At 33.1% G+C, this 72,089-nt stretch overlaps 1 protein-coding gene and 5 pseudogenes across 5 annotated transcripts; all 6 read left to right on the top strand.

The window, feature by feature from the left end:
* The first annotated feature begins 15,195 nt into the window (after nt 1–15,195).
* On the top strand, nt 15,196–22,419 carry LOC120087259 (putative UDP-glucose flavonoid 3-O-glucosyltransferase 3 pseudogene; annotated as a pseudogene).
* Nucleotides 22,420–26,389: 3,970 nt separating this feature from the next.
* On the top strand, nt 26,390–30,902 carry LOC120086502 (anthocyanidin 3-O-glucosyltransferase 2 pseudogene; annotated as a pseudogene). 2 transcript variants are annotated; one of them, XR_016532053.1, is made up of 2 exons: nt 26,390–28,114; nt 29,110–30,902. The product of XR_016532053.1 is annotated as an anthocyanidin 3-O-glucosyltransferase 2 pseudogene, transcript variant X2 (transcript). The 2 variants fall into 2 exon arrangements; XR_016532052.1 differs by having other exon boundaries at nt 29,869–30,902.
* LOC120086503 (UDP-glycosyltransferase 71A16 pseudogene) lies at nt 28,089–30,902 on the top strand (annotated as a pseudogene). Its single transcript, XR_016531755.1, has 2 exons — nt 28,089–29,550; nt 29,766–30,902. The product of XR_016531755.1 is annotated as a UDP-glycosyltransferase 71A16 pseudogene (transcript).
* A 12,701-nt stretch (nt 30,903–43,603) lies between these two features.
* Nucleotides 43,604–45,134, top strand: LOC120084995 (putative UDP-glucose flavonoid 3-O-glucosyltransferase 3 pseudogene; annotated as a pseudogene).
* A 2,128-nt stretch (nt 45,135–47,262) lies between these two features.
* On the top strand, nt 47,263–50,382 carry LOC120087213 (anthocyanidin 3-O-glucosyltransferase 2-like). Its single transcript, XM_039044125.2, has one exon. The coding sequence runs from the start codon at nt 47,743–47,745 to the stop codon at nt 49,198–49,200; it is 1,458 nt and encodes a 485-aa protein (XP_038900053.1). The 5' UTR covers nt 47,263–47,742; the 3' UTR covers nt 49,201–50,382.
* On the top strand, nt 49,749–51,051 carry LOC120087214 (putative UDP-glucose flavonoid 3-O-glucosyltransferase 3 pseudogene; annotated as a pseudogene). Its single transcript, XR_016532054.1, has one exon. The product of XR_016532054.1 is annotated as a putative UDP-glucose flavonoid 3-O-glucosyltransferase 3 pseudogene (transcript).
* The last annotated feature ends 21,038 nt before the right edge of the window (nt 51,052–72,089 follow it).

A 72,089-nucleotide genomic window follows, 5' to 3' on the forward strand; every position in this document is an offset into this window, starting at 1 on the left:
GTCCTCCTTCTTACCCTTTTCTTTTTCCACACCTTTTCTTTCTTCCTTTCCCTCTTTTTCCCCTTTTTGTGGGTTCTAGGCCACAACTTTTTCTCTTCTTTATAACAAATAATAATAATAATAATAATAATAATAATAATAATAATAATAATAATAATAATAATAACCATTTTTTTGAATGCCGTCTCTCATCTAAAATTTCAATTTCCTTCCAATACCAATTTATTTCATATTTATTTCAATTTCCCCTTTTTTATGTCCTTTCATATGCATGACAATAGGTACAACCTCATGAATTATGGACAGTGGATGTAATACTACCCACATGTGATATGAACCATTCGAGCATAACATTATTAATTAGTTTTTATTAACTTTGATGCAGTTTTAATATTTTATCTTTTTTATGATGTTAAAGTAGATGTAATTTTATTATTTTACTATGAAGAATTTGAGTTTCTTTTATTAAGAGACTATTTAAGGTCTGACCACTAGGTTGTTTATCATAAATTTTTGGATATTAAATTTTGGGAATGACGAAGATTTATCACCAACTTTTTTGTAGTTATTGGTCTAGGATTGCGTGTTTGAGCATTCATATAAGATTGATTAACTTGCTTGTAGAGTGTTCAAACCATGAGTAGGGAAGTTGTTCTTTTTGCCTCATGGTCTTTGATAGAAAGGTTAATCCAAAATCCTTCCTTTTTGGATCGACGTTAATTGATTTGGGGATTTTTGGATTTTTTGTTAGGGGTTCAATAATTATGGGTTCTTAATTTTTAACTTTTAGGGTTTTCATATCATTTGGTATCAGAGTCTAGACTCTAGATTGTGTATATATTTTTCTTTGATTGCTTTATTTGTTAAGTCTAGTTTCTAACTAGAATTAGGGTTGTTATGTTGTTATTTCGAAAAGAAGAAAAAAAGTTGGATCAAAATCTTACATTATAATTGATTGATGGAATCTGAATTTGAATTGATATAAAAAAAAATCAAAGGTTGTCGAAGTAACAGACGTGATGTTGAACTCGTGGACTATAATTAAGCATTTTTTTAATTTCAACCCTAATAAGTCATGAGTGTGACGACAATCCTTTGATTTCTATGGGTGAGAGTGGCCAGATCGTCGACTCAACAAATCTTTGGGAATTCGTTTAATTGGGAGCTGGAAATACTAAGAAGGAATTCACTCATTCCCAACGTAAATTGCTCATTTAAGAGTTGATTTTAGGGGCTTGAACAATGTGGTGCCACACCCTCTCCTAGTCTGAGAGAAGTTTGGTCATAGTTGAATTATGATTTATTGTTCATTAGAGGGATCAGTGGTACTTAAAGAGTTGGATGTAATTATAGGGGCAAAACGGTAATTTTTGCCCAGCTGTACTTACGAGCAACTTGTGAAGGGTCATCATACTGTTAACCGGTTATATCCAATGGACACTGAAATATATTTGTAGTGCGAAGAGTGCAACTGTCGGTTTTTAGTGGAGTGTCCAACAGTTAATAGATGGTGAATAATTTAATTAAAGAGTTTAATTAATTATTCACATACCGTTGGAGCTTCAAGCTAAAGGTCCATGCCCCTCGGTAGCTCAACGGGATTTAATGAGAATCAATTTTTAGATTAATGAGAATTAAGCTAAAGGTCCATGCTCTTCGGTAGCTCAATGAGAATCCTTTTTCTCTTAAATATTTTTTACTCTTTTCTATTTTGTTGTCATAATGGACTGCTAAAGTATTGGTGCAATCCAAGATGCACCTATATATTATTAGTCACCTCTTCTAATTGTACTAACAAAAATGGTACACCTTGGATTTGGAGATTTATAGGGCTTCGGGGAGCTAAACCAATCAATAAAATGAGCTTCTCATCCATCATTAATTCTCTAGTCTTAAAAAACAAAAAAAATAGTATTGAGTAAATTTGCTCTATGAGGCTTGTTTCACTTGAATTTTCTATTCCTTTGTTTAATCTCACTTGTGCACATCAGTTTAACTTGCTTTGTTATTTAGATACTTATAGTCGGGGTATATGAATTTGAAGCTTTGATTTGAGGGGTTTTAAGGAGTTTGGTACTTAGATACTTATAGTCAAGGTATATGAATTTGAAGGAGGGGTTTTAAGGATTTTGGATGATTTAACTTAAGTGATTTTGTGAAGGGAAAAAAAAATAAAGAAAAGAGAAAAAAAAAGGAAAAAAAAAAACTTAATTTTGTTTCATCGTAGACTAAATAAAGACAGAAATAAGACAATCTATGAAACACATACACAGATACGGTTACATGATACGGATATGATCGGATACGGCGATTTGTCAGTTTTTAAAAAACTAAAATACAGATATGTCTAAAGATATGTCATTTTTTATATATATTTTTAATATATATATTTCTAAAAACGAGGATACTGATACATTGAATATACAATTTTTTTCTTAAAAAAAATATAGGATATAGATAAATTTAGCATATAAATTAATTATAATAACACAAAATAGAATACAAACACTGAAATACAATACAAAATAGCAACATCTAAGATGTTGAAGTACAATAGTTAATAAAATCCAATAGAAAAGTGACTCATATTACAACGAAGAATAAGAAGATTAGAGGGAGAAGTATGAAGATAAATAAAGAACTTCTTCATTGAATTGTTGAAGATATCCAAATGGTTTATATTTTGGTGGATTTTGTGGGAACTCAAATGTGAAGATGAAGATTTTTTAGGGTTTGCTTTTTTATTTATCTTTTCCTTTTAGTTTTGGACTCGAATAGTGAGCTTTCTATATAGATTGTCTAGTTTTAGATTGGAAAAGATTAGATGAGTTGCTTGTCTTTTTTCTTTAGAAAAAGGTATGTATAGAAATAGATACATCAAATAGCATGTTAGATACGTATCTGAGAAGTATATAGAAGTATCGGTATCCGATACGTTTCCGATACGGATTCTTTACCTCACATGAAGTATTTGTACTTCATAGAAGACAATTAAAATCACTCTTAAATTATGATCAATAGACATAAGTTAACCTAGCATACGTAACAAGTTTCTATAGACATGTGAAAGCTATAATATTGTTCACCTTTCATCAATGAAGAAGTTAATGTTGTCCAGTTTATCTCGTGGGGCATTTTTATATAGATGATATTTTGGCTAGCTTTTCAAGTATGAAACTTTGGGTCTATTTTGATTGACTTTTTAAATACTTTGTTTTTAAGTGCAAGAAAGATGTCTTTTAAACACTTAGAAAGTAAGTTCAAAACAAACTTTAGACGATGTTGAGGTTTCATGTGTTTAAATGGTAAAAGCTTCATTTGACTGTATTATCAAGTAGAGGTTATAAGGTTGATCAAAAAGGTCAAAAGCTTGAATCTCACTCAACTAATCAAAACTGAGTAGTCACCGTGCTGCATTTATTGGAAAATCGATTTGTAGATCGCAAATTCAATGAGTCCACCCTACAAGCTATTAATTTGGAATGTAAGAAAAAAGGGAAAATTATTGCACTTCGTCATTAATTGTGGACCAGACTTTTAATGGGATAGTTCAACAATATTAAATCCATTTTTAATGAGATTTAAAACAAGTTGAAAAATATGTTAGATGTCTTAATTTTATGTTAATAGAAATATCGATAAATATTAATGTTGATGAAAGTCTATGGAATGATTATGAAAGACAAAAAAAAAAAAAAAAAAAAAAAGAGTAAAAAAAATATTAAATCAATAAATAACAGTTAAATATCTATCATTTACATATATTTACATTAATAACATTTATCATTTATTTTTTATATTTTATTAATTTTTTGACGATATAATGAAAATATTGATTCACCAGCTAAATCGATGTTGAACTCATTTAAAAGAAATATTAAATTAATAAAGGAGATTGAGAAGGAGGAGAATGAATAATGCTAAGACTTTCCCTATAATGGAATGAAATCATTTGCAAAAATTGAGACATAAAACGGTCAAATGATATGGTGGTGTTCACTCTTCATTTTTGTTCCACAACTCCAAGTTACCTTACATTAGACCATGTTTTAATTTTTGTCTAGCATTCTAAAACATTTCTATTATAATTAAAATAGTTTGGAACATTTATGAGAGGTCAAAGATAATATTGTATATTTTAAAACGATAAAGATATTTTTAAACAAATGACCAAGTATAAGTGTATGTGTGTATTATATATATATATATGTATAAAGCAATAAAAAATATATAGCAATAAATGAATCTAAAAAAGAAGTTTCTACATAGCTTCTACAATAAGGATAGGACGGCTTGCAAACATAACATTTTGGCCCAAACTAATTGCAGATATAGTATTAACAAAAGAATATAGTGAATATAACTAAATTAGATTCCAACCTATACAATAAAAAGCCCATCAGCGCACGATCAAACCACAACCATCTATCGATGATTCGCCTTTCCAAAATCCCTAGCCAATTGATCTTCTTCAAACGATGATCTCTAGCCCACGGTCAACGTTAGAATTTAATTTCTTCTTCTTTTTTTTTTTTTTTTTGTTCGAAGAAATCCTAATCCAATTGATCTTCTTCAAATGACGATTTTCATTTTCAACATTTGCCAAACTCTAACATCTACCAATAAAAAAATTCCGACTTCTCCATTTAACATTCGTTGTCAACGACAATATTCTTCTAGTGCACTCGTTGTTGATCGTTTGTCAATTCCTTTTGGTTTATGCACTCTGGTGTGTAATCTGATCACCCTGAAATAAAGGTGAGAAGCTTCCTTATTATTTCTTCTCTTTGCTCGGTAGATTTTGAAAGTGTAACATAAGTTGATTATTCTACTATTTTTCATTTTTTGATTGGGGTCTATCGGTGATAGAAATCTATTTGTCTTTTATTTTTTGATTGGGGTACTTTAAACTACAATAGTCTTAAAGAATGTTGAAAGATTTTTTTTTTTTTTTTTAATTTTTATTGAGGCCTATCAGTGGTAGAAATTTATTTGTTTATTGTTTTTTTTCCCAATAGGCTTAAACTTCAATAGGCTTGGGGTACCTTATACTTCAAGAGGTTTGAAATCAGTGATAAAAATCTATCTGTTTTTTATTTTTTTATTTTTTTATTAAGGTACTTTAGACTTTAATAGGCTTAAGGAATGTTAATATACATCTATTTGTTTTTCGATTGGAGCTTATCGATGATAGAAATCTTTTTATTTTTTGTTTTTCAATAGACTTAAACTTGAATAGGCTTAGGGTAATTTAAACTTCAATAGGCTTGAAAACGGTGATAGAAATATATTTGTCTTTTGTTTTTTGATTGGGGTACTTTAAACTTCCATAGGCTTGAAGAATGTTGAATAATTTATTTTTTGTTTTTCATGAAATGTAAGTAAATGCATGGTTCGACTTTTTTTTTTTTTTTTTTTTTTTATGTTGTTGATTAGAGTCTATCAGTGATAAGTTTCTATCACTAATATACTTAATAGATGTTGAATTTATTTTCATGCAATGTAAGTAAATGCATAATTTCGCTACTGTTTTTTTTTTTTTTTAATTATTATTTGAGTCTGTTAGTGATAGGTTTCTATCACTGATAAACTTGAAGCATGTTAGATTTATTGATTAGAGTCTATCGACGATAAGTTTCTATCACTAATAGATTGAAAGTGGTGAAGTCTTATCACTAATAAGACTTCACCACTTCCCAGTCTATCAGTGATAGAAACGTATGAGCGATAAGTTTATCACTAATAGACTTCACTACTTCAAGTCGATTAGTTCAATAAGTTATAAGTTCTATCACCGATAAACTTGAAGTGTTTAGTATGTTGATCGAAGTGTTTATTACTATTTTAACAGATTGATAAATGAGAGATAATTATGGAAAGCGAACCAAGGAAAAGGCAACAAAAAGAGCCTTAGAACTTGAAGAATCATCAACCTAAACCATCAAGTTGGAGAATGCGAATGACCAGAAGATTGCAAGAGAATAGAAGAATGCAAAGGACCAGAAGATTCAAGAGAATAGAAGAATGCAAAGGATCAAAAGAATACAAAGGACCGGAAGAAAGTTTCTCCAAAAAAACAAGACATTCTCCTAGAATCAAGGATTGTGCCCCTAGTTTTGACTAAAAAATCTCCCAGATGTATACTGTAGCTGTAACTTAGTTTTGTGTGACTTAGTTTTGTGGATAATGTAGTACATTAATATTGTATAGTATCTTAGTTTTTGTGGATACTATAGTATTAGTGATAGAAAAGATCCATGATAGACATCAGAGTGACATTAACTTCATATGTAGTTGATTTTGTCATATAGATATAGAAAAATGTTGGATCGTTAGTTGAATCATTGCAAATTATGTCCCTTTGTGCTTCCTATTTTAAAGTCCTAAGGCCTAAACCCTTGTTATTATGTAGTGGGTGCTGAAGTCTATCAGCGATAGGCCAATATATGTGATAGAAATTACAGTGACATTACTTCAAATTGATGCTACTTTTTTTCATGTTTGTACTTGATTTTGCATTTTTATTCTATAAAAGTATGTTGGATCATTGAAAATTATGTGCCTTTGTGTTTAATGGTATTCTTTAATGGGTCTTGAAGTCTATTAGTGATAGACCAATATCAATGATAGAATTCAATGACATTACTTCACATTGAATCTGAAGCAAATTAAATATATATACTATTAATAAAAATGGAAAAAGTAATTAGAAATTTCTTACCTGAAGTGACAATCGATTATCCATTGTATCTGACTACAGGTAGCTCCAAACAAAATCTCTATCATTCAGATTGGAAATCCTTGTATCATGAATAGACCGACAAAATTTCAGTTCGGACCATGGATGAATCTCCAAATGGCTGAAAAACGATTATTATCGGATGAAGCTTTCTTCCATTTTTCCTTGGTTTATGCATTATACAAAAGCCGGCCGCTGCTCCTTGGTTTTAAAAATTAAAACCCAGCCCATTATGGACCTCCACATGAAGTGCAAATAACCCATCGTCTCTTTCTTCACGAGGGAAAGAGATTTGTGGTGATTCTTGCACAACATTAAAAAAAAAAAGTACATCTTGTTAATTAAGAGCATTCATTTTTCTGTTTCCATTTTTGTTCACATTGTTTGATCTCCAATCTTTCCTTTTTAGTTTCTACTCCAAAGCCACCACATATATATCAACCTCCTCCTCCCTTCAACAAAAAAAACTTTTACTTTATATATTACATACTAAGAACTTCTCCCATTACCTTTTCTCATCAGTTAACCTCAGCTGTGTTCAAAATGATCAACAAGTTTGAGCTGGTTTTCATGCTGGTGCCGGGGACAGGTCACCACGCATCCACAGTGGAGATCGCCAAAATTCTCATCACTCGAGATCCTCGTTTCACCATGGCAATGCTCATCATGAAGATACCCTTTGATGCCAAAGCTAATGAATATATCCAATCTCTTTCTGAATCTCTTTTCAACAACACATCCATACGCTTCATAGCCTTCCTGAATTGTCACCTCTCCCAAAAGATGGGAACCATTATTTCCTGGAAGTAATTCTTGAAAGTTACAAACAAACCCCATGTCAAACAAGCTCTGATCTCCTCTCTTGCTACCACCACCAACCATCTTGTTGGATATGTTCTGCACAACCATGGTTGATGTAGTTAATGAATTTCAAGTTTCTTCTTATGTGTATTGCATTCTGGTGCTGGGTTTCTTGCTTTTAGTTTACATCTTGAACAACTTTACTCACAGAATAATAGTAGTAATGAGGTAATACAACAATTGAACGATTCAGATGCTAATTTGATAGGACACAAATAATATAACAACTCACTAGAATTTACTCCAAAACAATCAACCAAATAATTGTTCTTCAAAACACAAAAAATAAGTCACCAAATAATTTCCATAGAATCAACCAAATAATGGACAACAATAAACCACAAAATTCTAGAGGACTAAAAGCAACTAGCACATATGAATTATCCGTGGAAAACCTCTTCGATGTGAAGAGTAAAAACCACAGGACTTGTGAAGAGTCCACCCTTATCAACTTCTCTTATTATCGTAAAATTGAGGGAAAAAGAACCCGAATCAGTCATACAAAGATTCACTACCCACCAATACTATCATACATAAGAGATCAACACTTGAGAGATAAAAAAGAACGAAAATCACCTAGTTTTATAGGTTCTGTTAGGTAGTGATTATGGACAAACCAAAGCTCCAAACAACGATCCAACCGTTCAAAACAAGACCATAGGTGTCTCGAATAGGGTGACCAAATTTCATTATGATCCAACGGTTCAAAATCCAGCAATCAATAACTTTGTGAAAGCTGTCACTGAATAAATCAAACTGCTGCCTTTCTCTTTGATTTTCCGTCTTTTTTTTTTTTTTTTTCCACTCTCCTTTTGCTTAGGTCATTCCCATAGTACATAAAATAAAACCTAATGCTTTCAATATGAGCCAACTCAAAAAATTAGGTCCAATTGGGATCAGAAAACACAAGTTTAAAATAAAGTATTGCTCGTGTAACAAGTGGGCTAAACATCCACAACAATATCCCCTCCAGCCTAACACGGGGAAGACTCAATCACATCCATCATCACTTGAACCTCATCCCATCAAGCTTATTACAAAGCTCAATCTTGCTTCCGCAAACTACCATAGTTAACATATTTGCACTATTCTTGTCAGTGTGGATTTTCTTTAGATTCAATCTCTTCTTTTCAATTACATCTTGTAGCCAATGATATCTAATGTCAATGTGTTTAATACAATCATGATACATTGGAATCTTGCTCAAATCCATAACACTCTGATTATCACAAAATATTACACTTATCTTGCTTCAAACCCAACTCTTGAAGGAATATTTTAAGCCACAACATCTCCTTGCTTGCTTGCACTACTGCAATATACTCTGTCTCAGCTATGGACACTGCTACACATTTTTGTAGCTTTGATTGCTATAGATGACTCCTCTTAAAAATGTAAACACATAACCTGAGGTAGACTTTCTGTTATCAAGATCACCTGCTATGTCTACATCAGTATAGCCTTCAAGCATAGGTTTGCCACCTTCATAACATAAACTCAATTTGGAGGTGTCCCACAAGTATTTAAAGATCCACTTCATTGCTTCCCAGTGAACCTTACCTGGGTTGGATAGAAAACAACTCGCTAAACTTACTACATGTGTAATATCAGGTCTAGCACACACCATAGCATACATCAAAGAACCAACAACAGAAGAGTAAGGAATGGATGACATAACTTCTTTCTCTTTCTCTGTTGTAGGGTAAACTCTCTTACTTAGCTTAAAGTGAGTTGCTAGCGGTGTACTAACAGGCTTATCATTCTTCATATTGAACCTTTCCAGCACCCGTTCAGTATACTTCTCCTAGGATAACCACAATTTGTCAACTTTCCTATCGCGAGCAATCTCCATACCTAAGATTTGCTTTACAGGATCCAAATCTTTCATGTCAAATGACTTGGACAATTCTTTCTTCAAATTTTGAATTATATCTATATCTATATCTTGTCTAACTATTAACATATCATCTAAAGATAAAAGAAGAATGATGAAGTTGCTTGCAGATAACTTTCTAAAACACACAATAACCAACTGTAGTTTGTTTATAATCATTGCTTATCATAAACGATTCAAATTTCTTGTACCATTGCCTTGGTGCTTGTCTAAACCCATAAAGACTCTTCTTCAACTTTTAAACAAGTTTATCTTTTCATTTTTCTTCAAATCCTTCAAGTTGCTTCGTGTAGATCTCTTCATGTAAATCACCATGTAAAAAAGCAGTTTTTACACCCAGTTGCTCTATCTCAAGATCAAGACTCGCTGCTAATCCCAACACTGTTCTGATAGATTTAATTTTGACTACTGGAGAAAAGATCTCATTAAAGTTAATACCCCTTTTTTGGTTGCATTCCTTAATAACTAATCTGGCTTTATACCTCACTATCGTCTCACCATTCTTCTTGTACTTGAGGACCCCTATGTTTTTCAATACTTTCTTGCCCTTTGGAGGCTTCACTAGCTCATAGGTTCTATTCTTTTCCAGGGAATTTATCTCGTCCTTCATTGCGTCGAGCCACTAATCTTTTTAATCATGAGACAAAACCTCTTGATAGTTTTTTGGCTCTCCATCTTCACTAACTAGAGTGAACTTTGAGTTTGAATACTTTGTTTAAGGTTTATGCACTCTGGTGGACTTTCGAGCCTGAGTATCCTCCATTTGGGGAATAGATTGCTCCTCTTTCTCCTGAACTTCTCCATGAATCACGTCCTCATATGCATCTTCATCAGATGAAGACTCATAGCTTGTTGCCCCAAAGAGGGTTAGTAAAAGGCTCATGATAGCACTGCGATTCAACTAAAGACATAGTAGTGGAAAAACAATGATAGTCCTGTAGATACTGTGGAGTTTCTCTTACCCAAGCAGACTGATGAACAGGTGCAGGATCATGATCAGCATCAGGGACAAATGGTTGGTCTGAGAGTACAGCTGACGAAAAAGATTGATCGAGCTCTAAAGACGGGTGGGATGGAAGATACAAGTTCTGGTACAAGTGGAGCGGAAGACTCATGTTCTGGTATAGGTGGAGCCGGAGACTTAGATGAAGATTCATAGGCAAAAAATAGATCTGTGGTAGGACTAGAGAAGAATGATTGGGTACAAGAAGGGAGGCATGGAAAGAAGAAATATTAGAAAACATATGATGTTCCCAGAAGGTGACATGGTGAGAAAAACGTAACCAGTTGGATATGGGATTCCAGCATGGGAATCCTTTGTGTTCAATTCCATAACCAAGAAAGCAACACACATGAGCCCGAGGTTCAAGTTCAGAATGTTCATGGGAATGAAGTAAAACAAATTAGGTTCACCTCCCCTGTATGGAGGAAAACTTTTAAAAAGTCTCTTCCATTGTCAAGATCCTTATAACAGAGGTATTATCACCCATTGCACGAATCTTGACATTCAGGGTATGGAACCACCGTCGTCAAGTCAGTGTGCGTGGGTACTTAAAGCTTATAGGGGGTCACCACTCCCCATCTTTATGTGCCTTACGCGCAGGTCCGACCCTTTCGTTCTTTGGAAGCTTCTGCATGCAGTTTCTCCCTTTCCGAAGGGAGTGTAACCATACTTAGCTAGTCATGCAGTAATCATGATCAACATATAGCCTGCAGTTGATGTTGTCTTGTCTCGGTTACGATCTTCCCTATAGCATTGCAACTGTTCGGGGGTCCACAATAAAAAGTGATTAGTCCAACCGAGGTTTATCAACCACTTACGATATCATAAAGATGTTGAAGTAGGAAATGACAAAGCAGGCTGTTTTGCCAGCTTGCAATGTAGGCTTACTTAAGGTACCAACAAAAATTAGGCTAAGAAGTTTTTCAGATGATGCATAGTCAAGACGAAGGTGCCACTGATACATATTGGTATATGTGAGAGCTACAGACATAGATGGCAGAGCAGGAGGCTAAAGGGACGTGTGCTTAAATAATCTTCCCACCTTGCGACCCGTGCCAACCATGTGACCCGTCTATGAATCCTGAACCTGACAACCATGAGAGGAAAAGATAACAGTTAGTCTCAGATCACACAGTTGTCCAACAGAGACAAGATTAAGAGTTAAGTGTGGGACATGATAAGGAGTGGATAGACTAATACTCGGTGTATTGATAGACCCAACACGTGAAATAGGCATGTGGTTACCATTAGTATAATATATCAGAGGCAGAGATTATACAGGGGTAGAGGAAGACAACAAGGCCATGTTCGAGGCCATGTGATTAAACAGGCTGAATCAAGGAGCCACAATGTACCTAGTGTGACGACAAGGGCAGGAGAGTTGGAAAAGAGCACCTGTTTCAGCAAGTCCTGGAGATCGGTGATCTGGATACTTAGAGGATTAGGGGTACTACATCTGAGGAAGAGGCAACTGCTGCGATAGACGGAGAACCATGCTTAGGGGAGTTCTTGGTTTATTGGTGTATTCTGGAGGCCAAGGTGGTTTGGTAGGATAGTTGTCTAGGATATGACCCCTTCTGTGGCAGTATCTGCAGTCAATAGTGAGGCAACTGGAAAAATGTGACTATGTTGTTTGCAGTTCTTACAAAAAATCGACTCAGATGGAAATTGTGAATGGCTGGTTATGAGAGCAACGTCTCAGGAAGGAGAGGAGACTAACCCAAGTCGCCTTTCCTCAAAGAGAATTTCCTGAATTGTTGCATCAAGAGATGGTAGCGAATTACGATGTAACAAGGCAACACGAACAGACTCATACTCAAAACGAAGCCCCATAAGGAAGTTGATAAATCCTAGATGATCTGAACTGATCTTTGCCTGGTCTAATTGAGTCCAATTAAGTTGAAGAATAGCGAGATAGTCATTCATGGATTGCCCGATCTTCTGACTTGTGCCAACTAGAGTAGTATAAAGTTGATAGTAATGAGAAAGACCTACGATTTGGAATCTTCCGAACAGAAAATCTCAAAGTTCTTTAACTGTGTCGAATGCATCAAACTGAAGGAACTCTTAATAAAGAGAACCTATAAGTGGAAGCAAGATCGTTCTAAATTTATTGTGACAGAAAAAAAAGCATTCACAAACATACATACAAGTTATGCGATTCAGAACAAATTACGGCATGCTTTATAAACTTAAATACAGAGAACTGAAAGACTTACCTTTGAAGAACCTTTCTTTTGTCTTTCTTTCAGTCTCGCTAGGAACAACACCTCTCGTTGTCGCTATGATCGTCAAGCCAATTGTCTACCAAAACTCGCTATCGTTCAGCCAACGAACGGTCTTCTCCACGAATAGGCAGCAACTTAGACACCACCATTCAGTGACCTTGGTATTCTCGAAGTGAGAATCTAGAAGGTGTGGGATCTATTGAATTTTGTAGAGGGAAGGAGGAAACACGATCGTATTCAACGACCAAGCAAGTAGGAGAGGTAAGAGTCTATCGTATAGACAGGTGCTTGATCGTTTAGAAAAGGTGCATGATCATTTAGGTAATCGAGTATGATCCTTTAGATGACTGTTTAGGTAAACTCGCTTTCGCACGAGATCTTTTAGTGAAATCTATATGATCGTTTAGGTCGACTGTGCGTGTACACGATCGTTTAGGAAAACTTGAGCTTTCGTGTATACTCTCACTAGCTATACGATGGGCAATGTACAACTTCGTTAAGCGACTATCTGATCCTTTGCAAAATGAAAATAATTTTCATTTTATCCTTCAGTTATGAAAACTGAATGTAACCTCCCACTTTCACGTACAGTTATGGAGAAAACCACCAACAATTATCTCATAATTGTTTAATTATAAATAAATATAATAACTAACTTATCATATTTTATTTATAACCTATAGTTTTAATATCACATCATATGCAACATATAAACCATAGTTTTTTTTTTCTCTTCATCTAGATATAAATCATATTTATACCCTTTTTCTCCATATATAATTAACAAGTTTAATCAAATCATATATAATCAAACTCACTCTTGTCAATTTGAACACTTCAAATTGACCCAAAAACTGATTCTCAACTTGAATCCATTGAGCTACCAAGGGGATCTTATGGATGTGTAGCTTGAAGCTCCAACCGTACGTGAATAGCTGACTAAACTCTTTAGCCACGAGATCCACCATCTGTTAACTGTCGGGCACTCCACTAAAGACCAATAGCTGCACTCTTCTCACCGCAGATATATTTTTGTGTCCATCGGAGATAACCAGTCAACAGTACAATAACCCTTCACAGATGCTCGTAAGTGTGTTTGGGAGAGAATAAGGAGTAAGGGTGTTATAACTTGTGTTTGGGAGAGAATAAGGAGTAAGAGTGTTATAACTTACTCCCCTTTATTTTTAATAAATTCAAATTCAAAATTTGATTTTTTTAATCAATAAATATATCAACTAACTTAATATATATAAATATTAAACTATATGTTATATTACATATAAGATATAACATATAGTTTATATTATATCACATATAATATAACGTATAGGGGTTTTTTGGGGCGTTGAGATGATATAAGATGTTTGGAGTTCTAATATCTGAGGAGTTTTGATGTCTGTATTTAGGGTGCAGAGTTCATATGTTAGTGATATTTGGTTTAACTTTTTGTACTCTAAAATAATTTGTTTGTATGAACACTATTTTTTTAAAATTTTATAATTTAATTATTGTATCAATTCAATTTTTTGTATCCAATTATTGTCTTTTAAATAATTTTTTATTATTGTTGTTTTAAAAAAACCCAGTCAAACTTCAAGATTAATAGTAAATAATCAACGAAATACCAACATTTAAAAATATGAAATTTAATTCTAGCTAGGGATGGATGTACCAACTTTTTTTCTAAAACCTTTTTCCACTTTTTACTACTAAACACACACATACATATATATAAAATTTTCAATCATGACTTGAATTTAGAAAAGAGTCTTCAAAAGTAAGACAAATAAAAAAAATAAATAAATAAATGAGTAAAAGTAGTATTTATAAATTTAATTTTTAAAAACTATCGAGAATTAAAATGTTATGAATGGTCTGTTAAATATTGAGGCATTTTAAAAAAAAAATGTTTGCTTCTGTTTGATTTTAGGATTTTGTTGAGTCTTTTCTCATATATATTCATGGATGAGTTTTTTATTGAGATTTTATAATGAGCTTTTGAATAGTAGATTTTGAATATTGATGTTATATACGAAGAGATTTTTAATTTTTTTTTTTATATATATTCTTGAGAAATTGTGTACAAAGATTTAATCCAAAATATTGTAATTTTATAATGGCATTATACAGATAAATAATTGATACTAAGAAAATAAAAAATAAAAACTTGAAGGGCATAATTTATAGATAATAGTTATTAATATACTCTATCACAGGACACTTGAGGAAAAAGTGATGTATATAAATTGAAGGTAAAAAATGGGTGCATAGAACTAGATTGAAATACTATGATTTCTTAATAAAATGGATATAGTGAAAAAAATTACACTCGAAGTATAATGAAATAAACTCAAGAACAGAATAAAGAAATAAAAATGTAAGTTGGCCACAGAAAAGGAGGAGAGAGTGACTATCGCGTATGAGAAGGGAGGAGACGTAGGAAGTTGGGGGTGGAGAAGATAAAGTTACTATGCACATGTTGAAGGAAATGAAAAGGGGAGATGGTATATCAATAGGCCAAAACAGTGATATAAAGGGTATATCATCTCCTCACATGAATAATGGGCCCCCAAATAGGCCCATAGTTTTTATATAAATGACATCCATATAATTTAATATTTGAATCATATTCAAAGAACGACCCTTCTCATCAAACTATATAAATTTAATATGAATTATATTCATATTAATTTTAACATATAGTTTCTATGTGAATCATATTCACATAATCAATATTCGAATCATATTCAAATATGTATTTCTCTCATAAATTTAATATGAATCATATTCACATTAAATTTTAACATATAGTTTTTATATGAATCATATTCATATAATTAATATTTGAATCATATTCAAACATTTCTCTCTCATAAAAATATATAAATTTAATATGATTCATATTCATATTAAATTTTAACATATAGTTTTTATATGAATCAAATTCATATAATTAATATTTGAATCATATTCAAACAATTATTTCTCTCATAAAAATGTATCAACGTACTTTATATTATATAATGTTTCAATCTACATTATTTAACTGTATCATATACAATTAATTCCCTTAATTCATTTGAACAATTCAAATCACACCAAAATTAATTTGATTCCCATTAGTCTTCATTGAGCTAACGAGGAGACCTTATGGATCTATAGATCGAAACTCTAATGATACCAAATAAATTGATTAAACTCTTTTAATCAAATTAATCAACATTCATTAACTGCCAGTTACTCCACTAAAGATCGACAGCTGAACTCTTCGCACTATAGATATATTTATGTGTCCATTGGATATAACCAATCAACAGTGCGTTGACCCTTCACAAATTGCTTGTAAGTACAGCCGAGTCTAATTACGGCTATTTTACCCTGGTAGTTACATCAAACTCCTTAAGTACCACTGATTCTTTTAATGAACAATTAGTCATAGTCCAACTATGACCGAACCCCTCTCGGGCCAGGAGAGAGTGAGGCACCTCATTGTTCAAGCCCTAGAATCAGCCCTTAAAGGAATAGTTTATCTTTTTACCTTAACTACAGAGAAGAAGTGAATTCCGTCTTGTGTAGTTGTGTTCCCAGCTCCTTAATCTGACGAATCCCAAAATGGTAAGCTTATTGAGTCGGCGAATCTTGCCACTCTCACCCATACAAATCAAAGGATCGCTGATAACTAGCAGAAATGCCAGTTATTATAAGTATTTTATTTAGAATTATGAGGGCTAATAGGTAGAAAACGCAGTGATAATACTAAGAATTTTTGAAAAATTGAGTTTTGCGTCGATAAGCACCTAAAACCTCACTGACCCAATATTATGCGTTATTCCATGCCAAAGTGTCTATTTTTGTAGCTATCGCAGGAATCAAACACATGCGTTTGTAATAAGCAATCACAGACAAACGCATGTGCTGAAGCCAGGCGACTGCAAAAGACGAATGCAGACGGAAACCCCATGCGTCCAACGCATGGAAGTTACAGTAATCGCATGCGTCCAACGCATGGAGAATGCAGTGAACAAATAGAGATTGCGGCCACGAATTGACAGCCATAATAGAAGATCGCAAGATGGGTAGAACACGTTGTTAACTTCAGTTAAATTCAGCTCGGACGCATACCTTGGGAGTATCAACAAGATAAAGCGATGTGACAATGCCCATACCACGACAAAGGCAGAAATGAGCCATACCTTCATTATTACAGCTGTCGGCATCCAAATTCTATAAATAGCCCTTGAGACCTTCATTTTGAGACATCCGAGCTTCTGCCTCAAGGCAGAAGTTTGTGATCACAGATGAGAGCTTGAAGGAGACTTCCAATGAGAATTCTTCATCTCCATAACCTAGACCGAGTGACGATTGGAGCATTCACCGAAGATAGAGCTCGAGAGAGACATCTCCACCATTCAACCATGGCACCACCGGCAGCCTTGACGCAGAGTCCTTCATCTCCTCTCTGTATTGTATGACATTTTAGCTTGAGATATTAAGATATTTTGTGATCAATGAAAATCTTAATTCCTTCATTACCGTCTTCTTCATCATCTTCATCTCTATCATAGTTTATCTTCAGCGTTTATTTATCAACCAACCAAAAGGTGTGCGTTGTGCGAGTATAGTGAGTTAATCCTTTTTGCTTGGTGAAAGATTGTGGCACGCCTGTCTATGGGATGCTGCATTACTTTTCTATAAGTTAAGTAGCCGTGTCTAACTGCCTGAGAAGGTAAGGGATGGAACGCACTAAGCAAGGTTCGTATTGTTCCTAGAGATAGACACAATCTTATGCTCGACGCAACTATGCACTATAGAGATATAGTCATGCGGCTAATCACCGAGAGGTGTGATGCGTTAATACAACGAGCTAGGATTACTAGGGCGATTTAAGATAGTAAACATTACTATGCGTTATTGGTTGTTCTGTCTCTACTTATTCTCATTGCAAGTCTTCTATTGCTCAATCTGTTTAGTTAGGAGTAGAAGTAGTGTGTAAAACATTTAAACCTTTTTCTTTTTCTTTTTATTCTTATTCATCCCCTCAAACGCATCACTTCACAAATATTATTGAGTGACAAGTCCCCATATTCAACCTCGGATTACCTGAGAAACTTGCGTTTGTGTTATACTTGGCACAAGCGTAAGAAAACTTATGATAGGAATGCGTGATCATTGCATGCTAAGATTAACGCATCATCATTCTGACGCATGACCTCAGACGCATGGGAGCAAACACATCAGTTATATCTAACGCATGATTTCATGTTTAAACCCATCTATCTTTAAATGATAAAAACAAAACAAAACAAAACGCATCCCTAAACTATCTCAACAATCGCCCTCATAGGCAGGAGTTCAAAACTCACTCAGGATTAAAGTCAAGTCATCTATGGTGATCCTGGTGAAATGTAAGTCTCTTTTAACAACGACGTCATAAAGAGAGACTTAACATTTCGTGGTATGGTATTTATACAAACTCTTTTGTATAAGATACCTCCGCTCACATGTCTCCACAAGAATGATCAGGATCAGATCATTTGTAGTACTTTACAACAATTATAACAACTACAAAGTAGGTCGTATTAGTAGCGTTACCAGGATAAGCACCTAACCTTATCCATATATTGCAGACTATTTAAGTTATCACTTAAACATGATCAACCTATATGTCTCCACATACATGTTTAGGTTACATCATATAACTTTAGATCTTAGGTTAATAGATTATTGTACAAGTAACATAAAATCAATCAACCATTGATTCAACTAACATAAAACTACGAGGCTTTAGGGCATACACCCGAACACATGGGACACCACCATAAATAAAATCTTGTTATTCTTTGGGATCCCAAGAATTGGATGTGCAGTCTCCAAGACTTGGAAGAGGAAGAAGAAGTAGTAGTGAAAAGAAGAGGGATTTTGAAAGAAGTAGTAGGAGAATAGAATTCATAATTTTCAATTCAAACTGTCACAAACATGGGCCGTGAAGACCTATGTATAGAGAGGAGGGTGACCCCTTTCTCTTAGTCTTTCCTATTCCTACTCTAGTTCTAATTTAATTAAATAACTTTTATTTAATTAATTAGTCCAATAATTAAATAACCATATATATTAAATCTAATTTAATATATATGATTAATTAATAAATAAATAAATATCACATGTTTATTTATCTATACTTCTCAAAAATTAATTAATTAATTAATTAATTAACCACTGATTAATCAATTAAACGACTATATTAAATTATATTTAATATAGAATTAGTCAACATATAATTATCACATATTTATATGTATACATATCTTTAATCTTTGAATCTTATTCAAATATTTTTCTCTCTTAATTATATATCACATCTATAATTAACCATATTATATTAATCTCATTAATATGCAATTGATTTGAATAATTCAAACCATTTCTCTTATATATCCTTTAGTGAGCTAACAAGGGGACGTTATGGACCTACAAATTAGAAGCTTCAATGATATAAGATTAATTAATTAAACTCTTTAATTAAATTGATCAATTTTCATTAACTACCGGTCACTTCACTAAAGACTGATAGCTTCACTCTTCGTACTATAGATTTATTTTTGTTTCCACAGATATAACCAATCAACAGTGAGTCAACTCTTTACAAATTGCTATAACTATAGCTGGGTCAAAATATCGTTTTTACCCTTATAGTTACATCTAACTTCTTAAATACCACTGATTCCTCTGATGAACAAACAGTTATAGTCCAACTATAAACTAACACCTCTCGAGCTAGTGAAAGGTTGGGATCTCAATGTTCAAGACCCGGAATAAACTATTAAGAGAGCAATTTATCTATTTTCCCTAAGGTCAGGAAATGAATAAATTCCATTTTGTGTAGTTGTGTTCCTAACTCCCTATTCGGACAAGTCCCAAAATGGTAGGCTTGTTGAATCAGCTAACAAGGTCACTCTCACCCATACAAATAAAGGAATTGCCCTCATAGATAGGAGTTCACAACTTACTCAGGACTAAGGTCAAGTCACCTATAGTCATCCTAGTGAAATGTAAGTCTTTTCTAGCAACGGTGTTATATAGAGAGACTATTCATTTCGCGGTCCGATCTTTTATAAACTCTTTGTATAGAATACCTCTATTTGCATGTCTCCACATGAACAATCAGGATTAGATCATTTGTAGCACTTCACAACAATTGTAACATCTACAAAGTAGACTGTATTCGTAGTGTCACCAGAATAAAATACTCAGTCTTATCCATCTACTATAAATTGTTTAGGTTATCACTTAAACGTGATCTACCTATATGACTCCACATACATGTTTAAGTTTCATAAAATAACCTTGTACCTTAGTTTATTGGATTGATTTATTGCGGTCTAAACATGAATAAAATACCTTTTATTTTATTAGATATATAATTTGTCTTTACAAATTACAAGATACACTCGATTTAGGACATTAACTCCAACACAACTCCCATCTCCTTTCTTTTTATCTCTTCATTGAACGTGCTTTGTTTGATAACATCTAAATACAAAACACTTTTTGGAGCAAAGTTACTAATAGTCACAACCAAGGTTTCCCAACTGTCTGACAATAAACTCAACAAGAACAAAGCCTACAATTCATCATCATAATCAATCTTCATAGTAGTCAACTTATTAATAATATCCTGATAGTCACTCAAATGCTCAGAAACAAACTTCCCGTCCTTCAATTTCATATTAACAAGTTGCTTAATTAAAGAAGTTTTGTTATGTGTGATCTTTCTTTCATAAATACCTTCTAATTTCTTTCACAACTCATATAGGTCGGACTTCTTGAACACATGGTTGAAAATGTTAATATCAACCCACTGCCTAAGAGTTGCTAAAGTTTTTCTCTTTAACTTTCCTCAATCTTTTTCTTCTATTTTCTCTAGTTTTGCATGTTTAGAAATTGTGTCATCTGCTTTTGTGGTTGTTTCAATTGGATCAAACAAATCTTTGCAATATAACAAATCTTCCATCATCGGTCTCCAGATGGAATAATTGGTTCCTGTCAATTTTATCATTGAACTACCTCCACCATTACTAGTAGACTCCATAACAATGATTAAATTAAAAACCACTCTAATACCAACTGATAGGACCCAAACAATATTACAAAAACACACTAGGATCTCCTCCACAAATAATTGTTCTCCAAAACACCACAAATAAATCATCAAATAATTACCAAGCAATCAACCAAACAATAGACAACAATAAACCACAAAGTTATAGAAGACTAATAGCAAAGAGCACACACGAATTATACGTGGAAAACCTCTTGGACGTGAAGAGTAAAAACCACAGGACTTGTGAGGAGTCCACCATTATTAACTTCTCTTATTATGATAAAATTAAGGGAAAAAGAACCTAAATCAGTCATATAAAGATTCACTATCCACCAATACTATCATACATAAAAAATCAACACTCGAGAGATAAAAAAGAATGAAAATCATCCCGTTTTATAAGTTCTATTTGGTAGGGATTACAGAACAACCAGAGCTTCAAACAACGATCAAATCGTTCAAAACAAGATTCTATGTGTCTCGAATAGGGTGTCCAAATTCCAGCACAATGCAACGGTTAAAACTCTAAAAATCGAGAACTTTGTTATAATTGTCATTGGAAAAACCGAACTGCTGCCTTTCTCTCCGATTTTCTGCCTCTAATAAAGTCTTACTTGTAATACAAGTGGACTGGATACCCACAACAAATTTGAGTGCATCAGGCATAGTGAATCAAGTTCCAAGTAAAGTCATTACTTGTATCCTCTTTATTAACAATTCTGCTGTTGGGTTTCATGAACAAGTTAAGAGAACTAGATCTAATGTAAAAGGTATTCTAATCAATACATTCGAGGAGTTGGAATCATATGTGATATCTTCTTTGTCAATTGATTCCACTTTGCAACTCCCACATTTGTACTCTGTTGGACCTGTTTTGCACTTGAACAAGAATATTCAGACTAGGGATCATGTCAATGTATTGAAGTGGCTTGATGATAAACCTCCATCATCAGTGGTGTTCTTGTGCTTTGGAAGCAGGGGAGGCTTTAAGAAGGATCAAGTGGAGGAAATTGGACGAGCACTGGAGCATAATGGGGTTCATTTTGTTTGGTCCCTTCGACGACAGTCATCGGAGAGTGCACTTCAAGCAAAAATTGACTCTACAAATTTTGAAGACATCTTACCAAAGGGATTTCTTAATCGAACAACAGATGTTGGGAGGGTTATCGGATGGGCAGCACAAGTGGAGATTAATATTATCTCATCCTGGCACAAGTGGATTTGTGTCACATTGTGGTTGGAACTCGACGTTGGAGAGTTTGTGGCATGGTGTACCCATGGCAATATGGCCACTGTATGCAGAGCAACAATTAACCGCGTTTGAACTGGTGGTGGAATTGGAATTGACTGCGGAGATCACTATAGACTACTGAAGCGACTTTAAAGAACAATACAATCCAAGAATAGTTAGTGCAGAAGAGATAGAGAGGGATCAGAAAGTTGATGTACAGCAACGATAATGTGATCAAGAAGAAAGTGAAAATAAAAAGTGAAGAATGTAGAAAAAGTGTAATAGAAGATGGATCCTCCTTCATCTAATTGGACAAATTTATAGATGATATTTTAGCCAACTCGCCAAGGGGAGGAAACTAAGGATGCAGTAGGCTAGTCCTTTCATTTTATTGGAAAAAAGAAGTTGGGTGCATCCAAGGCTTGCACTCGTCCACTCATAGTTGCCACATCACCGACTCTTTTCTTTTCCTTAAATATTTTTGAACTTTGTCTATTTGGTTGTTGGAGTGAGCTGTAAAAGATGAGTGCAATCTAAGATGCACCAAAGTATTATTAGCTTTTAAGCTAATAAAAGCTGCTCATTCGGGATATGAAAAATAATAAGGTTTTATAGAGCTAAATCAGTCAATAAAATGAGCTTTTGATCTATCATTAGTTCTCTAGTTTTCTTTTTTTCTTTTTTTTTTGTAATTTTTTTTTTAATTAACGTATATGAATTTGAAGTTTGATTTTGAAGTGTTTTTTGAATTTTGGATGCTTTAACTAGAGTGATTTTGTGAATTGAAAAATAAAAGAAAAGAGAGAAGGGGAAAAATTCTGTCACTACGGAGAATAAAGGCAGATTATTAGATTCAGCTTAATTATATGCAATAGGCATAGGTTGAATTATCCTGAGGGAAAGGGTTTTAATAAAATAGACATGTGAAAGCTATAATATTGTAAAATTCACCTCTAAAGAATGAAAAGTTTTCGTGTAGAAAGGTAGAATTAGGGGTGTTCAGAAAATTCGATGACCCAAAAAATTGATCAACCCAACCCAATCCATGCAGTTTAGGTTGGGTTATCAACTCATTTGGGTTGGATGGATTCATGGATTCAACTAATATAACTCAGACCAACCTGAACCGATCCGAATTTATTATTAACTTTAAAATATTTTTTTTATTACTTCTAACACAATTATTTATACATATATTTACTTTAATTTTAATATTTTTTTTGAATAATTTACTCTTTAACAACTCTTTAAAGTAGTTTCTTTGCACTTAAAATTTTCACTATATAAATTGAAATTGAGTTATTAATCTTAATTCAATATATGAAAATAATTAAATTAGATTTTTACATATTTACGTTTTACTTCTTTTTAGAACAAAATTTTAAATAATGACCCGATTAATTAGAACCAACCAAACTCAACTATTCATAGTTGAGTTTGGTTCATTTTTTAATAAGGATTATTTGGGTTGAAGAAATTTACAACTCAAACAATTGGGTTGGATCTAAAAAATCTTTCAACTCAACCTAATCCAACCCATAAACCCCCCTAGTAGTAGGAATATATAATAAGTAATAGAGAGTGGTGTCAATAATATAAACGATATCTATTCATTTGAAATGAATAGTAACAATGCTTCTAATCTTATGCATGCAATTGATAATTAGCTTTTGAAAGTAAATAATTTATTATTTTATATAATTTAACTAAAAAAAGTTCTTCCAACCTTATTCAATCACCTCATACCACATGATACAATTAGACACAAACAAGGAATAAGTCATGTGGCAAAATAATTGTTATAAAAAATTGGATCAACTAAAATATTGAAGATTAGACGAAAGCTAAATCTAAAACTTGTTACTGCTTTTCACGTCAAAATAAATTAAAAAGGGATTTGGGTAAATTAATAATTTGATAGTATGAGGTTTCATCTTAAATAAATTGACAATTGATAGAGTAGCTCATTTATCTTATAAAGAGAGTGAAATTTCTTGATTTTTTCTTTGTGGGATCCTCTAGATACATTAATTACAAACTAAACTTCCCCATTGCCTTTAATTTTCTCCCTACGCCTGTTCAAAGCGAAGAAATTTGAGTTAGTTTTAGCTCATGCAACCACAGTTAAGGATTAAAATATTTGTTAATACATCTAATATGGAGATATACACTAATAGCAAGATCTATAACTTAATTTGGAAGTAAAAATAACTTATATATTCTTTTGGAAAAATATCAATTTATACCCCTAAACTTTGGGAGTTGTATCAATTTAAACCCTAAACTAAGAATTATATCAATTTAAATCCTAAACTTTGAAGGTTGTATTAATTTAAACCTTGAAATTTTGGAGTTGTATCAATTTAAACCTCAAACTAATAATTGTATCATTTTAATTAAGCCCTAAACTTTCATAAGTATATCAAATTTAAACCCTAAACTTTCATAAATATATCAATTTAAACCTTAAACTTTAATAATGTACCAAATAAAACATAATGGAGAGTTTAAGGTAATATGATTATGAAAGTTTAGGGTTTAAATTGATAATAGTTCAGGGTTTAAATGGATACAATTCTTAGTTTGGGGTTTAAATTGATATAACCCCCAAAGTTCAATGTTTAAATTGATACAATTATTAGTTTAGGGTTTAATTTGATACAACACAAAAAGTTAAGGGGTATAAATTGATATTTTTTCTATTTTTTATTTACATAAATATTTGTCAATATTGATATTTTATTGATATACCTGTAGAATTGAAACACCAATATAAATATTTTAATTCTTGATCACAAGTGGGTTCGTGTCGCATTGTGATTGGAACTCAACGTTGTAAAGCTTGCGTGGCATGGTGTGCCCAGTGGCAATATGGCCATCGTATGCAAAGCAATAATTTAATGCGTTTGAATTGGTGGTAGAATTGGGATTGGTTGTTGAGATCACTATAGACTATCTAAATAAATTTAAAGAAGATAAGCCAAGAATAGTGAGTATAGAAGAGACAGAAAGTGTAGAAGGTAGAAAAAATATAAATAGAAGGTGAATCCTGCTTCATCTCATTGGGTATATTAGTAGATAATATTTTGACCATTTTATTGGTAAAAAATATTCGAGAGCATCTAAGACTACCTTCATCTTTTTGCAAGCAACTCAGTTGATCAATGACAGTTTGTCATGTTATTAATTCGAGCTTTTTCCATTTATTCCTTAAATATTTTAGGTCTTTTCTGTTTTTATTGATCGAGTGAGTTGCTAAAGTATTGGTATAGTCCAAGATGCACTTAAGTAATATTAGATGCATCTTTTAATTTTGATCATAAAAGTGGTACACTTTGGAAATTGATGGGGTTTTATTGAACTAAACCAGTAAAAAGAATGAGCTTCTGATCTATCATTAGTTCTCTAGTCTTAAAAGAAGAAGGAAAAAAAATTAGTATCGAGCATATTAGCTTTTATGAGCTTCATTGCTCGTTTCATTTGAATTTTTTATTCCTTTACATCTCATTTGAACATGTTAGTCTATCTTGCTTATAAAGTCGAGGTATATGGATTTGAAGCTTGGGTTTGGAGGAATTTTGAATGATTTAACCAAAGTGATTTTGCGAAGAAAAAAATAAAGAAAAGAGAGGACAAACTGGAAAAAAAAGTTATTTGGATGTCACCATGGATTAAATATAAGCAAAAATAGTTAATTTTACGACGATTAGAATCACCTTTAAATTGTGATCAATATACATAGGTTGAACTACAATGAGTAAGAGCTTCTATAATAGACAAGTGAAAGCCGTAATATTGTGTTCACCTTTTTTAACAAAGAGGTTAGTCTTGTCAAGTTTGTCAAAAGATAGACTAATAAGTAGTAGAGGCCATAGAGAGCAGTTTGAATTATTACGAAATCGACAATTAAAAAACACAAAAAGAAACGTAGAGATAGAGAAGATCGACACACAGATATATGTGATTCATTAATGGTGTGTTAGTTACATCCACGGGTAGAGGGAGAATAGTATTATTAAGGAGAATATTTTCAGAAAAATTACATCAAACGGCGCCTCTAGGATTAGAGAGTTTATATATATCACTACTTTAAATCCTAAGGTTATAATCATAAATAACTACAAATAAATAAATATGCTAAATACGAGTTCTAAATAGCGAGACCCCCGTACTTGGTTGTTCGAAGCGCCAACAAACAAATTCAAGACATTCCAACATGAATGATATAAATGATTAAGTTGAAATGAATAGTAACTAACTGTTTTGATCTTATGTGGCAAGTAAATAATTTTGAGGTGTTTTATGTAATTTAACCCAAAAAAAATCTTCCAACCTTATAATCCAATCTCCACAGAACAAATGGGCAGAAGTAAACAACAAAAAAGTCACTAAAGAGTGTGTGTGTACTTATCATATTCATATGATAAGGCTAATTCGAGTCACTCATCTTTGGTCCCACTCCTATCTTTCATTTTACAAACAATAAACATTTCTTCTTCCCCACCTCCCATAGCTTCACAATTCTGTGTGAATCTGCAAGTAATTCATTACCAAATGAAGATGTTTGAACTCATCTTCGTACCTGCCCCCGGAATTGGTCACCTTGCATCCACCGTCGAAATGGCCAACGTTCTTGCTACTCGAGATCATCGTCTCTCCATCACAGTGCTCGCCATGAAGCTCCCCTACGATGTCAAAGTAGCCGAATGTATCGAGTCGCTTTCTACGTCTTTCGCAGGAAAAAATATACAACTCAACGTCCTTCCAGAACCGCCACTTCCAGAAGAAAGTAAAAAAGACTTCATTGTGTTGGTTGAAAGCTACAAGCCTTATGTTAGAGAGGCTGTCACCGACTTTACTGCCTCAGCAGAGACAAGTCTCGACTCTCCTCGGCTTGTTGGGTTAGTCATCGACATGTTTTGTACGACTATGATAGATGTGGCTAACGAATTTGGGGTTCCTTGTTATGTGTTTTATACTTGCAGTGCTAGCTTTCTTGCTTTTAGTCTCTATCTTCAAGAGCTTTTTGAGGAGAATGGTAGCAATGAAGTGGTGGAAAAGTTGCTCAACTCTGATAATGTTGAGATAACTTTGCCAAATTTTGTTAATCCTATTCCTAATAAAGTCATTCCTAGTCTCTTCTCTAACAAGGACAAGGCTGTTTGGTTTCATAACCATATTAAAAGGTTTAGATTGGAAATCAAAGGGATTCTTATCAATACATTTGTGGAGATGGAATCACATGTGGTGAAGTCCTACTCTCAAGTCCTTCCACCCTTATATTTTGTTGGACCTGTTTTGCACTTGAAAAATACAGGAATTGCTGGATCAAGTGAGGCTCAAAACTGTGCTGATATATTAGAGTGGCTTGATGATCAACCTCCATCATCAGTGGTCTTAGTGTGCTTTGGGACCATGGTGAGCTTTGATGAGGATCAAGTGGTAGAGATTGCAAATGCATTGGAGGAAAGTGGGGTTCGTTTCATATGGTCCCTCCGACAACCTCCACCAAAGGGTAAGTTCGAGGCACCGAGAAACTACACGGTCATCAAAGACATCCTACCAGGGGGATTTCTCGATCGAACAACGAGTATTGGAAGAGTCATCGGATGGACATCACAAGTGGAGATATTGGCCCACCCTACCATTGGAGGATTCGTATCGCATTGTGGTTGGAACTCGATACTAGAAAGTGTATGGCATGGCGTGCCGATGGCAACATGGCCGATGCATGCCGAGCAACAATTCAATGCTTTTGAAATGGTGGTGGAATTGGGATTGGCCGTGGATATCACGTTAGACTATCGAATAACTTTTGGTGAAGACCAGCCAAGATTAGTGAGTGTAGAAGAGATAAAGAGTGGGATCAAGAAATTAATGGGAGAAGGAAGTGATGATCTAAGGAAGAAAGTGAAAGCAAAAAGTGAAGAAAGTAGGAAAAGTGTAATGGAAGGTGGATCCTCCTTTATCTCGTTGGGAAAATTTATAGATGATGTTTTGGCCAATTCACATGGAGGAGAAAACTAAATAATGCAGTTTCATGAGGCTTAAAACTAAGTAAGCCATTTTATTTTGTTGTCAAAGCTATCACTTCTAAGTGTGATTACTGTTTTTTTAGTACAACAAATAAGAGTATAGAAATTTAAACTTTTGACCTCAAGGAGTATGTGTCAAGTTATCACTGAACTAAGTTAGTTGGCACATACATGATATATTAGAAGTTAAAATTGTTATGAGGTAAAAGCACATATACGTATGCATATACAAAAACAAATTACATATACATTATAGATCTGAGTCCAACGAATTCATGTTGTCTCTTTAAGATAAATTTACTCACCCTAGTGTTTGAGTTTAGAGAGTAATTACCTTTCAGGATATAATAGATCACCTTTCTTATGGATATAACACTCTGTCCACAAGATCAACGAACTAAACTTTGTGGATATACCGAACTTCTTCTTAAATTATGAAGATGGAGAGAACTTTAAAGTAAGAAAATGCTATGGAAAATTGTTCTTAAATCAAATTGAAGAAATGACATATTTATAAACTAACTCATCGTCATTCGAATAGTCGTGTCCTTTCTTTGATTTGGTGATTTATGAAAGGATGCAGCCATTTATCAAAGAACATAACTTATGAAAGTAAAAAGATGTAATCGTACCTGAAGAGTTACATATCATTTATTCCAACAAAAATAGTTGTTAACATGTACCTACCTCCTTCGAAGTTAAAGGTTTAAACGACAGTACCTCCTCTTGTAATTTCTTTTTAAAAAGACTATCTAAACCTTATCATATTGTGTGTGGTTATCTGTCCTTGTAGTCATTCATTTTCTGGATTTTCATACTAAACTTTCTTTATACAAATACCTGAAAGACCACAACAAAGAAATGGTATCTCTTCTTCTTATTCTTCCTCCCTCTTCTTCATCTCCAATCAACAAAAACTCCCACTTTGACCTTTATAGTTTCCATCTTTGATTGCATTTTTCTCTTTCTGTCTGCACCAATACTAAATGAAGAAGTTTGAGCTGGTTTTCATACCAGGACCTGGAATAGGCCATCTTGCATCTACCGTTGAGATGGCCAATATTCTTGTCACTTGAGATCCCCGCCTCGCTGTCATGGTGCTCGTCATGCAATTGTCTCACAACAACAAAGCAATGGATCATATCCAACTACTTTCTGCATCTTTTGCTAGAAAATCCATACACTTGATCCTTCTTCCTGAATTGCCCATTCCAGAAGAATGTCAAAATGGTATGCCACCACCCCTTATAGAAATCTATAAGCCTCATGTTAGAGAAGCCATGGCTAAACATGCCAACTCTCAAACTAGTCCTGACTTGCCCCAGTTAGTTGGATTTATCCTTGACATGTTTAGTAAGACAAAGATAGATGTGGCTAAAGAATTTAAGGTACCTTGTTGTGTGTTTTACACTTCCAGTGCTGCCTTTCTTGCTCTATGATTAGAATAATAGCAACCGGGTAGTTGGAACAGCTAAAGAAAGATTTTGAATCTCTTACTATACGAAGTTTTGTCAACCCCATTTCGGGTAATGTCATCCCTAGTATGTTTGTTTATAATGACATTGCTGTTTGGTTGTATGAAAATACTAGGACGTTTAGATCAGAAATCTAAGGTGTGTTTTGATCAGTACATGTGCAAAGATAGAATCTCATGTGATTAATATGATGTCAAGTGGCTCATCCTCACAAATTTCTTCCTTGTATTGTGTTGGACCTATTTTGAACTTGAAAAACACTGTCAACCAAGTAAATGTACTTAAATGGCTTGATGATCAGCCTCAAGCATCAGTGGTGTTCTTGTGTTTTGGGAGCATGGGAAGCTTCGATGAGGATCAAGTCAAGGAGATTGCTCGAGGGCTAGAGCAAAGTGGGGTTCATTTCTTGTGGCTACTTCGGCAACCCCTACCAAAGGGAAAATAGGTAGCACCAAGCGATTTTGCTGACATCAAAGATGTCTTGCCAGAGGGATTTCTTGACTGAAAGACAGTGTTGGAAAGATCATTGGTTGGGCAAGACGAGGTAGCACCAAGCGATTTTGCTGACATCAAAGTCAAGGATGTGTTAAAATAATTTGGGTTATACAAGTGCAAGTTAAGTGGTGATGACGTTCCAATGCAGATCAAGAGTGATTCCAGCGAAGGTTTCAAGAAGAGAATCTTCAAGTAGAAGATAGGTTGCTGGGAATGTAGGTGGGTACAAGAAAAACCGAGCAGGTTCGTCAATGGCACTAGATCGGATGTTGATGGTGTCTTTCACGTCAGGGAAAACAATGACTTCCTCTGAAGAAGACGAGAATGTGATGTTAGCGGTTCAACAAGTTTGCACACAGGCATTGACTTGGCAGTTATGCAAGTTGTGTGGTGAAAGTTGTGTCGATGGTTGAAAAACTTCCAAGTGAGCCAAGTAGGTGGAAGTTGCACAAAAAATATCAGCATGTTTTATCGACATGTGACGAAAAAGGAAAATCTTGAGAGGTGGTATTCCAAGTGGTCTACTTTTTTGGTGAAGTAGGTTATAATTCTAAGAGATGAGAATTATGATTGTCGGTGAAGACAATGAATATTGTAGAACCTATGGATTCTTCAAATATCTTGTCAAGGTGGAATATGTTGAGTTTTTGGCAAAATATTAGAAGTGTAGTCCTACGTAAAATAAATTTAGAAAAGTCATGGGCTTGTCCAACATTAAAAATATTTAGGAAAGTCATGGGCTTGTCCTACATAAAAAAGATTTAGGAAGGTCATGGACTCCAAGTTTGTAAAAAGGTGGATTTTTCACATAATGGATTTTTTTTCTGGTAAGTTGTAGTTTTTCTTTGGGTGGGTAAATTCTTGTGTTTCCAGTTTTATTGCTTTTAATTTCTCTATTATTTTTATGCTTATTATTACAATAAAATTTTTACACTTTTAGTATTAGCCCTCTTGCTTCGGACCTTTAATATTAATATTGTTGTTTTCAAAACTTATTAGAGAAATATTGTTGTTTTGAAACTTATTAGAGAAATACTGTTGTTTTGGGAGTTCGAGGCTAGAAGTCGAGGGTTGAAGATTCGACTAATGTAGAGATCGAACGTTGAAAACTCGGAAAACAAATAAAAACTTAGAAACAATACGTAAATTAGGGTTGTCGAGGGTTGAAATTTTGACATACATGGAAATCTCGCTAATTTTGTGATGAGGATCTCGCTCTAGAAGGGAATCTCGCTAATTTTGTATAGTCTTGACATACATAAGTCGAAACTTCAACCCTCAACAAGGAAGATAAATGGGTGAAGCAGATTGTAAGAGAGAGCGAGATTGTAGGAGAGAGCGAGATTGAAAGCGAGATTGTAGGAGAGAGTGACATTTATAGAGCGAGATTGAACGAGAGAGCGAGATTGAAAGCGAAATTGTAGGAGAGAGCGACCATGACTAATGCTCTTTACACAATCAGCTTAGTCTAATTAATCCTATGCAATCATCCCATATCCTCAACATTTCTCATACATACGTTGTTAAAAGGTTTTAATTAATTTAACCATAAGAACTATCATAAGAACTATCATTAATGGATGCTATGTTATCATTAATTAGTACACTTTGAATTAACTCAAGATGTTACATATCTGTAAGGTAAAATGTTCAAACTTCCATCTTTTATATAATTAAACTAAAAACAAAGGTTTAGTTATGCAAGTTACCATGCTCGAGAATGGACTTTCATCTAACATGATTTACATACAAATAAAATAACCAAAATTCTGAGAAAATAATGATAAATTCTCTCAGTAGGCAACGGCTGAGATAAATTTAATGATCGAATAAAATGGCGAAAGATTGATTCTCAGAGATAGGTTTGTATATTACTTCTATTGAAGCTTCCATTCTCAGAGATTGTAGAAGAGAGCGAGATTGAGAGAGCGAAATTGAATAAGAGAGCGAGATTGTAGGAGAGAGCGAGATTGAGAGAGTGAGAATAAAGGAGAGAGCGAGATTGAGCGTATCTCGCTGAACATCTCGCTCTCTCCAATTGTATATTCAATTTTTTTATATTATAAAGTTGTATATTATTATTTTAATTAAATTATACATTATAATTTTAATTAAGTTGTACATCATTCTTTTAATTAACTTATACATTATTCTTTTAATTAACTTGTACATTATTCTTTTAATTAACTTGTACATAACTTATAATTAACTTGTCTTGTACATTATTCTTTTAATTAAGTTGTACTTTATTCTTCTAATTAAGTTGTACATTATTCTTTTAATTAAGTGGTATATTATTCTTCTAATTAAGTTGTACATTATTCTTTTAATTAAGTTGTACATTATTCTTCTAATTAAGAAACAAATATTTTTTTAATTGAGAAATAAATATATTTTTTTTTTCAGATCATGGCTTTAAACCCAGGACATCCCGATGTTTTGTACGACTAGTCCATTCATCGATCATCTGTTGTATGGCGAGATCGTACTACTGGAGAAATATCTTGCAGGCGTCGAGAGGCAGTTTTCCAGTGCACTATCAAGCTCCACCCTCGAATACTACCACTACTACGCACATTTGGATTCTATGGGGTTGCTAGATTAGTATTTATTCAGTTAGACTGGCATCTGATCACAGCCTTGGTCAAGAGATGGAGGCCTGAGACGCCTACATTCCATATGTCTATTGGAGAGTGCACTATCACTCTAAAAGACATAGAAGTGTTGTTGGGGTTACCTGTTGACGGTGAGCCAGTCACCGAAGTGATGTACGATGACTAGTTAGAAGTTTGTCAATTGTACCTTGGTGTGACTCCACCTGCCGACAAGATTAAAGGATCGAGGTTAAGTTTAATATGGTTAGGAACAAAATTTCGTCAGCTCACAGATGTTGCAGACGAGGAAACCGTCATAAGATATGCGCGAGCATATATACTACAAATGATGGGTGGAAGTCTGTTTTCAGATAAATCAAGTCATTTTGTCCACTTGATGTTCCTACCACTGTTAGCTAACCTCCATGATGCAGGGCGATATTCATGGGGTGGAGCATGCTTGGCATAGTTGTATAGACAACTATGCAAAGTAACAAGACCTGAGGTTCGAGAGATAGCTGGGCCTCTCATACTTTTGCAACTATGGGCTTGGGAGTGATTTCCAACAATGGCTCCACAGCTACATGTTAATGACGCTCAGTTAGTTGGACGAGCCTACGGTTCTCGATATGTTGTTTTAATTCAATTTAATTTTTATATCACTGATCTAGTTAATTTAAATTCTAAATTATGAATTTAAAAATTTAGGTGGAGAGGCAAATTTTGTGTGACTAGGACAACCATACATATAATCAGCCAGTATAGATACATGTTTGATCTGCTTCAACCTGAACAGGTACATTACACTGAACCTAATTGATTATTTTATACACATTTTTATTGTATTTGTCTTTAATATTCTCTAATATAATATTTTGTGTTTCAGGTTATTTGGGAGCCATACAAAATTATTGTGCATATTTTGCCTAATTTTTGTACGAATGATCAAAACATGTGGCGGACGATGAGTTCTCTCATATGTTTTCACATTAGTGAGTGACATCTTCCTGATAGGGTGATGAGACAATTCGGTTTTCAGCAGGATGTCCCATCGCCTTGTAATACTGAACCTGTACTGCATGATATTGACTTAAGGACTGAAGATTGATCCGAAAAAGTTGCATATTTGGTAGTGCGATGGCACTATCGTGCAAGGTTATTGCAATGGGGGTTTCTCTTAAACAGTTTGACACAGATGTCACTCCAGAATATATTCATTGGTATAATAATATCACAAGGCACTATGTCACTCGTCTGGGAGCAGCTCTGGGTCATCTGGTAAATGAATATTATCTAATTATTTTTAATTTAAATTTATTTTAAATATTGTCTAATTGTTTTATAATTCACAGAGATCGAACAACCGTAGACTCCGTGAGGTTGCGAATGATCTGAATCACGTTCTTGCTATATGTAGTGACAACCAAAGCTATATGGAGGAAATTCATTATATGTACGATATACCTATTGTTCCTCCACCAGCTCTAGACGTAGAAGACCTGTTCGGGAAGAGGATGAGTTTGATGAGGTTGCACATAATGTGGAAGAGTTGTCCCCTATGATGCAGACGCAGAGTCAAACTGATTATGTTAGTCCGATGATGATGATGCCAGCATTTGGTTCAAGACATTATGACTCAGAGGCTGGTTCTTCATCTTCATACGTGCATGGACATGGCCGGGATCGTGGAGAGCATAATGTATATTTATGTTATGAAGCGCCTGCAGAGGTACCAGAGCAACATCAAGAACCCAAGCAACCTCAAGTTCGAAGTCGACGATGACAACCAGCTCGAAATCGACGATGACCGCCTTGTGGGACACATTGATTTTTGTAATTATTTTTATATAAATGAGATATTTAATTTACATTTTTTTATTTTTATGAGATATTATTTTTTTAATTTATTCTTTTTATATATTATGAATAGTAATTATTTTGATATAGAAGCTTTTAAATGTCACTGACATAAATAATAACATCAGATAGTCCAAATCTAAAATAAGTAAAAAAAACTTCAATATTCAAATTTACATATTTTAGATAATAATTTGGAGAAATAATAAATCAAATCAACACTCAAAACCTTCACATGCAAATCTATAAATAAGACTAATTAATATAGAGAACAGAAATTTTAATCATAGTAGTGAGGTCAATAGTTTAAAAGATTTTACACTAATGATCTTGGATTCCTTTTGTACATTTGGTACCAAGATTTTGATGGAGTTTTTTTTTTTTTTTTCTTTTTAATTATAAATAATAAAAAAATATTTTTAGAAATTATTTTTATAAAATGGAAAATAAAAATAAAAAAAGGAAGAAAGAAAGAAGAAGGTGGGATGGGGAATTAAATAAAGAAAAAAAAGGGAAATTTGTAAGGATATCTCACTCTCGCTAATATCTTGCTCTCGTTCTCAAGATCTCGCTCTCATTCTCAGGATCTCACTCTCTCAAACTCTCGCTCTCTCTCAAATCTCGCTCTCTCTCAAATCTCGCTCTCTCTTACTCTTCCCTCTTTCGTTCTCTCCCAATATGAAATTATTTACAACACATTAAATAATTATGATGAGGAAGATCTTTCGTTCTCTCCACATCAAATCATTTGAGATGAAAAAACTACCCTTCATAAAGTTTCCAAAAAAAAAAATCAGACCAAAAAAGGAAAAAATTGGAAACTCTCAAGTTAAGAAGCTGCGTGTCAGAAATGCACCAATGAATGGGTTAGAAAGAATAACATATCAAACTGCAAACTCCCAAGTTGAAAAGAAAAAAAACTGGAAACTCTCGCTCTCTCTCAATATATCGCTCTCTCAGCTCTCTCAGTATCTCGCTCTCTCTCTTACTCTTCCCTTTTTCATTCTTTCCCAATACAAAATTATTTTTAACACATCAAATAATTATGAGTGTTATGAGGAAGATCTTTCGTTCTCTCCACATCAAATAATTATGAGGAAGATCTCCGGAATGATAATTAAACAGACTCAATAATAATGTTAGGACAAGGTCGAGGGTTCAAAGTTCGACGTACAAAAAATACGAAAGGGGAATGTCGACTTATTTTAAAAAAAAATAAAAAACAACAATATTTTTACAAATAATTTGAAAAGAACAATATTTTCCTAAATAGTTTTTAAATTGACAATATCCTTTTAATTTTTTACTATTGAACTTTACAATCAGAATTATAATAAGGAGTTGTGGAACAATTGCAAAACTTGGAAGCTGGGTTAGTTGTGCCGGGTTTTGTCAGTCCGATTCCTAAAATGGAGTCGTCCCTCGTTCTTTGTTTGATTATGAAACTGCTCTTTGGTTGTATGATAATGCCAAAAAAATTAGGTAAAAAATCGAAGGTAATTGGATCAATATGGAAGAGATAGATGACTAGATAAGCAAGAAAGTTCAAGTCAAAAGTGTAGGAAGTAGGAAAAATGTAATGGAGGGTGGATCTTTCTTATCTCAATGGGCCAATTTATAGTTTCATGTGCTTAATACAAGAAAAATTCCCATTTCCCTAAGGGGTGTAACTCTCGACTAAGAAGTTAAAAGCTCGAATCTATTCGTTTAATTGTATTAAAATTCTAAATTCTAAGCTTTAATAATTTAGATCATGTTTGGTAATCATTTAGTTTTTTGTTTTTGTTTTTAAAAATTAAGTTTATTTCATTCACATTTCTTACAATGATTTGCATCTTTTTAAGTATAATGATTGAATTCTTAACCAAATTCCAAAAATAAAAACAACTTTTTGAAAGTTACTTTTTTTAGTTTTCAAATTTCAGCTTGGTTTTTTAAATCATTGATGAAAAATAGATAACAAAAAAGAAATTTGGAGGTAGCAGTAAGGTCCATTTACTTAATTTTCAAAAACAAAAACTAAAAATAAAATGGTTATCGAATAAGACTTTAATTATTTAGATCATTTTTTGATGAACTATTTTTTATTTCATTTAAAATCAACTCAAAATCATTTAAGTAAAAATATTCTACCAATGTATATTAAGAAAGTGTTGAGAAAAATTATCTTTTTTTTTCGTTGTTCATGGAAGGACATGAAAGTGACCATACTCGTGAATTTTTTAGCACTCAAGTATTTTATTATATCATTAATTTGATATATTCATGCTATAAATTTTATTACGCTAATATTGTTAATGCTTACTTGTATTTTTTGGTAAAAAATATTCTGACGATTGGATTCTAAAAATATTTGAGAGTCTAATTTTGTAGAATCTTGATGTGAGGAGTCGATTCTTCGGAAGTCCAGGATCGATCTCCAATATGTTTTTATTAAAATCTTAATATGTTAGTTTATGTTTACTTAATTTACTAGGTTGTTTCTTAAGTTATTTTTTATTTTTTTTACTCTCGTTGTGTTCATATTAAATCATATTTGATTTCTAATTTAAATTTATTTAATTTTTTTAAATCTTTTCTAAAACTCTCTTTAATTCAATTAAAAATTTTATTTAAATTATATTTTTTGGATTTTTGAACATTTAAAAATTAATATATGATTTCAAAATGTTTCCTAATCAATTTTTTCTAAGAACTTGGTTTTTAAGACTGTTTTCCTAAAAAAAAATTCCTATGACGAAATCTAGAAAATTTGGAAGTCTGATTTCCTAGAATTCTTGAAGTGAGGGATCACATATTTTATTCCTATGATAGATTTTAAATTGTTATAATTTCTCACCTTTTTAGGTGAAGAATTTTTACTCAATTTTAATATAGTTAAATTGATGAAAATTTTCACTTATATGGGATTATTACCTCAAATATAGTAGTAATGAGAGGTAAAATAAGAAATTTGTTTCAAAGTTTTCCTTTTTCTTTTCAAAAAAAAATAATTTAAAAAAATATGTTCAATTCAAGAATTGAATTTTAGCCCAGCTTTCTAAATGAGTGTTGTGGGGTGCCACTTTCCCTATATACAAATGACTCACAAATTCAACTATAGATTTTGCATACCATTATTATTATTATTTTATTAATATTTTGTGTACTTTATTTTGGTATCCAATCACACCGTAAAAATATAGTGACTCATTTTTATTTTCTTTTAACATTAATCATTTTTTAAGTACGTCGGCCGCTCCACGTCATCTCTGGCACGTGGTGACACTGTTTATTTTAAATCACCTTCACACCATACCAAGTTTGAATTTTTGTCCAATCTTCTAATGAATTTCTATTATAAAGATAATTTTTGAATATTTATACATACACATACATACATAAACATACATACATGTATGTATTGTAATATAACCATAAATGTATACAAAAAAGTTTCCACTTAGCTTCTCCAATAAGGTTACTACAATAATCCTAAGAAAAATACTTAGGTCCATATTACACTATACCCATTTTTGTAAATTCCATCCGATTGTCCTATCATAGTTTGTTTTATGACACATTCTTCTCAATTCTTTTTTAAACTATTATTTATTTATTTATTTTGTGATTAAAATGCGATGTACAAAGACGTGGGTGAAATGTACCTGAACATTGCTCTAATTCAATGTACATCACGAGGAAAAGAGGTCAGTTTGTGTTGATTTTTGCTATATTTTAAAGCCTTATCATGCCACATATGCAATTTAAAGTTTGTTGAGATTTTGACTGAATTTATTAAGTTTGTTGAGCCTGTATATGATTTTTTTTTTTTCAGGGATGCCTCATATATTTGTTTTTTTTTTTTTGGTGAATGGAATACAGATGAGAAAAAATACATAGGGGGTCTGATTATCGACATCGGAATAAAGTATGAGGAATATATAGAATTAGTGGGATAAATTTTATTGAGTTTGAATTGGTTATAAGGTGTTTGTACAATGTTAGGCCAAATGTATATGTCTTTGTGATAAGTAATCAAGAAGATTTCCATTTTTTTTAATTGTTGATGATGTATCTCAAGTGGCCCTTTTAGTATCGAAGTTACTAGTAGTAGTCCATAAACCTAGGAGTACGATATTATTTCAAAATGTTCTAACATTCGTATCCGAACTTGAGTTTATTCCTGAATACAATGTGGTTTCGAATGAGGTGCGATCATTAAATCCATTGAATAATAATGTATGTCCTTTAGATTTGGGAGTTGATACAGATGGGTTGTTGAATATGGAATACATGGACCTATCTAAGGATGTTGTTAACAATGAGTCTGTGTTTGAAGTCGACATGTTAGTGGATAATGATGTGGATGTTAATGTGGAGGATATAGATATGTCCGAGGCAGTTCTTAATGTTGATCATGTGGTAGAGTCAATGATGAATATAGAATCAAGGATTGACAGAGGACCTTTTGATGATAAAAACCCGACAACTGACGATGAGCATTATGCAGATTTAGTAGGAAATGGTGAACACCATCTCAGTTGTAACAAGAGGAAGTGTATCGAAAAATTAATGGTGAGCACTATAGTCATCTCACCCGAGTCTACTATAGAAGATGTCCGGGTTGGTAATATGTTTTTAACCAAAAAAGATTTAGCTAAGAAACTGTCTGTCTTTGCCATTAGGATGAACTTCCAGTATCGTGTTAATAGATCTACTAAAAAGTTTTATATTTTAAGATGCGTAGAATCAACTTGTCAATGGAAGATCAGAGCCATTAGAATGAAAGACTTTGAAATGTTCAAAATTAGTAAATATATTAGCACCCGTACATGCCATAAGATATTAAGAAAACAGTATCATAAACAAGTTAAGAGTTGGGTTATAGCTGACCTGATTAAGTCTAAATACCAGGATGTTAGTCGTGGTTATAAACCGAAAGAAATGACTTTCGCAAGGAGTACGGGGTGGATATTAGTTACGAGAGGGCATGGCAGGTTAGGGAAGCTACGTTGTCCTTAACGAAAGGGTCCCCTAGAGAGTCATTTTGTTTATTACCATGGTATGGGGAAGAGTTGAAGATTGCCAATCCTGGGACTAGGGGTGTTCAAAAAACACAATAACTTAACTAACCTGGACTACCCAACCCAAACCGTAAGGGTTGGATTGGGTTAGATTTTATTTGGAGTTGGGTTGGGTTAAAAATTTGAACTTCGGGTCGAGTCTTGGGTTACTCACTTTCAGGGTCGGGTTGACCCGTCCCGATCCAAATATATATTATTAAAATAAAAACAAAACTTGGTGGCGCTGTGCTGTCGAGCATATATATATATATATAATAATAATAAATAAAGATCCATCGCATCCGTCGCTCACCCGCTCGAATTCGAAACCCTTGCTTCGCGCACGCATCCTATAGTCCGAGACTTCGAGAAAAAGAAACTCTCTCCACTCATCCTGTCGTCCGACGAGACTCCGAACGAAAACTCTCCTCCTGCTCTTCCCTCCATCGCTAAACCCCTCGTCCCTCGCGCTCGTCCCTCCGAACGAAAACCCCTTAGCCCCCTCGTCGATCCAGCCCACGCCTCACGCTTCCGCTCCGGCCTCCCCTTAGTCTCCTCGTAGATCTGGCCTCACGAGTCACACCTCACGCTTCCGGCGTAGAAGCAAATGTAAAATAAAAAAATTATGGTTCAGACACAAACATGAAATAAAAAATTTTCGACTTCCCTTTGGTATGGAGTTTTTGCTTTTCATTAATTCTTCTCTTTTGGGTACTTTTGAAATCAGAAATTAACTTCACAATATCACTTAATTTGGAGTATAGATTATTGTGCTGTGACAAGATTTGGAAAACTTTTGGCAATGTTAAACTTCTACTTTCTTAGACATTTGTTGTCCACATATTGATTAATAAATTAATTTTTGTTCAACCTCTCAATATCTCGAGAACAGTTAGATTCTTTAAAGTCGTCACAACAGATGCATAATCAAATACGGCCGAATCACCATTTTCAAACTTCATCGTGAGTAAAATAATTTAATTTTTATTGTGTACATATACTGTTCATGTGTGATTGATGATTGATCTTTATACATGAGTTGTTTTGAGTTAATTGAGAAGCTAGTGTTTGTTTGTTTTTTTTTTTTTTTTAATTATATAGGTAGGTGTAATTAGTTGTTTACTAGTTTCATTTATTTTATAGATGAACAGTAGTAGTGGTAATGCAAGTGGAACCGGTAATAATGAAATGTCTCCTCCTCCTCCCCTTCCTAATGTTAACCAAACTCCTAAAAATATACCACCCCTACCTCCCAAGTCCAATCGAAAGAGACCTAATAAACCAACTTCGTCTTTGTGGGATCATTTCACAAAAATGGAAGCGTGTGCTAATGATGGAGTTAGGTGCAAGTGTAACTATTGTGATAAAGATTACGCATGTGATAAGGTTTTCATAAGAAGATTTTGAGTTTTTGTCAAGTTGCTAATCATAAGGGTAGACTATTGGGAAGATGATTGAGAGTTGTTTGTTGAAATGGGGGATTGAAAAAAAAAATTCCATTACCGTTGATAATGCAAGTTCTAATGATGTGGCTATTTCTTAGGTTAAGAGAAGACTTAAAAGTTGGAAATTAGTTGTTTTAGATGGAGAACTATTACACATGAGGTTTTGTACCCACATTATTAATCTTATTATGAATGATAGATGGAAAGATATGTATGATTCTATTGGCAGTGTTCGTAATGTTGGGAGATATGTTCGATCATCACCTAGGAGAATGGAAAAATTTTAAGCTTGTGTGAAACAAGAAAAAATTTAATGTAAGGCTCTTGTTTGTTTAAATGTGGTAACTAGATGGAATTGTACTTATTTAATGCTTGAACATGCAATTAAATTTGAGAAAGCTTTTAGAACTTTAGAGGAGGAGAAAGATGACTTAGATTTTGTTGATTACTTCGAGGAAGATGACCATGGAAATAAAAGATTAGGCCCCCAAGTATATCTGATTGGTTGATTGTAGGTGTGTTTATTAAGTTTTTAAAATAGTTTTATGAAACCACCACAATGATAAGTGGATATTCATATGTGACTTCTAATGTTGGTTATAAGGAAATTAATAAAATTCAGTTTGCTTTAAACAAATAGAGCAACAATATCAACTCTGTTCTAAATATGATGACTATGAATATGAAAACAAAGTTTGATATGTATTGGGGTTCGCTTGAAAAAATGAATAATTTGATGTTTGTGGCTATGGTGATTGATCCTCGGTATAAGTTAAAGTACTTGAATTATTGTCTTTCTAATGTTTATGACAATGATATGGTTAAGGATATGGTTGAAAGTGTGAAATTATATTTGTATCGTCTATATGACTTTTACAAATCACGTAACACTTCGTCTCGAGGTAGTCATAGTACCAATGATTCTCAACAATCAAAGACTGTCACTATAAATAAAGATGATCATGGGGTGGACGAAGAAATAGATATCTGTGGATAACTTTTAAGAGATTGATTGAAGAAGAAAGTTCATTGGAAACGGAGAATGATTTGACTTCTTATTTGTCTAACAAGGTTATAGAAGATAGAGATGATTTTGAGATATTGTATTGGTGGAAAATGAATGGCTACAAATATCCCATTTTATAAAAAATTGTTATATGTTTTGGCAGTTTCGATATCTATGGTCGCTTCTGAATTTGCATTTAGTACAAGACGGAGGATTCTTGATTCCTTTCGAAATTCTTTGACTCGAAAAACAGTAGAGGCCTTAATATGTACACAAAATTGGATTCGTAACCGCTCAGTGTTACTAGATCTCCATCCACAACTTGAAGAATTAGAGACTTGTGAAAATATTGAGTAAGGTAATTAAATGAATTTTTTTTTTGTACATATCTAACATGTATTATGCTCAAATAATTAATATATTTAATTTTGCATGATTACTTTGTAGAGAGCCCATCATCCTATGTTGTTTTGAAATACGTAATTGGATTTAGAGCATAATGATGATTTTAATGGTAAGTTTTACTAGCATAAGATCAAATATTATTATTACTTATAAATGATCTCTTGGTTTAATATATTTGTAATTTTTATGAGAAGTGAAAAGACCAAAGATGAAGAAAAAACTCACCCAAGTCATCCGTCATGCCTCATGGTGTTTTTGAATGATTATTATTGACCATAGTAATTTTATGTAATAGGCCAATAGTTATTATTAAACTTGGACTTTTTGTTTCTATTTTGAATGATTTTGAATGTAGACTTCGAATATTTTGAGTAGAGACTTCTATTTTGAATGATTTTGAATGTAGACTTTGAATATTTTGAGCAGAGACTAACTTAAACATTTGAATTGAATTATTTGAGAAAGTTTTTTTTGAAGTTTATATTGAATTTATGGTGATTGTATTTTAATGTAAATGCTAAAATTTCGCTTAGATTACATGTTTTTTTATTATTAAATTTTTATTAATGGGTGTAATATATTTAGAATTAGTTCACTTTTGTAAATATGTAAGTTTATTGATCCGCAAAAATCAAATTATACCATAGAAAAGGAAGTAATGAAAAAAGGTCACAATTCAAAATAATAATAATAATAAATAAATAACCAGTGACCAAACCCAACCCAACCGATGGGTTGGGTTGACCTTAAAAAATGAATCGATAGAATTGATTATCAGCCAACCCAAATTTTTGGATTGGTCCACAAAATTCTTCTAACCCGGCCCAACCTGGACCATGTACACTCTACCTAGGTCCACTACGAATTGGAGATTGATCCTGATGGGCATATGGCACTTGCAGCTGCAATTAGAGGTTTTTTGAATTGCATCATGCCATCATGCCAGTTATTGTTGTTGATGAAAGGGAAGTATAAGGGTATTATGCCCGTAGTGGTTTCAATTGATGCTAATAAACAAATATACCCGGTTGAACTTCTTCATTTATCCACACCATTTGATCATTACTCTTTCCTAAGTCAAAGCCAAGACACATACATCACCTCTTTCTTCTTCAACAAAAAAACTGTAACATTACAAACTAAAAACTTCTCCCACTGCCTTCTCTCTCTAAGCCTAAGACTGTTCAAAATGACTAAGAAATTTGAGCTAGTTTTCATACCCGTGCCAGGGACGGGTCACCTCGCATCCACAGTGAGGATCACCAATACTCTCATCGTTCGAGATTCTCGTCTCACCATTACAATGCTCGTCATGAAGATACCCTCTGATGCTAAAGCTAACGAATATATCCAATCTCTTTCAGTCTCTTTCCAGCAACACGTCCATACGCTTCATTGTTCTTCCAGAATTACCAGCTATCCCAAACAATGGGAACAATTTCTTGCTGAAAGTAGTTCTTGAAAGCTACAAACCCCATGTCAAACAAGCTCTAATCACCTCTTTTGCTACCACCACCAACCATCTTGTTGAATTTGTGTTGGACATGTTATGCACAACCATGGTTGATGTAGCTAATGAACTTCAGGTTCCTTCTTATGTGTATTGCACTTCTGGTGCTGGGTGTCTTGCTTTTAGTTTACATCTTGGACAACTTTACTCACAGAATAATTGTAGTAATGAGATAATACAACAATTGAAGGATTCAGATGTTAATTTGAGTGTATCAGGCTTAGTGAATCAAGTTCCAAGTAAAGTCATTCCTGGTACTCTCTTTATTAACAATTCTGCTGTTTGGTTTCATGAACAAGTTAAGAGAACTAGATCTGATGTAAAACGTATTCTCATCAATACATTTAAGGAGATGGAATCACATGTGATATCTTCTTTGTCAACTGGCTCCACTTTGTAATTCCCACCTTTGTAGTCTGTTGGACCTGTTTTGCACTTGAACAAGAATATTAAGACTAGGGATCATGTCAATGTATTGAAGTGGCTTGATGATCAACCTCCATCATGGGTGGTGTTCTTGTGCTTTGGAAGCAGGGAGGCTTTGAGAAGGATTAGGTGGAGGAGATTGGACGAGCACTGGAGCATAACAGGGTTCGTTTCATTTGATCGCTCCGACAACCATCGCCAGGGGGTCCGTTCCAAGCGACAACCGACTTTACAAACTTTGAATAATAACAGAAGATCTATAACCTAATTTGGAAGGAAAAATAACTTAATTGTTAATTTAAATAATTTTATAATTTTTTTATTTACAGAAATATTTGTCAATATCAATATTCTATCGATATATCTGTAAAATTGAAATAATAATATCGATATTTTAATTATTTGGGTGGGTTCGTGTCAAATTGTGGTTGGAACTCAACGTTGAAGAGTTTGTGGCATGGTGTGCCAATGCAACATGGCCACTATATGCAAAGCAACAATTCAACACATTCGAACTAGTGACAGAATTAGGATTAGTTGTGGAGATCACTATAGATTATCGAAATGAATATAAAGAATATGACAAGCCAAGAATAGTGAGTGCGGAAGAGATAGAGGTAGGAATCATAAAGTTGATGGATAACAACAATAATGAGATCAGGATAAAAGTTAAACAAAAAGTGAAGAATGTAGAAAAAGTGTAATAGAAGATGGTTCATCCTTCATCTCATTGGGAAGATTTATAGATGACGTTTTGACAAACATGCTAGGAGGAGGAAACTAAGGATGCAATAGGGTAGTCATTTCATGAAAATGTTTTTGGGTATGTTCAAAGCCACACTCATCTATTTGTAGTTCACCCAATTGTCTAATCTTAGTTTTTCAGTAACCAACTCTTTTTTTATTTTTTTTTCTTAAACATTTTTTTTTAACTTTTTCTATTTCGTTATTGGAACGGACTGCAAAAATATTAGTGCAACCTAAGATGCACTTAAGCATTATTAAGTACCTTTTCTAATTGTGATAATAAAAGTGGTAAATCTTGACTTAGGAAATTGATGGGGTTTTATATAACTAAATTAGTTGAGTTTCTCATATATCATTAGTTCTCTAGTCTTAAAAAATATGGAAAAATTTTGGGTGCAGCCTATTTATTATGTCGCCCTCTGTTACACCCAATCAAAAGTTAAAAAAAAATTATTCGTACAATGTGAAAGCTATAACATTTTTCACCTTTCAACAATGAAGAAACTGTAATATTGTTCACCTTCAAAGTAGTGTTGCCTGGTTTGTCGAAATGATTTTCATAGAGAAAACTCAAGAATAGTAAGTGATAAAAGGTGATAGAGAGAGGTTAATAGTTACAATGAATTTCATCTTCCATGCATGTAATTAAAATGAACACCAACTTTTGAAAGTAAAAAATTGAAATAAGAAAAATATCTTTTTGGTCCCTAGGTTTTGAATTTAGTTTTTATTTGGTTCCTAGATTTTCAAATGTTATACATTTAGTGCTTTGGGTCTAGTTTCTTTTTAGTTTCTATGTTTCAAATGTTACACATTTAGTGCTTAAGTTTTGAGTTTTGTTTCAATTTAGTCTCCGGATTTCAAAATGTTATAATTTTACCCTTGAAATTTGAGTTTTGTTTCAATCTGGTCCTAAGTTTCAAAATTTTATATTTTTAACTCAAATATTTCATTAAATAGTCATTTTCAATCATTGTTGTCAATTTCTATTAATTAATTAAAAATAATTATGAGTGAAATTTTAAATTTAATTTTAAAAGTGATAAAAAATAGTAAAACTTAATTAATTGTAATTATTTTAATTATTTTTAATTTGTTAACCTAAATTAATACTAAAGACAAAAAATAAGTACTTAGTGAATAAAATTAAAGTTAAAATCTTAAAACATAGGGACCAAATTGAAGCAGAACTCAAATGTCAATGGTAAAATTGTAATATTTAAAAACTTAGGAACTAAATTGAAACAAAACTCAAAATTTAAGGACTAAATGTGTAACATTTGAAACATAGAGACTAAATAGAAACTAGACTCAAAACTTAGGGATGAAAAAGATATTTTTTTTCATTTAAATTTATTTTATATAATTTAACCCAGAAAAATAAAAATAAAAATTGTCAGAAATAATACTCTCAACTTTTCATCTTTCAAAACTTGCACGTATTTTGAAAAGTCGTTAAACTAGTTTTTCTCAGTGGATCTCGGGTGAGATCGCATACCTATATTTAGTTAAAAATTTTACTTTTTCTAACTTATCGATTGTTATGGTCCTTTTGGGCCTTTCTCGATACATCTAGAAGAGATTAAATGTTGACATTTTAGTAATTTTTTCAAATATTAGATAATCTATCAAAATCTTATACCAAATCTTATATATTTTCAAATTTTCGCCAATTTTGGTTATCTTTACCGAATATTATATTCAACTCTTATGTAATTTTAGGTCAATTTTTGTTTCTATAATTATATGAATTTCTAAATTTCCAAATGAATTTAGCAATTAGATTCTTTAAGATGGATGATTGCATTTTGATTTTTAAATTTCGAAAGATTAAATTTTGCAAAAAAAAAAATATAAGATATGGAAAATATATAAAATCTCGGTATTAATCTTGAACTCACTAGAGATGACCGAGAAAAGCTATTTAAAGGAGTTTTAAAAAATTGTTTTGTAAGATGAAAATTTAAAGATGTTTTTTACGAGAATTTTCCAAAAAAGATCTTCCAACCTTATAAACCAATCTCCACAGAGCAAATGGATAGAAGGAAACAACAAACAAGTGATTAAAGGCTGATTCAAGCCACTCATCTTTGGTCCCACCTCTATCTTTCATTTTACAAACAACAAACATTTCTTCTCTCCACCTTCCACAGCTTAACAATTCTCATGGAATCTGTAAGAAATTCATTACCAAAGGAAGATGTTTGTGCTGATTTTCATACCTGCCCTCGGAATGGGTCACCTTGCATCCGCCGTCGACACGTTCTTGTCACTCGAGAAAATCTAAGAGACTTTAGTATGTGAAACTTGAGAGATAGGATCTATTCGACAAAAGGAAAAAAATATTGAAAGTTTATACAACTATTAGACACCTTGATACAATTTTAAAACTCTAAACATCCTATTAGAAATTTCTTAAACTTCATGAACCAATTAGATAGAACTATACTTATAATTTAAGTGGCAAAATACACCACATATTTTCCAATCAAAATCTGAACCGTATCATATTGTATGTGGTTATCTTTCCTTGTAGCCATTCATTTGTTTGGATCTTCATTTCCAGTCATCAATAACTCCCACTTTGACATTTAAAGTTCTCATCTTTGATTGCATTTTTCTCTGTCTGTCTGTACCAATACTAAATGAAGAAGTTTGAGCTGATTTTTATACCAGGACCTGGAATCGGCCATCTTGCATCTACTGTTGAGATGGCCAATATTCTTGTCACTCGAGATCCTCGTCTCGCCGTCACGGTGCTCATCATGCAATCCTCTTACGACAAGAAATCAAGGGATCATATCCAACTACTTTCTGAGTCTTTTGTTGGAAAATCTATACACTTTATTCTTCTTCCTGAATTGCCCCTTCCAGAAGAATGTAAAAATGGTATGCCAAAACCCCTTATAGACATCTATAAACCTCATGTTAGAGAAGCTATGGCCAAACATGCCAACTCTCAAACTAATCCTGACTTGCCCCAACTAGTTGGATTTGTCATTGACATGTTTTGTATGACAATCATAGACGTGGCTAAAGAATTTAAGGTACCTTGTTATGTGTTTTACACTTCCAGTGCTGCCTTTCTTGCTTTCAATTTTCACCTTCAAATGCTTTATGATCAGAGTAATAGTAACCAGGTAGTGGAACAGTTAAAGAACTCAGATTCTGAATCACTTACTATACCAAGTTTTGTCAACCCGATTCCGGGTAAAGTCATTCCTAGTGTATTTGTTTATAATGACGTTGCTGTTTGGTTGTATGAAAGTACTAGGAGGTTTAGAACAGAAATCAGAGGTGTTTTGATCAATACATGTGCAGAGATAGAATCTCATGTGATTAATATGATGTCAAGTGGCTCATCCTCACAACTTCCTTCCTTGTATTGTGTTGGACCTATTTTGAACATGAAAAACACTGTCGACCAAGTAAATGTTCTTAAATGGCTTGACGATCAGCCTCAAGCATCAGTGGTGTTCTTGTGTTTTGGGAGCATGGGAAGCTTCGATGAGGATCAAGTCAAGGAGATTGCTCGAGGGCTAGAGCGAAGTGGGGTTCGCTTCTTGTGGTCACTTCGGCAACCCCCGCCAAAGGGAAAATGGGTACCACCAAGCGATTATGCTGATGTCAAAGACGTCTTGCCAGAGGGATTTCTTGATCGAACAGCGAGTGTTGGAAAGATCATTGGTTGGGCACCACAGATTGAGATATTGTCTCACCCAAACATTGGAGGGTTCATATCGCACTGTGGTTGGAACTCTACGTTGGAGAGCCTATGGCATGGCGTGCCAATGGTGGCATGGCCAATGTATGCCGAGCAACAACTAAACGCCTTTCAAATGGTGGTGGAGTTAGGATTAGCAGTTGACATCACATTAGATTATCGAAAGGATTATCTCTTGGGAAGGTCAAAACTAGTAACTGCAGAGGAGATAGAGAGTGGAATAAGAAAATTGATGGACGAAGGGGATGAGATTCGGAAGAAAGTCAAAGCAAAAAGCGAAGAAATTCGAAAAGCTGTAATGGACGGCGGATCTTCTTACACCGCATTAACTCATTTTATAAATGACGTTTTAGCCAACTCATCCAAAGGGAAAGATTAGACCACGTAGTTTCAAGGGCATATTTACCATAGGCTCGAGTGCTTGAGCCCCTCCTCTAACTTCAATGTGTTTTTATATTACTATAAGATAAGGCCATTTTAGTTATCAAAATGGTTATAAGGATGATCTGAAGGATGTTTTGGAACCTGTACAAAAGGTCAAAGGTAATATTGTATCTTTTGAAATAATATAGATATATTTTAAATAAATGATAGAGTTCAAACGTATATTGTGATATAGTCATAAACGTATGTAAAGAAGCTTATACTTAGCTTCTCTAATAAGGATATGACAATAATCCAACAAAAAAAATACTTAGGTACATTCTATACATTATACTCATCTTCGTGCATTCCACTCAATTGTTCAATCATAATTTGCTACATGTCACACTCTTCTTACCTTTTTTTTATTTAAAAAAATTACTATTTATTTATTTATTTTGTGACTAAAGTAGGATATACAAAGATAGGACGCACCTAAATATTGCTCTAATTCAATTATGACATGCAAAATTCGCCTAACTTTTTTTTGTCCTTTCTTTCATCATGAGGAAAAAAAGGGTCAATTTGTTGCTGTCACATATGCAATTCAAACAATTCATTTTTCGAAATCCTTCTTATGTGTATTACACTTCTAGTGCTGCCTATCTTGCTTTTAGTTCTCATCTTGAACAACTTTACACACAAAATAATAGTAGTAATGAGGTAATCCAACAATTGAATGATTCAGATGTTAATTTGAGTTTATCAAGCTTAGTGAATCAAGTTCCAAGCACAGTCATTCCTGGTATCTTCTTTATTAAAAAGCTGCTGGTTGGTTTCATGAACAAGCTAAAAGAACTAGATCTGAAGTAAAAGGAACTCTCATCAATACCTTTGAGGAGATTGAATCACATGTGATATCTTCTTTGCCAACTGACTCCTCTTTGCAACTCCCACCATTATATTCTGTTGGACCTGTTTTGCACTTCAAGAAGAATATTGAGACTATGGATCATGTAGATGTATTGAAGTGGCTTGATGATCAACGTCCATCATCAGTGGTGTTATTCTGCTTCGGAAGCAGGGGAAGCTTTGAGAAGGATCAAGTGGTGGAGATTGGGCAAGCACTTGAGCGAAGCGGGGTTCGTTTTGTTTGGTCCCTCCGGCGACTGTCACCAGAGGGCGCCTTTCATACGGCGATCAACTATACAAACTTCGAATATATCTTATCGAAGGGATCTCTCAATCGGATAGCAGATGTTGGGAGGGTCATCGATTGGGCACCACAAGTAGAGATATTAGCCCATCTAACCATAGGTGGCTACGTGTAACATTGTGGTTGGATCTCGATGCTGGAGAGTTTGTGGCATGGCATGCCAATGGCAACATGGCCACTATATGCAGAGCAACAATTCAATGCGTTTGAACTGATGGTGGAATTGAGATTGCTGTGGAGATTGCGATAGACTATCGAAATGAACTTAATAAAGAACAAGACAAACCAAGAGTAGTGAGGGCAAAAGAGTTAAAGAGAGGGATTAGAAAGTTGATGGACAACAACAATAATGACATCACGAAGAAAGTAAAAATAAAAAGTGAAGAATGTAAAAAAAAGTGTGACAGAAGGTGGATTATCCTTCAATTCATTGGGAAAATTTATTGATGACGTTTTGACCAACTCACCAGAGGAGGAAACTAAGGATGCAATAGAGTAGTTGTTTTATTTTGTTGGAAAAAAATTGGGTGCATTGAAGATTATATCCATCTATCTACAGTCCACCCAATTAATCAATCACGATTTATTACGTGACCAACTTTTTTTCTTTTTTTTTTTCTTAAATATTTATAAATTTTTTAATTTTGTTCTTGGATTGGCCTGCAAAAAGATTGGTAGAACCAAGATGCACCCAAGTATTATTAGCTACCGCTTCTAATTGTGATCATAAAAGTGGTACACCTTGGATTTGGATATTGATGGGGTTTATAGAACAAAAGCAGCTCATAAATTGAGCTTGTGACCTATCATTAGTTCTCTTAAGTCTTAGGAAAATATTTAGTGTTGAGTATATGTGCTTTACGAGCTTCATTCCTTGTTTCACTAGAATTTTTATTCCCTTACATCTCACTTGAGTACATTGAACTAACTTGCTTTGATTTTTAGATACTTAAAATCGAGGTATATGGATTTTAATCTTTGATTTTAAGGGGTTTTGAGGATTTTGTATGATTTAACTAACGTGATTTTGGGAAGAAAAAATGAAGAAAAAAATTGTATGTCACCGTGGACTAAATAAAAGAAAAAATGTCTAGTTTTCTGACGATGAGAGTCATCTTTAAATGTGATCAATAAATATCGGTTAAACTACAATGAGTAAAAAGCTTCTATAGTAGACATGTGAAAGGTATAATATTCTTGATCGTTCAACAGTGAAGAAGTTAATGTTGTCAAGTTTGTCGAAAGGATTCTCGTGGAGAGAGGTCAAGAATAATAAGTGACATAGGTGATAGAGAGTGGTTTGAATGATATAAACGATATCTCATAAGTTGAAATATGAATAATAACAATGATTTTACTCCTTTACGTAATTAAAATGACCAATAACTTTTGAAAGTGAAAAAATTAGAGATATTTTATATAAGTTAACCTAAAAAAAAATCTTTCAACCTTAAAACCCAATTCCCACAAAGCAAATTGTAGAAGCAAACAACAAATAAGTCACTGCTCATCTTTGGTCCCACCACTATCTTTCATTTTACAAACAAAATCATTTCTCCAGCATCAGTGGTCGTTGTCCATTGGGACATAAACACTCATGACTGTTGTAACGCCTAACATTTTTTTAGGTAAAGATAAGGGCATCCTAGACAATCAATGAAGTTTGCTAAAAATAGGTCGTGAGGGACTTAGGAAGCATGGCTTATTATTGCCAGCATTTCAGTTTTTTGTTTTCAATTGTTTTATTGGTTCGTTTTATAAAACTTTGGTTAAAGGACTTGTGAAGAGCCTATATATTTTCTTCTTAAAGTTTAAGATCTAAATTTATTTCATACTTAAACAAAGATTTATTTCTGTCTAAAGTTTAACTCGTATCGAGTCTTTGAGTATTTTTTGCATGTATGTACTAACGATTCTATTTATAATGAATCTTAGTTGTTGGATTGTTACAGCTTTACTTTTGGTTTCACAAGACCTCGTAATCTTTTCCTTATCTACCCAATATAGGACTTTGATCGTACTCCCAACAGTAACTTTTTGACGAAGAAAACAAAAGATTAATTGTAGTCTAAAAAGGCAAATCAAAGATTACCTCTTTATCAATTGGGAAGGAATCAGAATTGCAGATCATCTTCTCAAGCTGAAACAAAGCTTTAACATGATTTGAATCAAGGACTGAAGTGGTTATGAAACATGTTTTCTACTTTATTAGGTGATTGCCTTTTTTTGCCTTTTTGCTTTGTCTTATTGTTATCTTTTAAAAAAGGATTTAAACTTGATAATTTTTTGAGAGCAAGACAACAGAAACAAACAAACACACTCCACCCACCCCCAACTGCTGCTTTAATTCCTCGGGAGAGGAAAATACTATTTGAAAAACTATCTTTTCAGATCCAAGAACAATCTTAAGAGGATGCCAAAACTACAATTGCATGCATAATTTTGTTGTATCCCCTTTAGGAAAATGACAAAAGTGAAGAATATCAAAAACAACTCGAATAAAGAGGACGTCTTCAATTTGGATACTAATAATGGAAAACGGAGACTCTCCCCATTAAGGAGCTTAATAACCTCAAGTGCATCTAAACCTAACATTTAAACATACAAAAAACAAGAAAAAAAGATTCCAACTTGGGGAATAAATAATTAGTAAGGGAGACACCATGAATTGATAATTCTCACATTTACAAATCAATTCTTATTCTTTATCATGGATTCAACTATCAGTATGGTTCTGGCCATTCTACTTTTAGTTGTACATTCATTTATAAAGATTCCCTTAGAACACACATCAGTCAGCTAAGGCATGATTCAAAAATTGCTTAATATATAGTTAACCAGCTCGAAAAGATAAGAGAGACCATTCAAGCTAACTACATCTCCAATCACTTTTCTTTTTCCAATTCATCTTTTTTTGTATCAAATGAACAAGTTTGAGATAGTTTTCATACATGGGTTGGGGATAAGCCATCTCGCATCCACGGTTGAAATGGCAAATGTTCTTGTTAGCCGAGATGATCGTCTATCTGTGATTGTGCTCGTCATCAAGCTTCCCAATGAAATCAAAACAATGGAACATATTCAGTCACTTTCAACATCTTTCGACAGTAAATCTATACGCTTTGTTGTTCTTCCTGAACTTCCCTTTCCAAACGAAAGTTATAAACCTCCCCTTATGCTGAAACCATTCTTTGATAGCCACAAGCCCCTTGTGAGGGAAGTTGTGACTAGGCTCACCAACGTTCCTCACTCAAACCGCCTTGTCGGATTTGTCATCAATATGTTTTGCACCACAGTGATAGATGTGGCTAATGAATTTGGAGTTCCTTGTTATTTGTTTTACACATCCAGTGCTGGCTTTCTTGCTCTCAGCTTTCATCTCCAAGAGCTTTACAATCAAAATAATAGCACAGTAGGACAGGTGCAAAATTGTATTAGGTAGTGGAAATAAACAGAAAGTGTATTAGGTAAAGCTTCCTTTTTGGTGGAATAAACCCAAGTTCTCTATTTTTGAATTTTTGAATTTTTCAATCTATCTCTCCATGCTTCCCAATTTGTCTCTCCTTTCCCCTTTTCTATCTTTCTCCATAACCCTGGTTATCTATCTCTTTGGAAAACTGTCCAAAATAACCCAAAATCCAAGAACTTCTATCTAATTAACCTCTTTTCTGAAAACATATTTTCTTCACCTTCTTGAGATGCCCTCATTTAAATGAATTTGTCTCCATTTTTTCTCTATTTGTTTATTCTTATATTGCCAAAACATTAAATACTAGAAATGATCTAAATTTAAACTCTATAAGATCCTTTAAAAGTAAAGATTCGTTAACGTTTTGCTCTTTTTATAAGCATGGTAGAAAAGAATATGGAAAAACGTATGAAAATGAGGGATCAATTAGCTAAAACAAAGTTGTAACGATGGAGATATGATTAAAATAAAATTGCACCATTGCTTTAGCTAAAACAAAGTTGTAACGATGGAGATATGATTAAAATAAAATTGCACCATTGCTTAGCAATCGCGCACTCGAGGTTAGCAATAACACATCCCCTTGTTACAAAAATGTTTATTTTTTTTATTATATCTCCATCGATACAACTCCATTTTAGCTAAATAATCACTCATTTTCATTTGTTTTTTTTTATATGTTCTTTTAACAGCTTGTAAACATAACAAAAACTTGAATAATCTATCACCAAAACAAAATCAACGTTTGCATAACAAAAGGTGCATGATCGCTAAGCGTGGGTGGGTGATCACTAGACGTGGATGCACAATCGTTAAACAAGAGTGAGATTTTATTTTGGTCATATCTCTATTGATATAGTTTTGTTTTAACTAACCACTTCTTTTCATATGTTTTCCGTGTTCTTTCAATCATGCTTATAAAAAAATCAAAATTTTGAAGCATCTATAGTTGTGAAGAGTTTTACAAAGTTTAAACTTGGATGATTTCTAGTATATGATGTTTTGGTAATATAAGAAGAAACATGGAGAGGAGAAATGGAGAGGGCAAAAAGAGTATTTCACATCTCAAAAAGTTGTTTATTTATTAAAAAACCCATATTTTTAGAAAAGATATGAGTTTGATAAATGTTTTTGGATTTTGGGTTATTTTGGGCAAATTTCGTAATTCTTTCCCGATGGATTTCTTTGTTTCTTTCTTTATAACCCAATATGAAATTTAGTTTTATGATTATGATTTCCATCCAATGTTCGTTAATGTGTGTATATTGTCTTTTTGGGTTTTTTCCTTGTAATTTAAGGATTATAACAAGAACAGGGGAATAAACCCCAAGTTCTAGGATGAGGATTTTTTTTCCTTTTCTTACCGGAATAACATTTTTCTTGCAGATTTAGAACAAGAAGGTTCCTTTTCGATTTGCAAATCTAGAAGTCTCCATTGTTATCAGAAAAGGTGTTTCTTTGATGGTTTAAAAAAAAAAAAATTAAAATCTCATTTGGTAACTATTTCAATCATGTTTGATAATCATTTCATTTTTAGTTTTTAGTTTTTGAAAATGAAGCATATTTTCTCCTCATTTCTTATAATAATTTATATCTTTCTTAAATACAATGGTTGAATTCTTAACCAAATTCTAAAAATAAAAACAACTATTTAAAGGCTATTTTTTTTAATTTTCAAAATTTTCCTTGGTTTTAAACCACGAGTAACAAGCAGAAAGAAGAAATTTGGAGGTGAAAGTAGTGCATGTAAGCTTAATTTTCAAAAACAAAAATAAAAAGCAAAATGGTTACCAAACGGTGCTTTTGCTTTTGGTTTTTGGTTAATGAAACTTAAGCATATTTCCTCCGCATTTCTTATAATGATTTACATCTTTCTTAAATACAATTGTTGAATTCTTTATCAAATTCCAAAAACGAAAACAAAATTTTAAAAGCTATTTTTTTAATTTTCAAAATTTGGTTTGGTTTCTTAAACCATTAGTAAAAAATAGATAAGAAATGAAGAAATTTGAAGGTAGAAATAGTGTCTATAAGCTTAATTTTCAAAACTAAAAAACCAAAAACTAAATGATTACTAGATGAGACTTAAATCATTAGTATAGCCAAAAAAATTAAGAGTCGCATCATTTCATCACTAGTCAACTAACAGTCAAAAGAGTCGAATGACCATTTAATACCATTTTTCAAAATGACTAAAAATGTTCATTTTCAAGCTTCAAAGCTAAATAGCGAAAAGTATATTTTACCTAATAATAAACCATTTATGAACAAAAGTAGTCATTAACCTACCATAGTAGTTGTAAATAGGTAATTTTGGACCTAAAGAAATAGAAGGCCAACTAATTTCTTGGACCAATTGAATATAATTCTAATTTGTTTAGGGTTAGGAGAAAACCCAAGTCAATTCTCCCACTAGCACCACATCCATGCATAACTTTCTCTATTTCATAGATAACTTATTTCTTTCGAATCACAAATTTATCGTTGAAGTACATAAAAATTAGATTGAGATTTTTTTCTGTCCAAATTTTGACATTAATCGTAATTAAAAATTTTCCACCCCTCACACAAGGCCACTAATAGAGAACGAATGCTTTCAATGAGTAGTGGGGACTTGGGTGATTAAGCATGCCAAAAGTTATTTTTCACAATTTCAAATTCACTCCCAAACTTTAAAGACATAGATAGTGCCATTTCTCCCACTCTTCCATCATAAACCACAATCACATCTGAGAAAAAAATTATTAGAGTTAAAATACCATTTTGGTCCTTATATTTCGAAATTTGTTCAATTTTAGTTTTTTTACTTTTAATAATTATCTAATTTTAGTTCCTTTACTTTCCATAAATCTTAAATTTAGTCTCTAAAAGTTAATCTTTACTAAAATTGGTCAAAAAATAATTTTCATGCAATGAAATACAATATGTAAATATGGTTTGAAAATTTATAATAAAAATGTTAATAATTTTTAAAAATGCTATTATGTTTTCAAAATTTATAATAAAAATCCACATAAGGAAAATTGGGTACCCCACCCCCAAAAAAGAACTCACCATTCTTCACTAAAATTCTAATCTCGTACCTGATTTGATTGCTAATAAATAATAATAATAATAATAATGTTCTCAAACAATAATAATAATGGTACCCCACTTCCCAAAAATCATTAAATTCCAAACTCTAATTAAGTACCTGATTTGATTGCCAAATAATCATAATAACAATAAAAATGACCTTTTTAGTGTATTTAGTTTTTCAATTTTCTAAACATATAATTTTAGTCTTCAAATTTTTTAGAATAAATTTATTTGGTTCTTAAGTTTTCAAAATATACCTTTCCAGTCCTTGAATTTACTTTTTCTTTTAAAAAAAAGAAAGAAAAGTTTAAAAAGTTCCTACATTAACTTTTATTATTATTTTAAATAAAAAATAAATCTTTTTAAGATTACATTTTCTCTCTAAAATTATTTTTTAAGCATATTTTTGTAGTTCAATATTTCATATAATTATATAAAGTGAAAATAAAAAAATAGTTCAATGACCTTTTAAACATATTCTTAAAATTTGGAGCTAAAAAGTTACATTTTGAAAACTCAATAACTAAATGAACATATTCTAAAAAAGTCATGGATTAAAAGCGTATATTTTAAAAACTCGGGAACTGAAGGCACCTACTATTCAAAACTCAATGACTAAAAAAGTAGTTTGCCCTAGTAACAATATCCTCAACTAATAATTTGATTAATATATTATTTTGGTTCCCATATTTTGAAGTTTGTTAAATTTTAATTTATATACTTTCAATTGTCAAATGTTAGTCTTTGTATTCTCCATAAATCTTAAATTTAGTCTCCCAACATTAATTTTTATCAAAATTGATAAATAACAATAATAATTTTCATACAAGGTGATAGAGTAAACATGCATAAAACGGAAGTTAACAAAATTATTAAGTACTTTAATTACACTTAATTCGAGTTTCAAGCATGCTAAACACAAGAATATACAAAGAGGGTTTCTGAATCTACAACCTTTGTAGAATTCCTCTAAATCTTTGCTAATCTTCATGAATTTGACCGTCAAATCTTCAGTAGACTACCAAGAGAATCTTCTCTACTATTCTCAGCCTATGATTTGAGTGTTGAACTTTGAATTAAAAGGGAATTGAAGAAGATTGAGGTGGGTTTGAGAAGAAAAAAACTTTTCTACATAATTTTCTCCAAAATTCTGATTACATGTCTCTAATTTCAGAAAATTGAAGTATTTAATCAATACAAACATGCAAGCACTTTAGTCTTTCACCAACTTGACACTTCAAATTGCATTATAGAAGTGGGCTAGGTGTTGATTTAGGGAGAAATCCAATATTAAGCCTTAATCTTGAATAATTCCACTAAAACAATTCATTTTCAATTTTAAAATCAAATTTAATTTAAAACTAAATTAAATCTAATTTAAATTCAATTTCTAAAATTTAATTTCTTCTTTTAAAATTGAAATTAATTTAATTAATTAATTAAATAATAATAATTTAATATCAAATATTAAATTAATAAAACACCTAATTGAAACATGAATCCTATACATGTAATCAATATTTAAATCATTATTTAAATATACTTAACTCTCCAAATACGTTTAATTTCAATAAATTTAAATGTTAATTGTATCGAATATAATTATCTAAATCCTAAAATTGAATTTTGAACATTTCAAATCTAACTATAAAATTCAATTTGAACATTTCAAATTCATTCAATATTTTAATCCAAGGTTTAATCTTTTACGAGCTAGTAGAGGGACCTTATAGACCTACAATAGAGATGTCCACGGGGCGGGACAGGGACGAGGAAGTATTTCCCGTCCCCGCCCCTGCCCCCGTATTCCATTCCCCGTCCCCGCGAATTTTCCCGTGGGGAAAAATTCCCCGCCTTTATTTTTCTCTATAATTTTTTAATTTCAATTAAATATATAGTTTTTACAATTCTTTAAACATTTTCAATGGAATTTTCATTTAAATGAAATATTATCAATTTTACTAATTAAAACAATAATACACATGTAATTTAAAAAATATAATTAAAATGCTAAATTCTCATAATTTGTAAAAATTAAAATTCAAAATTTAGAATATCATATCTTAAACATTACAACATCTAAAGAATTAAAGTAATAAAAATCTTGAATTTAAATAATTAAAACATTCATAATTATTTTAATAAAGTCTACAATGTTAATATATATATATATAAAAGAAAAGCTTGCACGTGCTTAAACCTCATTCGTCAGCCTGCCCGTTCTTCCAAACGCGTCTTGGTCTTGGAGCAAGAACCTCAACATTTTGTGAAGCATTTCAAGTCTTTCCTGGCCATGTGCACTGACGACACTGATTGCTTTGTCATTAGTCCGTCTAGCGCCTTTCGGTTGGGGCCCGCCCCGGGGGTTAGACAGGGATTTGAAGCCTGCTTTCAAATTGAGGGAAAAACCGTTCTCGAAGAAGCGTGACCATCCAGTTGAATCTCGTTACCCTCAAAGAGCGTGTGGCTGCCCAAATCAAGATAAATTGAGTGCATTGATCGCAGATGACAGACAGGGTAGAACATAAAGTAGTTCCATTTAGGAACTTCTAATGGAGATATGTGAATACATTAGGTTCTACAAAAAAATTGTTTTGTTTTTGTGTCAATTCAAAACCCGGAAAAAGGTTTTATAAGATTCAAAAAGGTCCGTTGAGCGCCTCATGGTTATGTCATAATAGATCCGAACACTTGCCCCTCTGTCAGTTTCAGCCAGAGCAGAGCATTTGGGCTGTCTTACGTGGTTGACCGAATCAAGGTCACGGGTCTTTCTTAGTAAAGGATCGAAACGAGGAAACATCTATATATATATATATATATATATATATATATATATATATTAAAAATTTATAATTTATATACAAAGTCATGGCGGGGGGAGGAAACGGGTATTCCCTGTCCCCAGCCCCGTATTGTAAACGGAAAAAAAATTCCCCACTCCCTCCCCCATTCCCTATGTATTCAGGGATTCCCCGCCCCGACCCAACCCCGTGGATTTTTTGGACATCTCTACCTACAGATCATAAGCTCCAATAATTTGAGATTAATCGGTTAAACTCTTTAATCTGAATTAATCAATATTTATTAACTACCTAGACATACTACTATAGCTTGATAATTGCAGTCTCTTCACTGTAGTTATATTTCTGTCCACTTGATTTAAACATGATTAGTAAGTCGATCCTTCACAGGTTGTTCGTATTTATAACTAGATCAAAATTATCGTTTTATCCCTGTAAATACACCTTGCTTCTTAAGTCACCACTGATCCTCTATTAAAAAATTGGTTTATAGTCCAACTAATAAATCATATCCTTCTCTATCATGAGATGGTCGAGTCTCATTTGTTCAAGACCATGAGTCAGTACTTAAGAGAACAACCTGTCTGTTAACCTTAAATTGGGTAAGAGTGAATTTCTTCTTGCAAAACTATCTCCTCAGCTATCTATCTGATTTTATCCCCAAAATTTGAGGCTTTGAGTAGTGCTGTTGAACTACTCTCACCTATGCAGATCAAAGGATAATCTAGAATAAAAAGGAGTTCATAGTTAACTCAGGATTAAGATTGAGTTACCTTAGATCATCACATTGAAATAGTCAATTTTAACAATGAACGTTCATTATAAAAGAAAAGTGACTATTTCGTGATCCGGTCTTATGCAAGCGTCTCTTGCATAGGATGCCCCCACTCGCATGTCTCTATATGAATGATTTCGGGATCACATTGTTTGTATCAGTATACAAAGTGGGTCACATCCATAGTGTCCCCAGGATGAGGTACCCAATCTCATCCATATACTTATAGACCTTTTAGGCTATATATTATAACTTGATTCTCTTTTATGTCTCTACATAAAGTTAAAGTATTCATATTATAGCTATGGGTTAGTTTATTGGATTTTATAATAGAATGCAATTTAATAATACTTTTATCGAAAAATAGAACAAATTTCATATATTATGATTGATTGAAAAATAGAACATATTTCATATATTATGAACTGTGGGTTTTAGGACATTCCCAACAATCTCCCACTTAGACTAAAACTCCAGTGAGTTACTAATATATACAAGTATACAATGTTGAGAAAAAAAGAGAAAAATACAATAAACTAGGGCATCTATATATCTTTCACATTCTCCCACTTGCCTTAGATTTATGAAGCTTGTAGTCCTAGTCCTACCAGATGACCCTCAAACACTTTAGTCGGGAGGGCCTTCATAAATTGACCAGCAAGATTATCCTCAGAGGCTATTTTTGTGACTATCACATCTTCTCTATTTACTATCTCCCTGATGAGATGGTACTTTCGCTCGATGTGTTTTCCGCATTTGTGATTCCTAAATTTCTTTGAATTGGCAACTACTCCACTGTTATCAAAATATAGGGCGATCGGCATATACATATTTGGATCCACTTCCAAATCTATCAGGAATTTTCTAAGCCATACTGCTTTTTTGGCTGCTTCATATGCAGCTACATATTTAGCTTCCATAGTGGAATCATCAATACAACTCTATTTGATGATTTTCCACAGTATAGCTCCTTCGTTTAGAGTGAATATTGATCTTGAAGTGAATTTCCTAGAATCTACATCAGTCTGAAAATCAGAATCAGTGTATCCTGTAAGGATCAAATCCTTAGGACCATACAAGAGCATATAGTCCCTCATTCTTCGAAGATACTTGAGGATGTTCTTAACATCAATCTAATGGCTATGTCCAGGGTTGGACTGAAACCTGCTGATTATTCCAACTATGTCGGGACATGTACATAACATATCGCATCAAGCTCCCGACTATTGATGCATAAGGAATTCTTTTCATTTCCTCAACTTCTCTAGGTGTCTTAAGACACTGTTCCTTAGACAAATGAATTTCGTATCTAAAAGGTAGCATACCCTTTTTGGAATTTTTCATATTATATCTTGACAAAATTTTGTCAATATAAGATGCTTGAGATAGCGTTAGCGTTCTGTTCTTGCGATTGGATTCCAAGAACAAATTTAGCATCTCCTAAATCTTTCATTTGAAATTACGATACTAGCCATCCGTTTACATCAGCAAGAATCCTGATTCATTCCCAATGAGCAGGATATCATCAACATAAAGTACCAAGAAAGTTACAGTCTTGTTGATTATTTTCTTGTAAACACAAGGTTCGTCAACATTTTGTTCAAAGCCATAAGATTTGATCGCAGTGTCAAATCTTATATTCCAGGATCGAGATGCTTGTTTTAATCTATAAATGGATCTATTAAGCTTGCAAACTTTTTGCTCCTGACCATGTTCAATAAACCCTTCTGGTTGAGACATATAAATACTTTCGTCAAGATGACCATTCAAAAAAGCTGTCTTGACATCCAATTTTCATATTTCGTAATCATAGGAAGCAACAATGGATAAAATTATTCTAATAGATTTAATCATGGAAATAGAAGAAAAGGTTTCTTCATAATCTACCGTATCTCTTTGTATAGAACCTTTTGTTGTGAGTATGGTTTTGTAGGTTTGCACCTTACTAGTTTGGTCTCGCTTTCTCTTATAGATCCACTTGCAACCAATAGGTTTTACCTCATCTGGTTGATCTACAAGTTCCCTAATAGAATTGAAGTACATCGACTCCATTTCTACATCCATGACTTTTATCCATTGATCTCTATCTACATCTTCCATTGTCTGTTTAAAGGTTAATGGATCCTCTAAGCCATTATCAACTATGATGACTTGAGTTTCTGTTAAACCCATATAGCGGTCAGGCTGTTGAATAACCCTTCTACTACGTCGAGGCAGTCTTAATTCATGAGAAGGATGTGATGGATCGACAACTTTAAAGGACAAGCTTGATCAACAACTTTTATTAATTTATCTGTAGATTCTCTGAACATCTCATCTAATACTAGTTTACTACGAGGTTAATGATTTCTTATGTGATCTGCCTCCAAGAATGTAGCATTTATCGATACAAATACTTTATCTTCTTGAGGATCATAAAATAGACCACATTTTGTTTATTTAGGGTATCCTACAAATAGGCATACTTTTGAATGTCGTTCCAATTTCTTAGGATTTTGCACCAACACATGTGCTGAAAATCCTCAAATTCTAAAGAGACGTAAATTACCTTTACATCCTCTCCATAACTCATACGGTGTTTTTGAAACACTTTTTTGGGGAACCATGTTCAAAATATACACGGTAGCTTGCACTACATACCCCGAAAAGGACTGAGGTAATTGGGTATAACTCATCATTGAATGAACCATGTCTAACAAGGTTCGATTTCTCCTTTCTGCTACACCATTCTATTGTGGTGTACCAGGTGCTGTGAGTTGGGATTGAATTCCATGTTCTACTAAATAGTTCTGGAATTGTAAATCCATATACTCATCACCTCGATTTGATTGAAGTATTTTAATCCTTTTACCTAATAGGTTCTCAACCTCAGTCTTATACTCTTTGACCTTTTCAAGAGTCTTAGACATATGATGCATTAGGTAAACATAGCCATATCTGGAATAATCATCAATAAAACTGACGTAATATTCAGATCTTCCCCAAGATTTAACATTCATTGGACCATAAAGATCTGAATGTATAAGTTCTAGAGGTTCATGGACTCTAAGACCTTTTCCTGAAAAAATCTTTTAGTTATTTTTCCTTCAAGGATTCACATGGAGGTAAAGATATGTCTTCTAACTGATTTAGATGACCTTTCTTTACCAACCTCTCAATCCTATTGAGATTTATGTGACCAAGTCTTAAGTGCCAAAGATAGGCGTTAGGAGAAATCTTTCTTTTCTTACTTTGATTTTCTGCTGTTTTAAACATTTCTATATTTAAAATAGCTTTTGCCTCAGTTGGTTTTAACACATACAAGTTTAGCTGTACATATTTGAATATCTTTTGAACTAATGTACAATTCATTTACATCAAAAGTGACTTTATACATATATATGTTCCAGTAAACAAGATACAGAGATTGAGTTCATTTTCATTTTAGGTACAAAAAATACATTTTCTAGTAAAATGTAAGAATCTCCGAAACATAACTTGATGTCTCCCACTACTTCTACTGAAATGACTTCACTTGTTCCCACCTTGAAAGTCATTTCATTTTCCAACAGCTGGTTCCAGGAATTAGCTTCCTGAATGAAAGTGCAAATACGATTAGCGGCACCTGAATCCAATATCCAGATCAAATGAGAACTTTCCCCTAAACATGTTTCTATTACAACTAAATCAAATTTACCTTGATTTACCTTCTCAGCTTTCTTCTCCATAAGATACCTAGGGCAATTGTGTTTCCAATATCCGTCGACATTACAATGGAAACATTTTTCTTTTGCAACTTTCGTCTCGCTCTTAATAGCAGGAGTATTTTTTTCCCCTTTTCCCTTCTTCTTCATTTGGATACTCTTATCCTTTGAAGGTCCAAACTTTGTTTAGAGGGTTTTGAACTAGATGTTGAACCCTTTTGAAATTTCCTTTGGGAAACAACATTTGCTTCCCATTCTTTATTTTTCATTAAGGATTGATAAGCCTGGAGTTTATTTAGGAGTATTGTCAAGTTGTAATCAATCTTATTCATTACAACATTTGTAAAAAAGGTTAGAAAACTATTCAAAATGGATTCCATAATCATACTAACTTGACTCCTCTCAACTATGACAACATTATTTGCTTCCGCTATGTTGAAGTGGACCATTATATCTGAGACATGTTTTCTAACGGAGGTCCCCTTCTTCATATGTGAATTGTAAATATAGTTTATAGCATCATGTTGTGCCGATGAGGATGGCTGTCCAAACATCCCTTGTAATGTCTCCATGATCTTTCTAGCAGTGGCCATGGTTTCATGTTTTTTAATAAGCACATCAGATATGCTTGCTTAAATGTAGGCCCTAGCTTTTTCATTAGCCCTGACCCATCTGTCATAGGCATCCTGAACATTTCGGGTTGTATAAGGATTGGAAAGAGGAGGATGTTCTTCCGTTAAAACAAATCTCGGGCCATCAGCAACTAGTATCGTGTTTATGTTTGACTTCCAGTTTGAATAACCCTCTCATTGAAGTTATCGGAGTCTAAGAGTAGTATAATCGAGTTTGACATGCTGAAACATAAACAAATTCTATGAGAAATTTGCATCTAAATCCAATTTTAGAAATTGTAATAAAGCACCCATATATTTTTATTTATTTGCAAGGATACTATAGTGAGTTGGAATAGTTGCTACCGAGGGGTAGTCAAATACTCTTTCACTAAAGCAAGACATTCTTGACGAAATACTATATCAAGAATAACTCTTATTCCTATAGTCATTTAGTTACTAGTCAAGAATTTACTAACACTTAGTAACTCTTGTAAGTGTGACCCTCCATTTTTAGATTTCATAAAACGGTATGAATATGCCCCCGAATTGGAAGACAATGTTCAAGCCGGAACTAAAAAACCATATTCATTTATTAAGTTTGAGTTGTTCTGAATCCTATGTTTCATCCCTCCAAAGGGATCACCGTAAAAACAACAGCAGGTGCAACATAAGAATCTCACAGTTCAAACTAATGGAAGAGACCATAGGATATGCTGACACATTTCCTGCACCTACTTACTATGAACTACTTTCCCTATTCACCTTATTATTGACCCATGCAAACACTTTTCAAATGGAGCAGTCATGGTAAAAGCGACACGAAGTCGAGCATGGATCTCACGGTGTGAACTCTTAGGGACGTGAGAGCTAAGAAATAATATATCGTATATATTGTTTATCTCCCACTGAAGTGTTCTAATTGTTTGGGTATCTCTTGTACTTTGGTATATTTCGACTAATAAACATCTTAAGTTTATGTGGTTTATCCAAGTATAATGTTTATATTCGAATTTAACCTATCATGTCTAAGTGATAAAACCATTTCATTACCTCACAGCACTCACGCATGCTCATAAAATCGGTTAACAATGCTCAGTATTTCGACTATAATCCCCAGGTGGCAGGTGTGACGTAAACCGTCAACTTAATACCTCCAGCCTTAGACAGGACTATAGACTGATTAAGCTTGTAACTGTGTTTTATAAGATAACGACATATTTTAACTATTAAAACAAATTGTTATTGAGCCAAAATGAGCATGCAGTTTATCTTTGTTATACGTTTTAAATGTCTAATTCATTTTTTAACTCTTATAATACTATAGACATGTTATAACATACATTTTAAGCATTAAGCATTCCATACTTTAATATAATAATTATATTAAACTTATGAAACCTTAAACATGCGTACTATATATTTTAACTAATTTATAACATATATTAATGCATGAAACATGCTTTTCTATGGTGGGATTTTAAATCTACATGGCATACAATATGCACATATATGTTTAATTTAAATATAACATACATCACATGCGTAAAATATTTAAACAACATTGATATGGACCAACTTTGGCATCCTAAACAAGTAATAAACTAATTTATTAAAAAAAAAATAGAAAACGGCTTCAAGGAACTTTTGGACCACTCGACCCAACCCTCCAAAGCTCCAAAAGAGGTTGAATCGGACCAAAAAGGGTTGAACTAGACCCCCAGGAAACTAAACCGATCAAACCGGCCTACTCCCGCGAACCGACCTACGTGTGCGTGCATTTTTGGGCTGGGATGAGCAACGTTGCAATGCCTCAGGCTTCAAGAAGAACAGCGTTGCAATGCTGTGACGCTGCCTGGCAATGGCATCTTCTCCAGTTTTTTTGGCTGACCTTGCTTGTTTAAATCTTTAATTATAACATAGTTTCAACTCTATTAACTCTAATAAAATTATAGACCCTTAAGCATAGATTAAGGCTCATCAACCAAGACCAAGTTACAACTTTAACAACATAATTGAAGAGGAATCTAATGCCAAAGCTGGGATAAATCCATATCAGTCACCACAAGATGCATGTTTAGAAATTCACCCACTAAACTCAAATTAATGTTAATTGAATACTTAAATCATGCTCTGATACTAAGTGATAGAGTAAATATGCATAAAGTAGAAGCTAACAGAATCATTAAATGCTCTAATTACACTTAATTTGAGTCACAAGCATACTAAAACACAAGAATATACAAAGAGTGTTTCAGAATTTACAACCTTTGTAGAATTCCTCTAAATCCTTACTAATCTCCACAAATTTGACCGTCAAATCTTTAGTAGACCAGAAAGAGAATCTTTTTTACTATTCTCAGTCTTGGATTTGAGTTATGGAACTCTGAATTCAAGAAGATCGAAGAGGGTTTGAGAGGAAAAAAAAACTTTTCTACATAATTTTCTCCAAAATTCTGATTGCATGTCTCTAATTTCATAAAATTGAAGTATTTAATCAATACAAACATACAAACACTTCAGTCTTTCAGCAACTTGACACTTCTAATTTCATTATAGAAGTGGGCTAGGTGTTGATTTAGGGAGAATCGACTATTAAGCCTCAATCTTAGATAATTCCACTAAAACAATTAATTTTTAATTTTAAAATCAAATTTAATTTAAAACTAAATTAAATCTAATTTAAATTTAATTTCTAAAATTTAATTTCTACTTTTAAAATTGAAATTAATTTAATTAGTTAATTAATTAATTAATAATAATTTAATATCAAATAGTAAATTAATAAAACACCTAATTCAAACATGAATCCTATTCATGTAGGCAATATTTAAATCATTGTTTAAATATATTTAACTCTCCAAATATGTTTAATTTCAATAAATTTAAACATTAGTTATATCGAATATAATTATCCAAACCCTAAAATTGAATTTTGAACATTTCGCTCTAATGATTTGAGATTAATCGGTTAAACTCTTTAATCTAAATTAATCAATATTCGATAACTATCGAGACATACAACTATAGCTCGATAGTTGCACTCTCCTTATTGTAGATATATTTCTGTCCACTTGATTTAACCATTATTAGTAAATCGATCCTTCAAAAGTTGTTCGTATTTATAGCTAGGTAAAAATTACCATTTTATCCCTGTAAATATATCTTGCTCTTTAAGTCACCATCGATCCTCTATTAAACTATTGGCTTATAGTCCAACTAATAAACCATGTTCCTCTCTATCATGAGATGGCGGGGCCTCTTTTGTTGAAGTTCAGGAATCAGTACTTAAGAGAACAACCTATCTGCTAACCCTAAATTGGGTAGGAGTGTATTCCATCTTGCAGAACTATGTCCCTAGCTATCTATCCGATTTTATCTCCAAAATGGGAGGCTTATTGAGTAGTGCTGTTGAACTACTCTCACCTATGTAAATCAAAGGATAATCATGAATAAACAGGAGTTCATAATTAGCTCAGGATTAAGATCGAGTTACCCTATGTCATCGCATTGAAATAATCAGTTTTAGCAGTAAACGGTCATTATAAAGAAAAATGACTATTTCGTGGTCCGATGCAAACGTCTTTTGCATAGGATGCCCCCACTCACATGTCTTCATATAAACGATTTCAAGATTACATCGTTTGTATCAATATACAAAGTGGGTCGCATTCCTAGTATCCCAAGATGAGGTACCCAATCTCATCCGACCTTTTAGGCTATATATTATAACTTGATCCTCTTTTATGTCTCTACATAAAGTTACAGTATTCATACTATAGCCATGGGTTCATTTATTGGATTTTATAACAGAATTCAATTTTAATAAAAAAAATTATTGAAAAATAGAATATGTTTCATATATTACGAACTGTGAGTTTTAAGATATTTCCAACACAAGAAAATCCAATATGTGATTATATGTTTTCAAAATTTGTAGTAAAAATGCTAACAAATAAAAAAAAATTAAGAATTCAACTGTTTAGACTAAATTTAAGATTTATTGAAAGTATAGACTAAAATCAAACAAATTTCAAAAAATTGGAACTAAAATAAGATTTTAACCTTATTATTACTAATAAAAAAGTATCTGATTTCATATCAATTATATATTTATATGATGCAACCTTGTTGCTGTGAACTCATATGAGGAAAAATGGTGTTAGTTTTCATCCCACGGCCCGAAATTATCCGTTTTTCCTCTACCCTCCAATTCGCCCACCTCCTCCTTCGCCGTGACCACCGTCTCTCCGCCACTTTCCTCCTCATCCCGTCGCCGTGGGAGCCCATTCTCACCACCCATCTCCAATCCCTCCACCACTCACGAATCCAATTCCACACCCTCTCCAAACACCTCATTTCCCCTGACCTTGATATTATTACTTTGTTTAATTTCTGTTGAAGCAGCTGAAACAAATTGATTTACTCTTGACCTCTTACCGGTAACAGAAAAATAAAATCCTCAGTTAGCAACTGTTGTTTCTTTGTTACAGTTGTAATAAAATGTATATAAAAGAGAGTTTAAATAGTTGTAAAAGGCAGTAGATAAAATCTTTGGAAAATCTTTGTGAAAGAGATTAGAATCTGCGAGTTTTTTGTAAAGAGAGTAGAGTGAAAACTTATCTTGAAATAAAATTGATTTCTAAGGGCTTTTGAGAGTGGATGTAGGTGAATCTCACTGAACAACTATACATCTTTGAGTTTATCTTCTTCCCTTGGCTTCAAATCTGATGTTGCATGCTTGTTTTCTCTTTGTTGCAGTTCATGATATCCATCAAAGCACCATCCTAAGAGAAAGAAGAACGAGAGAGAAAGAGAGCTCAGTTTTCATTTTTTTTTCTGTGTTTAAGAAGCCTTTATATCCAAGAACTTCCAAGAAAAGCTATAAGATTGCTCCAAGAACCTGTCAAAAATTCGAGAAACCATCAAGAAACTTTCAAGAAGACAAATGACGGCTTCAACAAAGTATTAAATAGAGAAATTTAATGGGACAGGTGATTTTGCTCTTTGGTCCAATAAAGTACAGGTTATTCTTACTGCTTAGAAGGCTTTGAAAGCCTTGGATGATCCAAAATCCCTACATAACACATTGACTAATGAGCAGAAGCAAGATATGGAAAATACAACTTATACAACACTTATTTTGAACATCACAGATACAGTCCTGAGGCAGTAACTGATGAAACCACAACTCACGATGTTTGGGAGAAATTAAAGCTATTTTATGACAATAAATACCTACCCAACAAGATTTATGTTCGTGAAATATTTGTTTCTTTCAAAATGAATCCTTTAAAGTCTTTAGATGAGAACCTTGATGAGTTCAAGAAACTCACAAACAGCTTCAACCAAGTAGGGAATAAACTTGGGGCAAAAAGTGAGGCTGCAGTTCTTATTTACTCAATTCACGAGGCTTATAAAGAAGTAAAGTTAGCTTTGAAATATGAAGGAGATAATGTGACTATAGACTCAATGATTAATGCACTAAGGTGTAATAAGCTTGAGCTAAAAGCAAAAAAATAAAGCAGAAGGGGTTGATTCTCTTTACTCTAAAGGGAAAATTCATGCAAGGGGAAATCGGTTAGATAAGAGTCAAAGAAACAATCATGACAAACCATCCTTAAAGTATTTTATTTGCCATATAGAAGGACACTTCAAGAGGAACTACCTTTAAAAAATGAAAACCCTATAGAAGAGGTTCCGAAAAAAACAGAAAGACCATGGCAGAAATGACTACGACAGAAATAGAGATTATGGGAGAAATGATAACAGAAGAGCAAGAGACTATGAAAGAGGAAATGTATCAGTGGGGGAAAACTCATATGAATACACTGAAATCTTGACAACCACATATTTGAAACCCATGGAAACAAGACTGAGGAGAAAGAAGACTGGGTCCTAGACTCAGGTTATACTTATCATATGACTTCCGTTAAAGAATGGTTTGTTAATTACAAGCCATGGGAAGAAGGCTCAGTCTACATAGGGGATCCATACTTCCAAGGATAGACTCAATTACATACATGCTGATTTATGGGGACCAGCTGAAGCTCCTTATTGGAGTAACTCAACCTACTTTCTATACCTAGTAGATGACTACTTTAGAAAGGTATGGACTTATGTGCTAAAATCTAAAACTCAAGCTTTTGATAGATTTAAAGAATGAGTTACAAAAGTTGAAAATCAAATTGACAAGAAAGTAAAAACTCTTAGAACAGACAATGGTCTTGAGTTTATGAATATTGTGTTTACTAACTTTTACAATGAGCATGGTATAAATAGACCCACAATAGTTACTGTTCGCCTCGTGATTTAAGTCTAAAAGTGCTATGAGTGAAGATAAAGAATGGTAATGAGTGGATACGATGCATGGAGATGGATGATGGATTACCTTTTAAGAAAAGTAGATAATGCATTCAAGTGGATGTAAGCACACCTTATGAAATGCATGCAAGCTTTCCTAAATCAGATCCACGTATAAATCTAACTTAGGTTTTCTAGTAAGTCCAAGGTCGAACGTAGGGATTCTAGAGTAATCTAATGCATATCTTGTTTTCAATCTAATTCAAAGGGTTCCTAAATTTACTTAAGTGTGAATTATGTATACTAACCTAAATGCAAGCATACAAGAAGAAATAGGAGTTCAGAAAGAGAAAGGGAAGTTATGGATAAATGATCTTTAGTATTGATGATATTCGTTGATCCCAAGTGGGAGTTGAGCTTGTGAATACGGTGAGAGTGAGATAAAGATGGTATGAATGTTGGTTTACAAACTAAGTGTTAGTGTTATGCATTGGTGTTTCTGTTCCTAAGTTCAAATTTAGTTCAACATCTCTCAATGCAAATGCCATATGTATTCCTATCTTTAAGGTGCAAATGTTGGTTATAGAGAATGAAACAACAAGTAACTTTATCTCTCAACCTACTATGCCCTCTGACTTGATGCGTTCTATAGTTAAATGTCTCTCTCGAGTGGTTTAACTACTTACTGTTGGATTCAGGAAATAGGCAGCAAAAGAAAAACAGGATCATTAAGCATTCTAATTCATTAATTTTGGCTTCAAACTCAGCATGCTCATAAACTAAAAATAGAGTTTCAATATTAACCTTTGAAGTGCCTTTGAATAACAAATTTCAGCTGCAATCCTCCTTTCCTTTGGATGTGAACCACCACAAGGTCTTCCCTACTATTCTCTTGGTACCTTAGATTGAGTTGTGGTACTCAAAACAAACTTGAATTAGGGAAATTTGAGGTAAAGAACTGGTTTTTCA

Source organism: Benincasa hispida, chromosome 9 (genome assembly GCF_027475165.1).
Source record: "Benincasa hispida cultivar pf3 chromosome 9, pf3_genome.v1.1, whole genome shotgun sequence".
Taxonomy (NCBI): Eukaryota; Viridiplantae; Streptophyta; class Magnoliopsida; order Cucurbitales; family Cucurbitaceae; genus Benincasa; species Benincasa hispida.

Excerpts from the sequence above, each read along its gene's own strand:
- LOC120087213 (XM_039044125.2), top strand. The coding sequence starts at position 47,743 with ATGAAGAAGTTTGAGCTGATTTTTATACCAGGACCTGGAATCGGCCAT.